The sequence below is a fragment of the Xenopus laevis genome, chromosome 4L (assembly GCF_017654675.1).
Source record: "Xenopus laevis strain J_2021 chromosome 4L, Xenopus_laevis_v10.1, whole genome shotgun sequence".
Classification (NCBI taxonomy): domain Eukaryota; kingdom Metazoa; phylum Chordata; class Amphibia; order Anura; family Pipidae; genus Xenopus; species Xenopus laevis.
The window spans coordinates 118,002,857-118,074,945 of record NC_054377.1 but is presented as its reverse complement, the minus strand read 5'-3'; the positions used below and the strand labels follow the sequence as shown (position 1 = coordinate 118,074,945).

Sequence of the window (72,089 nt, the reverse complement as noted above, 5' to 3'; positions counted from 1 at the left end):
CTGCCTTAATGTATAATCCTGTGTAGACTGAAATAAAAACTTCTAATTTGGTAGGAGTTTGCTTGGTATATGCTGGGTCAACAGAATGTGGCCTTCGCACAGTTTTATTTGACTTTTCAGACACTCTTAAGACACACCACTTTAGTGTTTATTGTCAACAAATACTGATAAGTATTCCTAGATATATAAACTATGGCAAGTAGGATATTCTTACATTAGTAACAATTACTTTAAAGTGAAGCTCTATACAGATAATGAAAAAATTAAATATTGTATAAGGAAAGCAATATAAATTAATAAAAAAGGTAAAACACACACACATATATATATATGTATATATATATATAAAATAACATATATAATATTAATATATAACATTAATATATAACATTAATATATGTAATAAATAATGTAACTGCAGACAGCTCTCCTGTAGCCAAGACTCTAATCCCATAATGTGGTGTGTGCTTTTTCACAGGTTTCTTAAGAACATAATCTGCAAGGTTTAAGGAGAGTTGGATTCTGCTACATTGTGAAGAAGCAGTGCAGAAAATTGAAAAGTACAGAGAGACCCTGCTTTCAATAGCAATTATATTTGCAAGAATTGAAAACGTTGGAAATTTTTAACTCATGCATAATGGAAAATTGCTTAGAACTATTTTTTTCACTATACTATTCAAAGTTTTTATTTTTTCATAAAATGGATGAATTTCTATTTCCCATTCATTTAATTTGTATTCTCTGTTTTCACATTGCTGCTACACTATACCAAATGTAAACCAGGTCCATATTGGAAAAAAGGGGCCTAATAATTCATGAAGAGGCTGTTGTCAATGATACAAAGAATCCCCTTCCTACTTATATTAGGGTTGCCACCTCACCCATTTAATACCAGCCACATATTGAATATCCACCATGACTAGTTAACAATTAATTTAGATGCATGGTGCATGGCTGCACATAAATCTGTTCAGTCTTCAGCATGCATTAATTGGTAACTAGCTGTGCTGCATGTGGATTACTATGTGGCTGGAATTAAACGGGTGAAGTGGCAACCCTAACTAGGATAGCAGTCCAAGAACAGCAAGTTAACATGATTTATATGATGAACATTTCTAACAATTGTTATACAAAATTATATATCCTTTGAACTTTGTATTAACCCTACAAGGGCCCTTTAATGCTGGGGCCCAGTGTAATTACTTCACTGTCCAACCCCACATCTGGTCCAGTCATTGTATAACAGCAGAACAAGCTTTTCCCTTCTCCTTGATCCCTGTTTTCCCTTCTCTACAACATATATATCACTTTATTGTCATAAAAGTGCCAGACAAAAATAACAGAAATGGTTGGCTATGCAATCAAACAATACTTTGTTGCTCTCCGTTAGGCATCTTTTTTTAATTAAACACATGGGCTCTCAGTAATTCATATTTGGCTGGGCTTTAAGTATCACATCATCCTGAGCCATTAACATACGACTGCAAATGTCATTTGGATCCATCCCAGTGCCACAGTACATGAGCCTGTCCCTGCAAGTGACGGATTAGACTTTAATAATGCAATGATTGGTTAATGGGGCACAAAATGATTATTGGCACTCTTTTAATACGACAGGGAAGTTGGAAGAGGTCTTCATTTGTATGTACTGGAGAAATAAATTATTTCACATGACAATGGGCCTAAATCATACTACACACAGCAATTGTTATGCCCAAAGAAAATAGATTATGTAGTACCTGAGACTCAAGTCTTGCATTAATTGTATTCAAACCTATTAACCAGTAACCAAGCTCTGGACTTATGTAATTAAAGGGGTTGTTCACCTTTGAGTTATCTTTTCGTGTGATATAGAGAGTGATATTCTGAGACAATATGTAATTGGTTTTAATGATTTATAATTTTTGCTATTCCGGTTATTTATCTTTTATTATTTACCAGCTCTCCAGTTTGCAGTTTAAGCAATCCAGTTGCTATGGTCCAAATTACCCTAGCAACCATGCATTGATTTGAATAAGAGACTGGAATATAAATAGAAGAGGCCCTGAATAGAAAAATGAGTAATAAAAATAACAATACATGTGTAGCCTTACAGAGCCTTTTTAGATGGGGCAGTAACCCCCATTTGAAAGCTGTAAACCGTAAGAAATCAAATACTTAAAAAAACTATAAAAAAATAAAAAATGAAGACCAATAAAAAAGTTTCTTATACTTGGTCAAAAAAAACTTTCTAAATACAATCAACTAAAAAATTCTGTTCTGAAATAATGAAATTAATCAGTACTTTTCCCTTTCAAGCAATCTTTCTGTCCACACTCAGCTGTGTGTCTGAGTCAGGTACTTTCAAAGACAGTTAGCTCTGATACATCATAAACACAGATTGTTGAGAGGGGCATAGTATAAAGAGTAACATAATTACTACAGAAATGGGACAGAATTAGTAACTGATAATATGACTTAAACTATATTTAAAATTTTTACAGTAGTTCCCCTTTAATTGATTACAGTAGGTGGTGGGACCACACAAATAGTTCTGTGACCTGTTAGCAATGCTCCCACCTCCCTCTGGGTTAAAGCAGATTACTAGTGGTGTAACACATTCACTTGCATGACCTAAACCTCAATTCACAATAATGGTTCCTATATCCCATGTTTAGTAGTCATCGCATGTACAAATGAGGTAAATACACAATTTCCCTTGTTGATTCTTTATTTTATGTTCACATTTCTTTAATTAATGCAAACTACAGAGGCGTTCAGTCTCTGCCAAAAGGAAGACAAGTCCTAATTAAAACCTCAACTTTATGTTATTGCCGTTCCATAAAAGACTGTGCCGGATGCACATAGTTTGTTTCATTCCAATCCTCTGTCGGCATGCTGTATTACTGTTCTGCTGTGTCCATTTGTCTCTTTCAGTCAAAACACAATAATGTTTTAAAATATTTTTATTGACCAAGGAAAATGGTTGTGTAGCGATAGTGTCTGTGAAATGTAACATATGGAACTTTTAATGCAAACAATTTGTCTTTACGTACAATTGTTTATTATTGGGCATAATGCATCTTCCGTAGCATGCTAAGCAAAGTAACCTCACCCTTATTTATCTTGCTTTTAGCAGTAAAAGAGAGGCTATTTTAAGAATAAAAAGGTGGTACCATTTATTTAGCTTGATAAAAACAATTACTAACCTATAATATTATAGAATGTGCAAATATATGCAGCCCTGCAATGGGCAAATGACATATGTTTTTTGGTTTTATCCATCTGGTATAACCAGAAAACGTTCTTATGCAAGTCGTTTGGAATGGCCTACAGATTGGATTGGGTGGGCGAGAGGTGAAAGCTCTTTAAAGAGCTTTAAAGAAATTTATATGAATTTTTTAAGGTGTCAGCAGAAAACCCATGCAAGGTGAATTTAGATGAAAGGGCAGTCTATATACACCATAATTGCCTTTCCTGAATCACTTCCTTTGTCAGTACCCTAAAATCTGAAGTACCGAGTTTAAATAGATACTGTTTACAGAAAATAGTGCATTTAAGGGTAATGGCACACAGGACAATTCCAACTAACCCTTTCATTAAAGGGGTTGTTCGCCTTTCAGTTAACTTTTAGTATGATGTGGAGAGGGATATTCTGAGACAATTTACAATTGGTTTTCATTTTTATTATTTGTGGTTTTTGAGTTATTTAGCCTTTTATTCAGCAAACTGGTTGCTAGGGTCCAAATTAACCCTAGAAACCATGCATTGATTTGAATAAGAGACTGGAATATGAACAGGAGAGGCCTGAATAGAAAGAGGAGTAATAAAAAGTAACAATAACAGTAAGGGGCAGATTCACTAACTTCGAGTGAAGGATTCGAATGAAAAAAAATTCGAATTTCGAAGTATTTTTTGGGTACTTCGACCATCGAATTGGTTGAATTTGTTCGAATTCGATCGAATTCGAACGATTTCGAACGATTCGAACTAAAAATCGTTCGACTATTCGACCATTCGATAGTCGAAGTACTTTCCCTTTAAAAAAAACTTCGACCCCCTAGTTCGGCAGCTAAAAGCTACCGAACTCAATGTTAGCCTATGGGGAAGGTCCCCATAGGCTTGCCTGTGATTTTTTGATCGAAGGATTTTCCTTCGATTCGAAGGATTTAATCGTTCGATCGAACGAAAAATCCTTCGATCGCAGGATTTGCGCAAAATCGTTTGACTTCGATATTCGAAGTCGAACGATTTTAGTTCACAGGCGAATATCGAGGGTTAATTAACCCTCGATATTCGACTCTTGATGAATCGGCCCCTAAATGTGTAGCCTTACAGAGCATTTGTTTTGTAGATGGGTCCTTGTCTGGAAAGAATGCTGGAAAGAATCAGAAGAGGACTGCAAATCATTAACAAACTATAAAAAATAAACAATGATGTCCAACTGGAATTTATATTAGAATTAGCTATTCTATAACATACTAAGGGGCCCAATCAAATTTACATTTTTCCACGAATCTCTAAAATTTGGTGGTGTTCCTATGTTTTAAAACTCTCTAAAAAGTTGAGATTTATTTAAGGTGTGGTTCACTTTTAAGATAACTTTTAGTATGTTATTGAATGGCCAACTCTAAGCAACTTTTCAATTGGTCATCGTTATTTATTTTTTTATAGTTTTATAGTTATTTACCTTCTTCTGACTCTTTGCAGCTTTCAAATGGGCGTCGCTGACCCCCTCTAAAAAGCAAATGATCCGTAAGTCTACAAAATTATTGTTATTGTTACTTTTTATTACTCATCTTTCTGTTCAGGCCTCTGCTATTCATATTCCTGTCTCTTATTCAAATCAATGCCTGGTTGCCAGGGGAATTTGGACGTTAGTTACCAGACTGCTTAAAATGCAAACTGAAGAGCTGCTGAATAAAAAGCGAAATGACTCAAAAACCTTAAATAATAAACAATGAAAACCAATTGCAGATTGTCTCAGAAAATCACTCTCTACATCATACTAAAAGTTATCTCAAAGGTAAGCAACTCCTTTAAGTGTGAAAACCTTTGATATAAAACTTTGCCAGGTAAAAGTTGTCAATGTTATATAGATGGCAATGGGAGCTGCGCTGATCATATTTGACCGTTTTAAATCAATTTGGACTAGGCCCTCTGATTTTTTTGCTATGAATTGTCTGGAAAACTCAAATTTGTAGAGGTTATTCGAGGTATTTGTATTTTTTAGCTCATTGTTCAGCATCATTTTCCATTTGTACTTTTTTTTATTATTATTATTATTAACATGTATTTTTCTTCGGATATTTTAATAAATGTCATGACATTTGTAGTTTTAGAATTTAGTCATGGTTTAAAAAAAAAACACTAAAATCCGAATTTTGATTGATAGGCCTCCACAAGTTAACTTAAAGGTAAACCACCCCTTTAACTCTGAATTGAAAGTGCACTGGGGCAGTTTTTCAGCAATAATCATCTACACCGAGGGATTTGTAATCAATTTTAATTCAAGGTTAGGAAAGGTATTACAGTTCTACAATTCTAGCCCTGAAAGCATGTAGAATACAATAAGAAATAAGGATTTTAGTCTGCAAATGGTGCAAGGTCATGCTTTTGGCCTCCCTCTGTAATGCAACAGTGGTACTTTTTGTATTTTTCTCCAGGATATTTTCAAAATTGATATTAAGAGGAGAAAGTCAACTGACAGCCTTGGCTTGTGTTATTCTTGTTCCTTGTGTGAAATTATAATTAATTAATAATTATAATTAATTGAGTGAGATAAAATTAATTCTGAATGATTTGTTGAACTTTTTTTTGTTTGAATAATAGGAAATAAACCTCCATAATGTAAGGCACTCTCCGTGCTGTTTTTCAGAAATAAGCAAATAGTGATATTTGTCTGGGTAGAATAGTGCATGGGATCCAACGCATGTACAGATATCTCTATTAATTCTGTCCAGCAAGGCCATAAATCAAATCTGTTCCAATGAATATAGATTTTTAAGATGGTTTGATGTGAGTTAAAGCATTTAAGTAAGCACAGGATGAGGATTATTTTTTTATGCTTGTCTTAGTTCAGTGATAACAAGGGACCTATAATACCTCCCCAGAGACAATGTGTGCATTGGATTTTAAGCTCCTCAAGGCTAATGAAGTCAACTTTTTGTGGGCGGCACACATGATGTCATGTACCAGTACTGCTCGTAATGCTGAAAAGCGTTTTACTGCTGAAAGACAGGGTTGGCATGTGTATAATAACATTTTTAGTATTAGTTTAGTTTGTTGCAGTGCCACTAAATACTCCATATGTACTCAGTGGCATGTAATATACTATTAAGATGCATCTGATGCTGGCAGACTTTCAAAGAAAAGAACACTTTATTAGTAACCAGGAATTCAGCTATAAAGTCAGGGGGGAAAAACAAATGACTACCTTAAAAGGGTGGTTCACCTTTAAATTAACTTTTAGTATGTTATAGAATGCCCAATTCTAAACTTTTCATTTAGCCGTCATTTTTTTTTAAAAAATTATTTGCCGCTTTCTTATAATTCTTTCCAACTTTTTTTATTGTTTTTTTTAAACATTTGCCTTCTTATTCTGACTGTTTCCAGCTTTCAAATGGGGGTCACTGACCCTATCTAGAAACATATGATTAGTAAGGCTGCACATTTAATTTTATTGCTGCTTTTTACGACTCCATTTTCTATTCAGGCCCTCTCCTATTCCTATTCCAGTCACTCGTTCAAATCAATGCATGGTTGCTAGGAATAATTTGGACCCTAGCAACCGGATTGCTGACATTGCAAACTGGAGAGCTGCGAACAAAAATCTAAATAACTCTAAAAACACAAATAATAAAAAATCAAAACTGCAAATTGTCTCAGAACATCACAATGTAAACAACCTATTTAAAGGGCACCATCATACAAATAATGTTTCCTGCATTCAGGTTGAAAGAAAATGGTATTTTGTTAACACAACCCCTGCGAGGGCCATGTCACATACACCGGTGGATTATTCTCAACAAAAAAAAATTCTATATGCATGCTTTTTGGTTAATTTTTTTTTTTATTCCAGCAAATTAAAATGTCAAAATAACCCCACATGGAGCCTGTGTTTCATACTTACCTAGCACTTAGTCATAGATGATCCCAAAAATATGCATACACCGGTGCAGGCAACAATGTTGGAGCATATTGTTTCCTCCAATCAGGCTCTATTAGACTTGCATGTCCAATATGGGCAAAAAATATTTGTATAATTGGTGCCCTTAAGTTTTAAATGGCCTCCTTGCTTAGCAGTGTAGACATTCATTAGGTACAAATACTAGGAAGTAAACGCCTTTTTGGAAAGGAGCAAATAGATAACACTAAGGATTATAATACTTGGTATTAGTGCAAGGAACGAAAAAGGCAGGAGCCAAAGTGCCCTGCTGCAACAAATTTACAATAAAGGTTAGTTATGTCAGTACTGACAAATTGAAAACACAGACAGCTAATATGTATAAAACAGGGGTTTCAGCGAATCTCGTAAAAAGTGATTGCTCCATGCCTTACCCATAAAAGAAAACTATACATTTTTAGGCTGATGGAAAAAAGCCATTGCCCAGATGTCACAACTTTCTTTATAGATGAAGGGTGAAAATAGAGCAGACAGTATATGCACTTTATGTTAATAATTCTGCACTTTTACAAATTCTGCACAACATTTTTTAGAAAGTATGAGCTTTTTCTTTAAAAGTCCCTACCTGTAATTTCATTTAGTAGGTCTTCTAGGGGGAGATGATGAATGTGTACTAATAAGGCTTTTGGTTGTCAAGGTCAATGAGCCTGGTAACCCAAAACCAAAAAAAAGTTAAATGTGAGTGTTTAGTTTGTATTGCTTATCTTTTTCTTATTCTTCTTCCATTCAGACTTCCAAACTGATGTAGGAAGTCCCTTTAGTTATCACAGAATATCAGCTGCAGAAGATGGTAATCTTGTCTTGTTATGTACCCAAATTACGCACATAAGATGGACTGAAATACCAATTCCAGATATTAATTAGCAAAAATTTGGGAGTGATTAAAGCAGTGGGCCCTGTCCATGCTGTGTCCATGTGTAAGGAGTGATGTAAGCTTTGGAGAGAGTCTGATATTGGAAGGGGGAAAGGAGGGGGTGGAAATAGTTCACAAGAGAGTCAGTTCAGATGTGCAGACCAGAGGGTTGAAGGGAATGAGAAAGGACAAGGACAGATTTTCTGCTGCTAACCTGCAGGGACACATTCTTTTGGAGCAGCTAATCACATTCTAAGGTAATTGAACCTAGTGATGTAATGTTGGCGTCTTGTCTAGCTAAACTTATAATGTGTGTAATAGGTTTGTGCTTGCCATTAAAATAGCATATTGCTATCAAAGTTACGTTTAGGAACTAGTACATTGATTCAAACAGCAAGATGTTGCCCAAATACTTGCTAGCGACCTGCTTTATACTGTATTTAGCTAACTATTCAAGTTGTGACAAGATTTATACAGTATGTGTTCCTTTTGGGCACCAGTGATATACTGTATGGGGTTTAAAGCCTTCTTGCTATAATCCTTCCGTGTTTTCATGGTATGTGAACCTAAATATCTTGTCATAAAGTCATAAGCTCTGAAGCTCAGCATCGTATGACTTTTTGATTATGGAGAAGGCAAGTTAAAGGAGCTATAATAAATTAAACTTTGTATGTTAGGGCTTCTAGCCAATTCTACGTTCTTCAGTATGTCTTAAAGTAGCAAACTATGTGCTAAAGAGTATTTAATCACCGGAATGCTTGTAAAAGACAATTACCAAAATATTTGGCTTGCTACAGTTCTTTGAATGGATTGAACATCGTTTCCCATTCTTTGAAGACAACTTAAGCCACATGACATATTGGAAGAACAGAGAAAGCCAATGTTTGTCACCAGATGTTGCAGCACTGTGACTTTCAGCAACTTTGGCAAACTTGGAACTGTCTGATTTGCAATATATAAATACTGTATATGTCTAAGCTTGGCATGCATTTTAGCTATCTGCTTATTAAACTAAGAATATGTGTTGTTTACCTATCAGTAACTGGAAGGAAGGAATTTACAGACAAGAAGTAACCATTTACCAGTGGAACTGGATATTATACACATGGAAAGCTTCCTTATTTAAACACAGAAAGTCTTCCTTGGTTAAGGGAAAAAACGAGGTATCACTGTCATTGCCTGAATAATTCAAGCAGCTCGACCCAGCAGGTGGTTTAAAGTGCAGACCTGACATTCTGTCTATCCAACAACACACTAATGCAGCATCTAGCTCTGTGATCCCCAACCAGTAGCTCGCGAGCAACATGTTGCTCCCCAACCCCTTGGATGTTGCTCCCAGTGGCCTCAAAGCAGGTGATTATTCTTGAATTCCCGGCTTCCAGGCAAGTTTTGATGCATAGAAAACAAGTGTACTGCCAAACAGAACCTCCTATGGGTTTGCAGTCCATATAGGAGCTACCAAACAGCCAATCACAGCCCTTATTTGACATCCTCATAGACTTTTTATTGCTTGTGTTGCTCCCCAACTCTTTTTACATTTAAATGTGGCTCACAGGTAAAAAAGGTTGGGGACCCCTGATCTAGCTAATAGAGTACTCATTTATGATGTTCATATATATACAAATGCAGGATATTGTGCTTATATACACAGATTCACAAATAATTAATTTCATTTAAGATTCCCCAATATTATTAGATGATAGATAATCACATAATAATATGGCATATAAGAATTAAAATTCCAATTTTCAAAAATGACTTGCTAAGCTAGAGTACAACTAAAACAATAAATAGATCCAATAAATATTATTCCTTAGCTGACTCAAAACAGTGAATGCAGAATCAATTGTCTATGTATATCTAAAGGGCTATACAATTACACTTTGCAGTTTATATTTGAAGCAATATACAATAATTAGCCACCATGCTGATCAAATGTATGTCTGCAGCATTTTGGGACTGGCAGTATTAAAGAAAGAATTACCGTAAACCCTAAAAACAAAAAAGGTAGAAATGCCATATTTTATAAACTTAACTTACTGCACCAGCCTGAAAGTTCAGAATCTCTATAGCAACGATGTTTCAGGCATTAAAATTTGTGCACAGGGGGTCACCATCTTGGATTTGCCAGGAGTGCCAATGAAACTCACATGATCAGTGTGGTCTGGGCAGCTGTTGAGAAGTTAAGCTTATGGATCCTCACAAATTATCAAAGAAAATATGGTTCAAATGTCACAGAAGATGATGCTACTGGGGTGATTATTCAATTCTGAGGCAAATAGTGCTGGTTTCTGAGCTGTCATGTAATGTGAATCTGAATGAATAATTAATTAGCCTTGTATTGTGACATTTATATTATATACATTCAGTATATTGTGAGTTGGTCCCTAAGCTCATTAAGTGACAGCAGAGCAGAACATGGGATTTGAATCAATATAAATGAAGACAGGGAGCTACTGGGCATCATCAGAAGCATAGATCTTTACTGCTTCAGTGCTATGGTGACGTTGGGGTGGCGCAGAACCCCAAAACATAATGTGCAGTGTTTGTAGCTTACTGTACTTCTTTGTTAAGATTTGGTTCTCTTTTTAATAAAGGAACTAGGGATCTTGCTCATCTCAGAATTGCAGGCCTGAAAGTCCAACACATGTTTATCATTGTTATTCACCATAGGACACAAGTATGGCGGCTTCGTTCAGTTTATACCACAAGCACAAGCCCAGTAAGCAAGGATTTGATAAGCAATTTATTTTTTCATTGTGCCTTGGAGGTACAGTAAAATATTTAAAAAACCATTGTATTTAAAATTTTTACATTATTTTAAACATTATTAAATACAGTTACGGGATCCGTAATCCAGAAATCTCCATATTAGGGGAAGGCCATCTCCCATAGATTACTTTTAATAAAATAATTAAAATTCTTAAACATTATTTCCTTTTTTCTGTAATAATAAAACAGTACCTTATACTGGTATGGAACCTTTTATCCAGAATGTTAGGGGCCTGGGGATTTCTGGATAATGGATCTTTCCATAATTTAAGTCGACTAGAAAATCATGTAAAAATGAAATAAACCCAATGGGCAGGTTCTGCTTCTAATCAGGATTAATTATATTTGAGTTTGGATCAAGTACAAGGCACCGTTTTATTATTACAGAGAAAAAGGGAATCATTTTTGACAATTTGGATAAAATTGAGTCAATGGGAAACGGTCTTTCCATAATTCTGAGCTTTCTGGATAACAGGTTTCCGGATAATGGATCCTATACCTGTACTTCATTCCAGATAAGATATACAGTAATTAATCTTTATTGAAGGCAAAACGATCCTATTGGGTTTAATTAATGTTTCAATTCTTTTTTTTATTAGATTTAAGATACTGAGACCCAAATTACAGAAAGATCCCTTATCTGGAAAGCCCCAAGTCCTCAGCACTATTGATAACAGGTCCCATATCTGTACTGTTTTTGTACCCCTAAAATGAGTTTTTATCTTGCGTGAAAAGAAAATATTTGGTACAGGGAACTAGAGAATATCCATGAGGATTGGGTCATTTTCTGAAGATGTACACACAATGAAGGCTACACTTCAGAGCAATAAAAAAATACATTCAGGAGTTTGATAGAATGGATGAGTTTGGAAGTGGCGTCACTGGTTTGTATTGTAGAAACAGAGTATTTCCAACAGATGCTTATTCAATGTAATTAAACAAAGCTCTGAAGTGTGGCCAATACTGTACTGGTATGAACCAAAACTTTCTGAGATACTCCAAAGTTTTAAATGCTCTTTATAGGTTCACATACCAGATCTAGTAATGGAACAAACCATGTGTGTAATTTACAACTCCCAGCTGTTGTATTGCTAAGAATGCTGGGATATATAGTACAACATCTGGGTGTCAGTAGGGTTTACATCCCTGGATGAGGCACTTTCCTTCAACCCAGACAGTAATAAAACAAAAATCCCGATCGGACTGAATATCCAGCTGGAGAAGAGTTTTTTGTGTGTAAATTTCTCTTTTCTAGTCATCTTCAATAAAACAGATAGAAAGCAGGCTAACATCTCATGAGAAAGGGGATGCAATCATCATTATAACATTATGGATATCTTGGATAGGATGCAAAATATGAGAGGATTAAGCAAGGAGCATATTCCTATATAATACACAAAAGCCATGAATATCTTGTAAATTATATCCTTATAAACGGTGAGTTCTGATGTCATCAGTTATAAACGGTGAGTTCTGATGTCATTTCTGTCACATGACTCACTCAAACTTGTGTATTATAATAAATAAAGTACCCCCAGTTGCAAAATATGGCCTTCGGCCTCGTGTTTTTATATGGTCATGAAACTCCTCGGTAACTTATAATATCCTTATATTTTACAAAAGGGGGTACTTTATTCACTATATATTAAACATCTTTTCCAGCACAGCTAGTTTAACACAAAATGCGTGCAGAATTATATTTATTTCTTTAATAATAATTTGCAAAACTGGTACAGGATCTATTATCCAGACATATTTGGAACTGGGGTTTTCTGGATACGGGGTCTGTATGTAATTTGGATCACCATACCTATACAGGTAGGGGATCCATTATCCGGAAACCCATTATCCAGAAAGCTCCGAATTACGGAATGGACGTCTCCTATAGACTCAATTTTATCCAAATAATCCAGACTTTTAAAAATGATTTCCTTTTTCTCTGTAATAATTAAACAGGAACTTTTAATTGATCCAAACTAAGATATAATTAATCCTTATTGGAAGCAGAACCAGCCTATTAGGTTTATTCAATGTTTCCATTATTTTCTAGTAGACGGGAGGCCCATTTATCAAAGGTCGAATTTACTCGTATAAATTTGAATATACTTACAATTCGACTGGGAGGTTACTTGAGAAAAAATTGAAGGTCTAATATTCGATCGAATAGTCCCGACCTGAATATTCGGATCATAGGAATCGAGTTTTGCTCTGAAAAAAAACCTTGAATGTCAGGAAGGCAATTAACATATTCAATAGTTCAACGGACCTCTGCAAATTGACTTGCAAATTAATTCGGACGGTTTTAGGTGGCGAATATTCGAATATAGAACTGTTTCCATGGTCGAGGTGTGATAAATCTCACATTCTAATGTACATTCAAACTGGGGGGGGGGTTAAAATTCGTATGTGTGAATTCCAATTTATCTATTCCACCCTTAAAAAAGCTGCCCCTTGTGAAGATCCAAATTACAATATATACACGAATTGTAGCACTCCAATTTTGGTATTAAAAACGCTTTTATCCCAACAATAGCATAGCGACGTTTCAGAAACAACAGATCTTTTTTCAAGCTCCAATTTACTATTCCACCCTTAAAAAAAGCTGCACATTGTGAAGATCCAAATTTCAGAAAGATCCGTTATCCAGAAAGCCCCTGGATTACAGGTCCCATTCCTGTATCCACCATATGTAATGAAAGGCACTTATGTTTGCCCAGTAGCAGTAACTTTTAACCAGGTGACCAGTAAATATTACCTACTGTTTAGTTGCCTTAGGTGACTGCTCCGGGGAAACATAGTGCCTTTTATTACATAACACATTATTATTGCTTTGCCACCAATCCAATATGGATTTTTTCTTTTTTATTATGACAGATAAAAATAATGGAAATAATTAAAAAAAAAATGCTTAAAATACACTGTGAGAAATGGCCTTCACCATAACGGATTTCCAGAAGTGGTCCCATGATGCAGTGGTCAGTGTAAAATGTCCTGAAAAATGGACCACTGTACTATCAAGTGTATTAGGAGCCTAGGTTGGTCAAGATGCAATTGTTCAGTGTACTCACAAACATGAAGCATGCACAGTTGAAGCCAGGAATGGATTGGGTTCAACAGCAAATGCTCCTGGCGGCAAGCTTGCACAGAAGAGTAACCCAAGTGGTGCAAGATAGTGTCTGCCAACCCTGCTGCGCGACTAGATAGGGACATACAAGGGGGGATGTAATTAAAAGTCACAAGTGTTTTTTAAAATGGTGTCTTTGTGAACCTTTAGCACTGCTCGCAATGTAAAATCATTTGCTGGCAAATATTACATTGTGTATTATCGCTAAACAAATGTTTAGTGGTAACACCTGCTCTGGAGTTTCGTTAAATATTTTGTCACAAAAAATGCTTTGCGATTACGAAATTTTATTACATACACTGCAAATGTTTGCAAAACCCATTTGTTCGCAAACTTTGCAATGAAATAGGTCTGTAATCAGTCGAAGAGGACACGAACATGGTCGGTAACGGTCACAGTTTTCTTGTGCTAGCAAAACATATTACATTCCCCCAATTATGGGGGAAATTCACTAACCAGTGAAACTTTGCCAGCGCTGGCTTTGCGCACATCGCAACACTTCGCCAGGCGTAAAATCTGGACAACGCTAATTCACGAAGATCCGAAGTTGCGCACAGGGTACCGAACGCCGGTGAAAATACGCTAGCGTTGGCTAATTTGCATGTGGCTGGCAGTTTATAGTAGAATGGCCGTATATGTTGCAGCAAATACATTACACTACACAAGGCCAGGGAACCTTAATAACATTATATAAAGCTGTTATAATGCCCTACACATGTGCCCACGGTTTAGTTTAGGTGCCATATGTTATCAAATGTAGGGGGGAAGGAGTGTACCCCAAAAAAGTTTTTCGATCTTTTTCAGCCTATCACCCTGTAAAAAGGAAAAGACGGCAGCGTTTTTTGGGACTTAGAAAAATGTTCAACTTGTTTTTGAGGAATTACGCCAGCAACCGTTAGTAAATCGGCGAAGTGCCAAAATGACGTCACGCTGGCGAATTTTCGCTAGCGTTAGCCACTTCGCACTTTAGTAAATTTCCCACAATGTCTTCAGCCCGAAATACATACAGTATGCACATAAATATATACACAAAGGTAGAAACTGTCCACCTTGAAATGTGTCACTTTATCCTTCAGTGGTCAAATTGATCAGATGCGCTTGTGTGATTCCTTTATTAAACAGAGCAACAGTAAAGTTATGGCCATGTGCAAATTTAATTTTCAATGCTTTTACATAGCAGAAAAGCTGAGAATACCATTTGGTTTATATTGCAAACAAAAAAAAAATATCTCAGCCCAGAGTGTATAGGCTGCAAGCAGAAGAATTTTTCGGCGAAACGCCCCAAATTCGCCCATCACTAAACATAATTAGTATTGGAAAAAAGGGGAGGTGATATTTATTAAAAATCTTTTTTTTTTCCAATAAAAAATGCAGGCCCCCAAATCATTCTCATTTAAAGGATAACACACTTTGCACCATTGCAAATGGCCAGGCCCATCACAAGTTACCATAGTAAACGTTTAAGGGCTTCTCCTGTAGGTGTACTCCTTGACCCAAAAGCAAAACCAGTGCCAGTGAGCACCTCAGTGGTTACCATTAGAATGGGCTTTGCCTGGTTTACTCACAAGGCCGGAAAGCAGGATCAGTGCAGGTGGATTCCCAGTAGTTGCCCCCACAAAGTTCCAGGGCCTGCCGACCATCACATAGGACAATCATTCTCAGTTTTAATACTTGTACTGGTTGTTAATCCTACAAAAAACTTAGGGAGGGAGAGGGTTTAAGTAATGATGCCTCTCTGATTACTTCTACTCTAAGTACCCTTGCTATCCTAGTCCCACCCACAGATTTTCCCGCCTCTCTAGCAGCCTATTGTTTTCCAACAGAAAACCCCCCAGATTGGTTTCACCACCTTTCCCAGCAGCCAGACCATTGCTTACAAACAAGAAACCCCCAGACTGATTTCATTGCCTTTTCCAGCAGCCCATTGTTTCCACCAGCCCATTTTTTACACAAAACCACCATTTTACTACACACAGCCCTAATAGGGCTTCGCTTGTATTCACTGCACTCAGCCTCTTATTCACTGCAGTACCCCCTGTATACTCCTGATGACAGCCCTGAACCTAGAAGATAAATGGAGACAAAACAAATGTGCTGAAACTATGCTGCAAAGGGTTGTTGTAAGAAGAAGAAGCCCTGTGCCCAAATATAGAAAGAAATATAGGAAGAAAATGAAAGATTGCGTTTAGTTGCTCTTTATATTGGAGGCCTTATTGACTTCTTTTAGCCTAACTTACCATAACCATATATGATAGTAGTTGACAAATATCCAACATTACACTCAGCAGTGAGATCTTTGGCATGAATTCTGTTTATCTGCGAGTGAAAGCTTGAGTTGACCTGTTGCTTAACTCTCAAAGAACAGATGTATTTTTCTTCTGGCGTTTACAACAACCAGCAATGAAGGGGCCAGTCCAAGTATAGAGGAATTTGCTATATAAAGTGACATCATTAAATCACTATGTATAGTTTAAGTTGTGAACAAGTTGGAGCATTATCAGTTACCTACAGTGAAAGGCACTTGGTCAGAGGGGCAGGTGTTTTTAGAACCGTGCAGCGCTGTCACTGGATTACCACCCAATGGCAACACCTTCCACCAAGCCACATGAGCAGCCAGTTACTGCCCCTGAGTGGTTTTTCCATTGGTATAAAAAACAGTGCACCTCACCGTGTAAACAGATTATTAGCAACTCTCCTACACTATTTTTCTGTAAGGCCCTTCTTTTTAGGATTGGATAGAGATATAAATTATGTATGTTACCGTTCACTGATGAATCTAATATTTATGAAACCGCTGCTTTTCATACTTGGAAACCCATATTTGTTTGAAGAAGACAAATACTGCAGATTTGGAAATAAAAACACTGTTAAAAAACAAACAGCGCAACAAACTGGATAAAGTGTTCATTATGAACCCTATGAAAATGCAGCAATATCCCTTTGTTGATATATAATAACAAGAGCAATGTCAGCCAGAAATACCAGTGATTGGAATATAAAATGTGCACACTTGTTATTGCATATAAACCCTATAAAGATAAAGGCTTGCAGTGCCCTCTCATGGTGCTTGTCTTAGGTTACCTGTCCTGAAAAAAATGCTGATAATATAATTTTAAATATTTTTTATGACTCTAGCCATTATAAACAGAAATAAGTCTGCCTTAGTTTAAAATAAAACAACCTGATATACAATCAGCACTGCCATTAGGTATAGGATCCATTATCTGGAAACCCGATATCCAGAAAGCTCTAAATTACTGGGAGACTGTCTCTCCCAGACTCCATGTTATCCAAATAATTTAAATGTTTAAACATTATTCCCTTTTTATCCATAATAATAAAACAGTAGCTTGTACTTGATCTAAATGAAGATATAATTAATCCTTATTGGAAGCAGCCTATTGGGTTTATTTAATGTTTAAATGATTTTCTAGTAGACTTAAGGTATGAAGATCTAGATTACAGAAAGGGCCCTTATCTGGAAAACTCCAGGTCCCATGCATTCTGGATAACAGGAACTGTATCTGTATTATTATTGAAGAAGGATATTTTGCATAATGAATTCAAACTTATGCAAATGTTGTGTTGTCCTCTTGCCCTTGACTAGGATCTTTACTCTCCTAGAAAAAGGCTGGGTTTGTGGTAAACAGGTTAAGGGGTAAGTGTTCTCTGGCAAACTATTTTCCCAGCCTTTCAGCTTCTGCTCCATCTACCAAGTGGGAAGCAATTCTTCAACTAAGTTTGATGTGTTATTTTACTTCCAACAGGGTGGTGCAACATGAAGGTTTACAACTCATCTTTCATGTCAACCTTGACCTTGCTTATACTGGTCACCACTCCACATGCAAATAAAGAATTTGTTGACCAGTATGAGAAGTGGAACTACAGAGAAGGAGGTAAACGGCTCATAGAACTTCATATTATATTCCATTCAACATTGATGCTGCTGTATCAATACAGTCAGATAGCAATTCAAAATGTACACAAAAGTTATGTTTTGCCCTGTTCTGTATGCTTGCTCTCTATTCCCTTTTATCCACTGTAGATTTACACTATATGAGTGTATATGATGAGTATGTGTTTGGCAGATGTCAGGAGAATGCTACCTGTCTGAATGTGTAATGTCAACTGTAAAGTTTGGTGGAATAATGGTCTGGGGTTATTTCTCATTGTTTGTCTTATGATCCCTTGTTCCAGTGAAAGGAAACCTTAAAGGGCTGGTTCACCTTTAAGGTAAGTTTTAGCATGTTAAATAATGGCCAAGTCAAAGCAACTTTTCAATTGGTTTTCATTATTAATTTTTTAATAGTTTTATAGTTATTTGCCTTTTTCTTCTGACTCTTTGCAGCTTTCTAATGGGCGTCGCTTCTAATAAACAAATGCTCTGTAAGGCTACAAATGAATCGTTATTGCTACTTTTTATTACTCATCTGTCTATTGAGTGCTCTCCTATTCATAATCCAGTCTCTTATTCAAATCAATGGATGGTTGCTAGGGGAATTTGGACCCTAAACAGCTGCAAATTGAAGAGCTGCTGAATAAAAATCGAAATAATTCAAAAACCTTAAATAAGAAATGAAAACCAATTGCAAATTGTCTCAGAATATTACTCTCTACATAATACTAAAAGTTATCCCAAAGGTGAACAACCCCTTAAAGAAATTCGATCATTATTTGTTTGGTGTAGTCTTTATTACTAAATTACAATGTGTACTTTGCAATAATTTATTCTACCAATTAAAAATGTTATCAAGAACCAATAAATTATCCTTTTTAGTTGTAATACTGGGGTGTAGGGGCAAACATCTCAGATGAGGGCACCAGGGAAACTAAAAACATCTATCTAGCCCCATGTCACGTTTTAAAATTAAATGTAAAAGATAAATCTGTTTGTTGTTTTGAAAAATGGATTTCAATACAGGTTTCTGCTGAAGTAGTGCTATTAAAAGACATGTTTCCAGTGACAGAATCCCTTTAATGTTACAGAGTAAAATACTTTCTAATTTGGGGTAGGTCTTTTTGTGTTTTACTATGATAATGTGCCTATGTACAAAGCTAGTTAGAATAAAATTGTCTTGGGCCAACACAGCGCCCTGACTTCAGCCCAACTGAACACCTGGGGAATGAATAAAAAACAAAGACTGAGAGCCAGGCCCAATTACCCAATATCAGTGCCCAGTCTCACTTTGTGACTTAATAAAAGCAAATCCCATTAATGTTCAGTTATTTATTGGAAGCCTTCCCGGAAAGCCTGCTTTAAGCACCTGCTCCACTCAATCCTCTGGCTAGGAGAAATCGACTGTGTATGCATTTGTGACCCCAATAACAGCTCTTCAGGGTCACTGTCGGACTTATGAGGCAATAATCCTAGCATCTTTAACCCTTCAGTTGCATATTTGTTAGGGATACACCGAATCTACTATTTGGGATTCAGCCGAATCCCCGAATCTTTGGTGAAAGATTCGGCCAAATACCGAACCAAATCCTAATTTACATATGCAAATTAAGAACAGGAAAAAGTGGAAAAATTCTTCTTTTGTGATGAAAAGTCACGTGATTTCCCTACCCACCCCTAATTTGCATATGCAAATTAGGATTCAGTTCGGCCAGGCACAAGGATTCGTCCGAATTCTGCTGAAAAAGGCCGAACCTCAAACCGATTCCTGGATTCGGTGCATCCCTAATATTTGTACATGCTGTTTGCAACCATTTCGAAATGTGGTATTTTTTATGGGAATTTCAAAGGGAGAAATTTGAGGGTTGACTTTATGAATTGTGTCAGTATGTGCAATTGTGTTTATGCCTACACTCCCCTTTAATGTAAACTTTTTCATTTGTATGAAATCACAACTGTTTGAAATGTGTATTTTTTGTGCTCAAATCATTGCCTCTAAACCATGTATTTGTGCATGTGGCCAGAGCCAAGTCTGGTCTGTGAGTCAAAATATGCCCACAGCCCCCCACCAGCACACTAAATAGTTAGTTTCTATGGCATCTTACAGCAACCCCTCTGGCATTTGCCAGAACCTACAAATTCTGGCCAGAGCACTCATCAAAGTATGGCGCATAAAGAATTTTTGTGTGAAAACACACATTAGGGGCTAAAAAATCGAGTTGGTAATTTTTTCTGAACTGGAAAAAAAAATGTGGATGTGGAAAAAAAAGTGCAATTATTTTATGAAACCTCAAATAGTTGGAATTTATTAAAGAAAAAATTAAAAGTTCCCAGTAAATATTCGAAAATTAAAAGCTGGTGACATTGTACAGAACTCAATGGGAATATTCTCTTACAGTTTTTGGAAAACATTCAAGTTTTTCTTACAGGAATATATTGCTTTTTTTCTTCAGTTAGCATTTGAGAAAAAAAAGTTGTATTAGTTTTGCCAGCTTTTTTTTTGCGGCTGTGTTTTTTTCTCACAGACTTGAATTTCGATAAACTTGCCCCACGTATTTATTATGTGGTGTTACTTAGAGGTCAAGGAAATATGTTACATATCCCTCAAGTTACCCCTCACTCTGTAGCGATAACAAAAACCCTAGGGGGCAGATTTATCAAAGGTCGGAGTGAAAATTCTATTTTAAAAAAATCTAACTTTGAGCTAACTTTGAATTGTACCATTTGAATGCACTATTACTTTGATTCGTACGATTCGAATTCGATCGGTAACTGACCTATTCAATCAAAAACTGACCTATTCAGCCAAAAAAAACTTCAATCCAATTTCGATTGGTCTTTTTGAATTCGAATTTCAAATTCGACCCTTGATAAATCTGCCCCGTTGTGACATTAGACATTTGATTAAACTCAACAGTCTTCTCTTTTCAGCTAACAAAGTAAATATAGTGGGAATTCACAGCATTACGGGATTTCTTGAAAAATGGGGAAATGAAATCTTCAGTGCTGGAAAAGACATCCTAATGTACCAGCCAGAACTGCTCCTCCCAGATTACAGTGGGTATGTAAAGAGCTATTTGCAGTAAACTTGTTTGTAAAAAACACTAAAGGGCAGATTTATTTTGCATCTTCATTTTTTACTGAGCCAATACAATTGTGCACTCCTTAGTGATCTAGCACTTGTGTTTGGGGGTCACTGTAAATGACTTAAAAAACACAAAAGGTGATAGTCACTCAACCATGTGTATTTATATATTACATGCTCAAAAAGGGGCACCTAATCACTGACCTATGGTTATAGTAGTAAAACAGTGGAACAGTGGCTTGTATTTGATGGTAACTAAAGGTGGCCATAGACGCACAGATAATATCGTACAAAATTAATTTTTGTACGATATTCGGTGCGTGTATGGTGGGAAAAGAGCCGACGATATTGGCAGAAGACTTGGATATCGGTCGACTCGTCGATCGGGCTGGACGGAATATTTCGATTGGCCTTCGAAGGCCCACAAACATCAGCCATTGTTAGTGCTGAATCGTCAGATACAGGTAGAATTCTATTGTTTCTACCTGTATATCTGAGGATTCAGCTCTACACGTGGGTATTGAAACAAATGATCTTTCTTGGAAAGATCTTTTCCAAGAAAGATCGTAATTGTTACGTCTATGGCCACCTTCAGATGTATGAATCCACATTGGTAGCAAAACAATTCTATTGGGTTTAAATCTTTTTTCCATTATCTGGAAAACCCCAGGTCCTGACAAAAAGATCCTATTATTAGATTGAAGTGATCTCACTGACTGTGTAGAGTAGAGTTTGCTTTGCCTGATACCACACTTATTTGCAGGTGCCAGTGTCTGCTATATGCTGTAACTTCCAGTCTACCCCAGAACTACACTACTTTTTCTCTCTGCATAAAATTGATTGTGGGATAACGGTATCCACAAAATGGAGGCTGCCTTATGCTCCAATTGTGAATTCCAAAAGAATAAAGGAAACAAGATTTGAAAACTTAATATAGCGTTAATAAAGTTTATTTATTTAGCATTTGGAATTATTTTTTAAGGTGACAGGTCTTTAAAAAAATAAAAAAATGAAGACTGATATTATACATTTTCTTAGAAAAGGTCTTCTCATTTTGAAAATAAAAAAATGCATATTGTTTTATTATACTGCAAAGGATCACATTAGGAGTTGAGTAGCTAACACATGATGTACTTCACTCTTGCTTTGCATTTGCTTTACTTAGTACCTATATGTTTCTGTAGGATCCGCTCCCTTGCTCAAGCTCTTGATGACCTCCTGAGAGATGTGAACCTGTTAAAAAAACGCCTGGTAGAATTAAATGAACGCCTTAATGGAATTAACAGAGTTTTTGCCAGAAAGAGACTACGCATGGCTCCCAGGAAACCTATATCTTCACCAAAGAATGTTACTCACTTAATACAGATACAAGAGAAACTTACCCCACCACCTAATCGCCCATTCCCTGTGAGGAGAAGGGTGTACATAAGAAGACGAAAGGCAAGAAAGCAAGCACAGAACTAAATACTTCTGACACCTTATGAAGCACCATGTTGAAAATCATATCTGAATAGACTATTGTTATAGTGACACCATGTGAGAATAGCTCACACCTTTGGACTTTCCTCCAGGTTACAGAGAGTAGATATCCTGTTGAATAAAAATGTTGACCATTTAGCTACAAACCACTCAGAATAGTGATGGGCGAATTTCCACATTTCGCCGTCGGAAACTGCCGTGAAAAATCTGCCCCGTTAGAAAAAAAATTGGCCCGCGCGGCAGAATAGTCGCGTGCATAAACATTGTCATGCGTCAAAATTATTCAGATGCCCATTTACTTTAATGCATTTGGCCAAAATAGGCGCACGTATAACAATTGTCGCAGCGTGAAAATTGACGCACGTCAAAATAATTTTGACACCCATTGACTTCGATTAGTTTGGTGAATTTTTCGCCATTTTGCAGGAAATTTGTGAATTTTTTGGCGAAACTGGACAAATTTGCCCATCACTACTCAGAAGGCCATTAACATTCATTAAAAATGCTTCTGTTAACTCGGTAATGGCTCGGATGGCATTTTCTGTAATAATCAGCCAGATGTTGAGCAGGACTTTTTACATTTTTACGCTGGAGGAGAAACTGCCATGTGCTCCCTTACCGTAAGTGACAAAAAAGAAAAACTTACACTCGCACACCCTGGCCGTCCGAAATCACACGAGTTCCAGGTGCTAGATGTGTAGAGGAATTGGACAACCTCGAAAGCAGCATAGACACAAGACACACCAGCACAGCATGGATACTTCTAGCAGGATTAGACCTTGCTCGTTTATTTGCGGATCCGCAAATAAACGAGCAAGGTCTAATCCTGCTAGAAGTATCCATGCTGTGCTGGTGTGTCTTGTGTCTATGCTCCCTTACCGTAAGGCAGAGGCATCAAACTCATGTCCCTACAGATGTCGGGGACTTGCAAGTACCGGCCTCTTTAGCTAACTGGTCAAGATGAAACTCACAACACATGTATGACTGTATACCAAACATCCATAAAAGTTGGGTATTATGCAAGTAAATAAAGCAGCAAATTTATAAGAAAATGGAAACTCTCTTATTATGCTGCCACTAAATAAATGCATCTACCAAATTCCTCAAATATCTAAATTAGCAACTTTACTGCCTCACTCACGAGTGTTAGCCAAATTCTCATCATGCCAGGCAATGAATGTATTGCTGAACTGAATTTATCCTGTATACTAAATCTTGGATTTATTTTCTTACCATGTTATGTATGATCATATGTAAAATCATATGTAAAAACTAAAATTTTATAGCTGCTCAAATGTTTCTGAAATTTACTTATTACATATGCATGCGTGTGTGTATTATATGGTGTAGCGCAACTTGGGTATGTGCCGCTGAGAAGTGCAAAACTGCCACATTTTTCGCTTTGCTGAAACATTTGCAAATTGGCAATATTCTCCACAATTCATTGGAGTAAATGGGAGCTAAATGTTCGGCTTTGTCATTGGGCCAGGGAGAGACGTCAAGTTCTGATAGGCTGGTATTCAGAACTCAGTTTATGATAATGTGTTATCACTAAAATTTGAATGTCCTCTGCCAAACAAAATGGAGTCTTTTTGCCTATGAATTACTGGAGAACTGATAATACTCCAAGTTAAAAGGACATTTATGTTAACTTTTAAAAAGTTTTGTGCTCAGTGAAAACTAGGGCCATGCTAATCAACCTTCTAATGTACAAGTAAAAATGTCAGTAGTTTTAAATGCATGTGTAAAACTATTATCTGTCTGGCTGTTCAGTAAACTCACAAGCCTCCTGACACAATGCAGCAGACAAACATTGTTTTAAAGGAAAACTATACCCCCCAAACAATGTAGGTCTCTATAAAAAGATATTGCATAAGACATAAAAACCCTGCTTCATGTAAATAAACCATTTTCATAATAATATACTTTTCTAGTAGTATGTGCCATTGGGTAATCATAAATAGAAAATTTTCATCTAAAAAATAAGGACAGCCCCCTGGGATCGTACGATTCACTGTGCACACAAACATACCAACAAACCATACTTGTTAGGTCACATGAGCCAATTAACAGAGGGTTCTGTCTTTTGCTTCCTCACTTCTTCCTGTTACAATTTAGTAGAAGGAGATCTATCTGTTGGTATATGATAAATTGATTAAAAAGGAGATCTGACGTGTGTCAGTGTACTGGAGGATAAATTATAAAAGAAGAGAGAAAAGTATCCCCTATATTTACCAATCACGTTACTTCACTAACACGGTTTCTATAAAACAACTGGATACTTGTGCTTTCTATAAGTGAACATTCTATTAAAATTAATAACAATTGAAGTAAAATTGAAATTAATCAATGAGATGCTGATATACTAATATTGTGATATAATTAATATCTTTATTAGCACCTAAAGTGCATGAGTGCCAAAAAAAAACAAAACAATAATAATTATAAAGTGATATAGTGCTTGATAAAATCCCAATTAATCCAGAAAGTTCATATATCTGCTCAGATTGCTTGATTAGTAAGAAGAGGAAATTAATAGTAGGTGGAGAAGTCCCGTTAGGCTGTCTGATATTGTTCTGTCTCAGGGGCCCCATAAAGCTGAGAAAGTCAGGGTTTCAGGGACTGTGGTCTCAATATTATTTTATCTTTCTTGTATAAGAACTAACTATTCTATAAAACCACAGATCCCCTGGCCCTTAATAGAGAAAACAGTATTTAGGTTAGGTAAAGCAGAATAGAAAGAAACCGTTTTAAAAAGAATTTCACTAAAACACCCCCAAGAATTCAATAAAATGGTATGAACCGTCTATATAAGGAAGCTGCCGACGCGCATTTCGCTAGTTAGCACAAGTATCCAGTTGTTTTATAGAAACCGTGTTAGTGAAGTAACGTGATTGGTAAATAGGGGATACTTTTCTCTCTTCTTTTATAATTTATTCTTCCTGTTACAGTTAGGGGCACATTTACTATTAACCCTCGATATTCGACCCTCGAAGTAAAATCCTTCGACTTCGAATATCGAAGTTGAAGGATTCACCGCAAATTCTTCAATCAAAGGAAAAATCATTCGATCAAACGATTCGAAGGATTTTAATCCATCGATGGAAGAATTTTCCATCGATCAAAAAAAGCTTAGAAAGCTTATGCGGACCTTCCCCATAGGCTAACATTGGTGCTCGGTAGGTTTTAGGTGGCAAAGTAGGTAGTCAAAGTTTTTTTTAAAGAGACAGTACTTCGACTATCGAATGGTCGAATTGGCGAACGATTTTTAGTTCGAATCGTTCGTTAGGAAGTCGTAGTCGAAGGTCTCAGTAGCCAATTCGATGGTCGAAGTAGCCAAAAAAAACTTCGAAATTCGAAGTATTTTTCATTCTAATCCTTCACTCGAGCTTAGTAAATGTGCCCACTAGAGTTGTAGTATTTCTGGTCAGGTGATCTCTGAGACAGCACACAGACCAACCCGGAAATGGTGGTTCAAGGCAAGAGATGTAAAAGGGCAAGATTTACTTAAATATATAGACCAGTTTGGAAAGATTCTTTAATATGCCACTTAATATGATGTAAACTATCTGTTGCTTAAGTGTTCATTTTGGGGGTATAGTTTTCCTTTAAGAGTCAGACCCACAGAACAGAAAGGGATACAAATACTGCTTTCAATTAGTATTACAATTCTAAAATAACCATAACAACTTTTTAAATCAATGTAGATAGGAAAATTGCTTATAATTATATTTTCTTTCATTACCTAAAAGCTATTTTTGGAAGGAGGTCCCCTATAATATGATGTAGCCAGTGATAATCTGAGCCAGTAGTCTCCAGTTTTTTTCTTACATTTATTTTCAAAGATCTTCAAAAAAAAAAAAGTTAATTTTATTCCCTGAAACAATAAGAAAATCTGATGAAATTTGGGCTCTGCTAGTGAACTAGTGAAGCAACCGCTCCTTGATCTGCCCTGATGCAAACATTGTAAGAGCACAGAGCGGGAGAGTGGGCAATGTTGGGGCTGTTGCCCAGGGCCGGAACTAAGGGTAGGCAGAAGCAGGGTCGGACTGGGGGGCCCAGGGCCCACCGGCCCAAGCCCATGGCCGAAGCCACCTTCAGCATGCCCGCGAGTACGCGCGCATAAAAACCTGTTTCTGAAGCTTGTAGTGCCCGTGGCCAGAGACGAGGTTGGGGCAGCAAGGGCAGGGAGCAGGTCTGGGCCGGCAGGGCCCAAGAGAGTTGGTGCCCACCAGGTTTTTTCCCAGCGCCCCTCCAGCCCAGTCCTACCCTGGGCAGAAGAGACGCCAAGAGTGTAACAGTTGTGGGGGAGGGGGGAATGCCAGCATGTACCTCTTCTATCTGCCTACCCTTGCCCCCAACTGCCCGCACATCACGGCTACCTGTCCCTAACCACATCTCTGTTGTGTATACACATGTGCCCCCCCCCACTATGACCAGGGACTGGGGAAAACAACCCGGTTGGCTATGCCTAGTGCTGCTGTTGCCTCAGGTGTCAGCAGCCCCAGAATCAGAGCTGCATATCCACACGGGATGATGATGTCAGGGAATGACATGGTGGTGGGTCCATGACATCAGGGACAGGACATTAAGAGAAGAACTATGACATCACATGGTGGCAATCAGGCAGCTTTTTGTCTGGTTTCATAACACTGAAAACAGAATAGGATGTTTAGAACCAGACAGGTGCTTCGCATAACTTTTAGTATTTTATAGAATGGCAATTTCTAAGAAACTTTTCAATTTGGTCTTCATTATTTATTGATATATTTTGAATTATTTAACTTCTTCTTCTGACTCTTTCCAGCTTTCACATGGGGGGGTCACTGACCCCCATCTAAAAACAAATTCTCTGCAAGACTACACACATTGTTACTGCTACTTTTTATTACTGCTCTTTCTATTCTGACCCTCTCCTATTCATATTCTAGTCTCTTATTCAAATCAATGCATGGTTGCTAAGGGAATTTGGACCCTAGCAACCAGACTGCTGAAATTGTAACCTGGAGAGCTGCTGAATAAAAGGCTAAATAAGTCAAAAACCACAAATAATAAAAAATTACAACCAAATGCAAATTTTCTCAGAATATCACCCTCTACATCATACTGAAACATAACTCAAAGGGGAACATCCCCTTTAAAACACCAGGCTATTGGGTTCAAAATCACATAAGTGGCAACCCTACCCCCAACCACCCTGAGCAGCTAGCACTCTACTCTCCCCCAGCAACAGCCCCGCCCCCCACAGATGATACTGCGCTGCATCAGCTGTAGGTGACAACAGTCCCTTGCGTACAGATCCCTGTCAGGTCATCTAGCAGACAGCCCTCACACACAGCCCCATATAACACAACTCTACCACTATATCACATTCATTTCGCCTCCTCCTCCCACTTCTGGTTGCACAACAGCAGCTGCTGCCACCGAGCAGTCACGTGCAACAGAGAAACTGACAGGTCCATAGCAAGGCTCACTGCTAGACACTCCCCGTGTGACATCCATCCCCTGCTCCCGCCCACATTTTGATCACATGGAAGTGACATCACGAGCTCCCTAAAGCAACTCCATTCCAGCAATTACTGAGTAGTGCGCAGGGAGAAGTTGAAGGCTTTAGTGCGAGATGTCACTCAATAAGGACCACTCTCAGGGGGCCGGGATCATTGTCAGCAACGGGGAGAGGTCAGTGCTCTGTATTTATTTATAAAACCTTGTAATGCTGCCTTGTTTATTATGTAAAAACCTTCTGAATGTACTCTGTGTGTGTATTATACTATGTTGTGTGTTAGTACTGTGTGTGTAGTAGTGTGTGTGTGTGTGTGTGTGTGTGTGTGTGTGTGTGTGTGTAGTAGTGTGTGTGTGTAGTAGTTGTGTGTGTGTGTATTGTACTGTGTGTGTGTGTAGTAGTGTGTGTGTAGTAGTGTGTGTGTGTATTATACTATGTTGTGTGTTAGTACTGTGTGTGTAGTAGTGTGTGTGTGTGTATTATACTATGTTGTGTGTTAGTACTGTGTGTGTAATAGTGTGTGTGTGTGTAGTAGTGTGTGTGTGTGTAGTAGTGTGTTCGTGTTAATGTGAGCTGTGTGTGTTTGTTTTGAATTGGTAATTATATACTGTTTGTGTAGTAATGTATGTACAGTATGTTGTTTGTGCTATGACTGTGCTGTATTATGTGTAGTAGTGAGTGCACATAATATATAGTGAGTAAAGTACCCCCTCTTGTAAAATATAAGGATATTTTAAGTTACCGAGGAGTTTCATGACCATATTAAAACACGAGGCCGAAGGCCGAGTGTTTTTATACAGGTCATGGAACTCCGAGGTATCTTCTAATATCCTTATAATTTACAAGAGGGGGTACTTTATTTATTATAATACACAAGTTTCAGTGAGTCCTGTGACAGAAATGACATCACAACTCACCGTTTATAACTGATGACATCAGAACTCACTGTTTATAAGGATATAATTTACAGGATATTCATGGATTTTTGTATTATAAGGATATTATCTGCCTCTGAAGAATTATATGACCATATAAAAGCATGAGGCTGAGGGCAGTTGGGGGTAGACTTTACGCTTTTCTGGTTTTGAATCAGCTGGTGTTTCAAGGCAGTCTCAGGTTCTAAACAGCCTATCCAGTTTCAGTGTTGGGAAACCAAAAATCTGCCTAATTGCCACCTTGCTATGTCATTGTGCTGCCATTAATGTTATGTTGTCATCCCTGATGTCATGGACTCGCTGTCATGCCTTTCCCTGACATTATCATTCTGCCCCCCTTTTCTGGAATTTAACCCTCTAATTGGGGGAGTGCTGAGTGACATGTACAGGAACACAGAAGGAACATGGTTGCTTGGGAGCCCACATCCATATGAACTTTTGATGGTTGCAAGATGTTGCCTGAGGAGTCATATCTACTGCCATTGTGACTGGAGTCTGCTAAATGGAACTACATTTGAATAATTAATACAAGTTTTTAATTTGCACAATATATAGACTGATTTGCAACATTCCAATGTAGGCCATTGGGAAAGGGGCCGCATTAACGAGCCTATGTGGTCCTCATTCTGATTGGATTTTTAAGTCTCTTTAATAGATATCTGGCTGATTGGCTATGCCTTCTGAAAGGGCCATACACAGGTAGATAAGCTGCCAACTCAGTCTGAAGTGGCCTAATCGACAGGTTAAGCTGCCTGTTAGTGATGTGCCCACCTGCTCGAGCCCGACTTCCAGGTTCCTTTTATAGACCCTCCAATGATGTCACAAAAGGGGCGGAATGCCCGTCCATAAAAGTTTAACTGGGAAGCCGGCATTTGGGGAAAAATGGGGTGCGAGGTTGGCCCGACTCGCACATCACTACTGCCCGTGTATCACCAGCTTTATACACTGGCTTAAAGGAACCTTAACACCAAAAATGAAATTGTTTTAAATGAATGACAAAATAATGTACTGTTGCCCTGCACTAGTTAAACTGGTGTGTTTGCTTCAGAAACACTACTATAGTTTATACAAACAAGCTGCTGTGTAGCCATGGGGGCAGCCATTCAAGCACAGGATACAGAGTAGATAACCGATAAGTTCTGGAGAATCCCTTTGCATACTACAGAGCTTGTCTGTTATCTGCTGTGTATCATGTGCCTTTTCTTCTTTTTCAGCTTTAAATGGCTGTCCCCTTGGCTACACAGCAGCTTGTTTAAATAAAGTATTGTAGAGATTCTGAAGCAAATACACCAGTTTTACCGATGCAGGACAACAGTATGTTATATTGTTATTCCTTTAAAACACTTTCATTTATTGTTTTTACTTTTCCTTTAAGTATAGAAGCAAACCCTGCAACTGCTGGGCATGGCACGAGTTATATGGGCCTAGTACTCCCTGTTTAGCAGTTTCACTACATGTTTTTGAAAAATGTTGTTTTCCTAAAGTTTAAGGGGACCCTAAAATGATGAAGGGTGGTGACTGTGGAGTAGAAATAAGCTAAATAAAAGCTTATAGAGGGAAGTAAGTGGCGTGCATCTAGGAATACGAGAGGATATTATCTGTGTCAATAATATGTAATTTTAGGGCTTACGAGTGCTAAGTTAATGGAAAGAAAGACACAGTATCCTTTAATTATGTCTAGGGATAGCTTTTCTACATAAACATAGTATTATTGTTTACGTTCAATTAGAAGGCAGAGCTTTCAGGATTTCCCTTAATTACCTGTTAAATGTACTCAATTGACAGCTGTAAAACTGTTATTAGATGACGACTAAAGGTAAATGTAGCCTGTAGGTAGATCCACGTAGAACAGTTGCTGTACTATATGTCTGGATTTCCTTCTCACACAACATTGATCCATTCAGTTTGTGCTGGGCATCAGAGCTGTGACTCGGGGCTGGTGGGTGGGGCAACATGAAAAGCCTGTGAAATAACAGGATTACTGAGTCACATTGGGAGGGGAGTATTTGTCTGTTAACAGTGGTTGCTTGTGAAATCCCAGTAAAAGCTCCATCTCTGTGAAGTGGATGAACTCCTATCTGTCACACGACCACTGATCATATGCGTGCATTTTCTTTTCCAGTATTCTCAGACAGTGTAAAGATGTGGAACTGTCCTTCAGCGATATGTCTCACAAATCAGAAGCATTCAGAGGCACAAAGAAAGGATCGCTATTTCTCACCGCTTACAGGGTACGTTACTGTCAATGGTTATTGTAGAGAATCACAAACTGTTGTGCTGATTTACTAAATACAACTGCCCATACACAGGTATAGCCTCTGGTTTGGCAAGGTCATGAAATGAGTGGATCTGTGCCTGTTTGACTACTCTGTGCAAACTCTTTTGGAGAGGATTGCTGTCCTTGTTTGACTACCTTTTTTTGGATATCAAATTAGGTATCAGCCAGGAAGACCCTTGTTTTAAGCTCGAACGTGGATTCATAAGCTGTCATCTTAGTTTAATGTCACTTGGAGTTGTTTTTCCCCAGGTGTAGACACTACTTGTTCAGCCCCAGACCACCCTGTTTGGTGACAGTAATGCAGACTACATGCCACTGCACATATACACAGCAGACTTTGGCACAAAAATACACTCTTGAGCAGTTTCAGACCAAAATGAGAGTGCAGATTGCATCCCTGTTAACGCAATCATGGGATGGTAGGGGGATGATAAATAAGTGTTTGAAGAAACCACTTTGCATGAAATTCACTTTAGCCAATATCTGTAACCAGCTGAATTGAATATGTACAAGATTTAAAAGGCTGACTTATAATAAGCTCTTGTTTCAGTGGGGTTTTTTTTTGGGTACTTGTTCCTTTTCCACATTAACATGTTTGACTTGCCTAGTCAACATTCCATGTTTTGTTTGCTTACAGGACTTATTTGTCCCAACCCTGACAGCCTCAGTACGATATCTCCACAACATTTTTCTCTACCCAGTTAACTGTGTTGCAGTCAAACCAATCCTAATAGATTGTAAGCTCTACAGGGCAAGGGCCTCATCCAACCTTTATTTGAAATGCCTACCACTTAAAGGGTTTGTTCACCTTCCAAGCACTTTTTTCAGTTCAATTGTTTTCAGATTGTTCCCAGAAATAAAGACTTTTTTCTATTACTTTCCAGGGACAAAAATAAGAAATGTATCAATTTAGAACAGTTTACATGATCGCCCACCCTCCTCTTCCAGAGCTACTCTGGAAAATTACACTTTACACTTCAATATTAGAAAAACACATTACAAATAGAAAGTAATTGGTAAAAGGTTGTTATTTCTGGTGAACTATCTGAAAACAGCGAAGTGTTTGAAGGTGAACAACCCCTTTAAGTTTTTATTTTCACTGTCTAATTTGTATCAATGCTACACCTTTTCGTGTTTACACCTTGTGGTATATAAGTAAACAATACATTACAGTACACTTTGATACTCTGGTATGATTGTTAGGGGCAACCCTCTCCCTGCAAATACTCCCCCCCTCCCTCACACACACACACACACTAATGATCATTAAAATTGGTCAGAATCTTTAGCCATTACTCTTGTTCATTGTTAATTCTCAGGTATAATTGATTCCTTATCTGTTGTACTATAGTCACAAGGAACACTGAGAGGAGGGGCTAAACTGAGCTTCTTATATGTCCTTGCTTGTAACCTGTAGATTGTAGAGAGGAAGGAGAAAGGGAGCAAATGTAAAAAATCTATTACATAATTATTAAAAAAACTATTGGACTCAGGGTAAACATTGACTAAAATAGTCTAAAGTTTTCTGTTCATGGCTTGATTACGCCTTGCCAAGAGTGTTAAAGTAATTCTGAAACCTAATATGCATGTATTGAACATTTGCTCAATGCTCTGAAGAGATTGTTTTTGATTCACATCAGTCCCTGCCCCAGAGGAGCTTACAGTCTAAGTTACCCATACATGGGCCAAGAAAAGCTGCCAACACAGTAGTTCCAGACCGAGTTGGCAGCTTATTGACCTGTATATTGGGCCCAACTGATGTCTGGATAGAAATCAGGCTGGTTTAAAAATCCTGTCAGGGACAGAACCACATTGGCTTGTTGATATGGTTCTTACCCTGACAGCCTACATTTGCCATTGTTATGATCGTCCTTAGATCCAAAAGATCAGATCAGCCTGATATCCCTCAACTCAAGGTGGGAATATTGGGAAATCATCCACTTGTTTGGCAACCTTGCCAAAATATTGTTTTCTTTAGTGGTCTTATACAGAGATGTAAAAAAATATATATATTTGGCTAAAATCAAAACCAGATTTTTTTTTTGGCACATCAATATGATTTGGAGATTTCGGTACCCATATATTAAAAAGTTTACCCCAGCTTGACTTGGGGTAAATATGTTCTGCAGCATTTGTACTTCTATGGTTGTTGAAGAAGCTGAAATAATGTATCAACTGTGCAGCAAAACAAAATGCTAAATGAAAGATGAATAGCAGAGGGCCCAAATATACAATAAACAAACAATAGAAACAAACTGTGTTCCTATACTGGTATCTTTACTTGGCAGTGCTGTGGAACTCTTAAAAATAAAGAGTAAAAAGAGGTGAGGTGTACTTGCTGCCAAATAGTTGTTTTTTCTTTTTAATACATTCTAAATAAGGGCACCAGGAATTCCTGTATTTTCTGAATCACATGCAACAAAGTCATATTATCTAACTTGATTTTCCATCCTCAGAAATCCGATCTACTTTCAGTAACATTACTCGCTCTCCAGAGAGACAAAAAGTCTTCTTACTTAACCCAGCAAGCAGTAAATGCATTAAGAGTATTTAGAAGGCAAAGCTTATAATTTAAGTTTTTTTTTCTTTATATAGAAGAGGAGAATGTAACATTTCCTGGCGTATTCATTACTTTTTTTAAATGTGTACTCTGTAAGGTCTTATGCTACTGATAATGTACAGTTATCCATTTGGTTTCCTTTAACACTTTACAGCGTATTTTCTGTTAATTTTCCACAGTGAAGAAAACCCCAAATTTTTCAAAAGTCTTTTTATGAATTGCATTCTGTGCAGGTGATCTTCCTAAACAAGGGGAAGGATCCCATGATGTCCTTTAATATGCCATTCTACATGATGAAAGGATGCTCCATAGAACAGCCAGTGTTCTCTGCCAACTACATCAAGGGAACCATCAGTGCTGAACCTGGAGGTGTGTGTCCCCCCCCCATTTTTGTTTCACCTATCTTTTCACTTGTCAGTAGCTTCATCTAGGAATCAATTTCTTTGCTGTTTTGTTTAGAAGATATTAATTCAATGCAGCCTGCTGTGTGCTTCACATTTTTTTTTTGGCAAGTATTGGGGCTGTGCTCTTGTCTCAATGATATTTTGAGTATCACGAGGCCAGCTCAATTAGTCAGCCATAGCAAATTGGGGAAAAACTTTATTTTTACCTGATATTGATGATTACAACAGCCTATACTCCCCTCTCCAGGCCAGTATAGTGTTCTTTAATTATATGTCCCTGTCTGTGGCAGTAGTAGATGGACTGCTTGTCTAAAGAGACCAAAGCCTACCACACTTGGAGAGCTTGGGCTGTGGTGGGGTAAAGGCACTGTATTCTATATTTTTCTTTTTTTTTTTTTTTTATAAAGATTTAGAAACTGAACCAACACTGTTCCTTTCACTTATTCTTATGTAATTGAAATAACTTTCCCTCAAGGTATGTACATAAACTGCCAACCAATTTTATCTTTGTCATTCACAGGTGGCTGGGAGGGTCAAGCCTCTTTTAAACTTACATTTAATAGTGGAGGTGCTATTGAATTTGGACAAATCATGTTCAAAATGGCAACTTGTGGTATGTTTTTTTTCTTTTTTTAACATTCTGTAACTGTGCCTGTGGAATGGATTAAACAGTACGGATGTGTACTGCTTGTATGAAGATACTGATCTTTTTTTTTTACCATTTAAGAATTATTTAACAAAGATTTTTGTGCCAGAATTAATCATTCCGGTGAGGGAACTAATCATTCCAATGTGGAAAATAATTGGCCTAACTTATTTTTCTCTGCATGCGTTATGCATAGGCGGGCAAAGATTTGCACAGGCGTATGTGCCCGGTGCTGCTGTTGAGCAGTGATTACTGAAAGTCAATGAATGAAAATAATTTTTTGCCTGCTGAAAGCAAAGATACACTTTATTGCATTAGCATTAGCTACTTAGTAGAGATGCACAGAATTCACTATTTCAGGATTCGACTGAATCCCTTGTGAAAGATTGGGCCGATTACTGAACTAAATCAGAACCATAATTTGCATATGTGAATTAGGGAAAGAAGGAGGAAAGAGAACCGCAGCAAAAGCATGGTTAAAATTGTTTGTTTGTGTGACGAAAAGTCACATGATTTTTTGGATTTAGTCCGGCTAGGCACTTGTTTTCGGCCATATCGGAATCCTGCTGAAAAAGGCAGAATTTGGCTGAATCCCCAACTAAATCCTGGATTTGGTGCATCGTTAATTAAAAATGAACGTTAATATTTACACTGGGAAATAATAATAATTTGTGCATTGTTTTTGATGTCGAATAAAGTAAAAGGTTGTTTGCCAAAGTTTGTGAGTTGCCATTATTTTTTGCTAAGTAATGCAAGCAAATAGCAAGAAAAGGTCGGCATTTGAAGTTGGTTCTTTTGTTATTCATTCGGGGGTAAAAAGGGCTAGTATTTCTTTATTAGCCATGATTGCATCAAGAGAGCTGAGCTCTAATATTAGTTTCTTTTTATTAAGCTTCCAGAACCCCTCCTGTTCCTCATGCTGCATATGGATACACACCTGCTCCAGGAGGCTATGCACATGGCGGGTACCCTCCAGCTCCAGGAATATATACACCCCCACCCCAACCATCAGGCCCTTATCCATATGGACCCCCTGCTATGAATGGATATGGACCACCTCCAAATCCTATGGGATACCCGTATGCTCCACCAGCAGGTATTTGTACTGAAACTAAATTCAAGATTATAGAAGATGATCACATTAATTTAAGTATTTAAGGAAAGTATCATAAATAGAAAGAGCTGTTATATATTGAATAAAGTACCCCCTCTAAACTGTAAAATATAAAGATATTATAAGTCACCGAGGAGTTTCATGACCATATAAAAACACAAGACCGAGTGTTTTTATACAGGTCATGGAACTCCGAGGTAACTTCTAATATCCTCATATTTTGCAACTGGGGGTACTTTATTATAATACACACATTTCAGTGAGTCATGTGACATCAGAACTCACCATTTATAACTGATGACATCAGAACTCACCGTTTATAAGGATATAATTTACAAGATATTCATGGCTTTTGTGCATTATAAAGAAATATAGCAGCTTCCACTTATGTGGAGGAGAGTTCTATCCACTGTGTAAGTTTCATGTTTCTATAGAAGGCAAGATAATAGGAAGCTGAACACAGCCGTTTTAGCAGTGGAAGCTAAGTAGGAATTATTTTTAACCAAATGTATGTTATTTTTTTCTACCTAAACTAATGTGTAGCTGCTTGCATACGCCACCATTATAATCAGTGGTTCACTATTCAAATTCATGTCCTAGACATACCAACATACAGAACAGTTTGTCCAGAATTTTAAGTATTTGGCTAGTTCATTATGACCTCATCATGCTAGAGAAGAATCCGTCTTTGTTCTGAAGCAGGCCCAGCTGAGACTGCACATTGTCTGCTGATTATATAATACACAACACACTGATAGGCCACATTCTTTTAGAGTTAACATGTTCAAGAAAAGTCTGTGACTCTTTTTAGCAGGTTGGGGGCTAAAACAATTCCTTAAAGGGTGATATCTTGTCCTGGACCTTCAGTCGTATTCCATGTTTTAAAAGTTTCAGTAACTGCAGCTGCTTGTGATTGATTTAATTTTTTTATAGTACAGGTATGGGCTCCATTATCCGGAAACCCGTTATCCAGAATGTTCCAAATTACGGAAAGGCCGCCTCCCATAGACTCCATTATAATCAAATAATCCAAATTTTTAAATATTTTTCTCTGTAATAATAAAACAGTAGCTTGTACTTGATCCAAACTAAGATATAAGTAATTCTTATTGGAAATAAAACTAGCCTATTGGATTTATTTAGGGGCAGATGTATGAAGGGTCGAATATTGAGGGTTAATTAACCCTCGATATTCGACTAGGAACTAAAATCGTTCGACTTCGAATATCGAAGTTGAACGATTTAGCGCAAATCCTGCGATCAAACGATCGAACGATTAAATCCTTCGAATCGAACGATTCAAAGGATTTTAATCCAACGATCTAAGGAATATCCTTCGATCAAAAAATCTCAGGCAAGCCTATGGGGACCTTCCCCATAGGCTAACATTGACTTCGGTAGCTTTTAGCTGCCGAAGTAGGGGGTCGAAGTTTTTCTTAAAGAGACAGTACTTCGACTATCGAATGGTCGAATAGTCGAACGATTTTTAGTTCGAATCGTTCGATTCGTAGTCGAAGGTCGAAGTAGCCCATTCGATGGTCGAAGTAGCCCAAAAAACACTTCGAAATTCGAAGTTTTTTTAATTCGAATCCTTCACTCGAGCTTCATGAATCGGCCCCTTAATGTTTACATGGTTTTCTAGTAGTCTTTTGGTGTGAAGATCCAAATTTCGGAATGATCGGTTATCCGGAAAGCCCCAGGTCCCAAGCATACTGAATAATAGGTCCCATACCTGTACCTATTTATATAGCACCACAAGTTTTCTTAGTGTTTTACTTGTAAACACAGATTGGTACTGTTTATACAGATTAAATAGTTAAAATGAGGACCCTGTACAAGGAGCTTACAATGTATTTTATGTGTTTGTTTCCCTGGAGTCGTATACTGTCCATGTCTAAACCAATTTTAGGGACCTATTATTAAAGCTTGAATTTTTCTGGTCAAGTTTTTAAAGGGGAAAACTCAGTTTTTAGAGGGAATTTATTATGCCTCACAGCTGCTAAAAATCCGAATCCGAAAATACTCATGTAGAAGTCAGTGGCAGATGTCCCTGAAAATGTTTCTTCACATCGTGATCCGTGCTGATTTTTGACAATTCCATAAAGTTGAGTTTTCGGAGCATCAATTAAAAAAAGGCGTACGATTCGAATTGACACACAAATTCATTGCAACTTTTTTCTGCACCGTTTTTGAGAAGAATTTTTGATTAATTAGTTAAATTTGTGGATGGGAGTTAGGTTGACTTTTTTGTACAATAAATACCCCCCTTAATGTAATGGTTATTAAGTATTTTATTTTTTTCGTGCACATGGAAATCTAGATTTCACAGCCCTAGCTTAATATGGGTAAGGTACAAAAGGTGGGATTTTACTGCTAGAAAAAGTGGTTTTTAGAAACCCTACATTTTTTTAAAATTTGTAATTTATTTTTCTGTAGGACCTGGCATGTATCCACCCCCTCCTGAAATGAATCCCATTTACATGGCTCCTCCACCACCTTATCCTGGACCCCCCTACAATGGGACCCCCTACAATGGAACCCCAGCACCTTCTGCTCCCACTGGATGCATGAATGCTGGTATGCCTGGTGAGTTCTAGTAAAATGTTTTGACTTTTCATTTGCATCATTTGAACACTGGTTAGCTCAGCCCAGCCTTTTGGATTTCTTAAAGGAAAAATAAGCTATAATATGACCAGCCTATGCACTGACTGAAAATATTGTGCAGTGGGTTCTGATGGTTTCTGTTTTTTTAAGGAGGTAGCAAAGCTGCAGAAGCTGCATCCAGTGCGTATTATAACCCAGCTGACCCTCACAATGTCTATATGCCTATGGTGAGTTCATCATTTTTGTATTGATATATTGCAGTGGTGTTATTACTTTTTTTTCCCTTCATGTTCCCGTTAGTGGTATGTTTGTAAGTTGCTAATCAGACCTGTCTCTTCTACAGGATCGTCCTCCTCCATACGCTCCAAATGATGATAAAAAGAACAATTAAACATCAAATCCTGAGCCCACTGCTACATTGTCTATGCATCTGTCTGTAGCTGGATGTCCTGTTTTATGTCCACCTGGTGTAGCCCAGACCATAGCACCCCACATGTGACTTCCTGGTAACAAGTTGTTAGTAGTGAAACATTTTGAAGAGTGTTGGAACTATTTATGCAAGGCAGAATAAATTATTTCATCCAGAAACTTTTTTCCCCCCCCACTGGTAGTCTCTCCAAAATAAACGACAAAATCCTTTGCAAAGAAGGTCGATGATCGCTGTCGGCTAATCCTGTTCTTTTAAAGGGCCTTGATAAAATCATGTTCATGCATTTGCACATCCTATCTAATTACTGTCAGGATTGATATAGAAATAGAAAGAAGAAAATGAATTACCATCTTTTCACAAGGACCTTTGAAAGGTCTTCCAAGTTATGGCTGCTATAGAGATGGAGTTATCCGCCATGGTGCTAAATATTACTGCCCATAGAGATTAAGGACCTCTCCATAACTATAGTGGTCAGGTCCAGCTGCATCATATAAGAGAATAAATAATTCTGTTATTAACTAGTTATTCTCTATAATGAAATTGAGTGGAAGGCACATTGCTTAGGACATTTCTCTCCCCTTCATAAATTGGATAGTTTCTATGCTAATATCTATGCTTAAAGGGGAACCATCGTGAAAATCAATCAATATCAATACATCTTTTAGGGGGGCTTCTTTAGCGTAGAAGATGTTTGCTCTATTAAAATCACCAGAAATCATGTCTTTCTACATGCAGGATTTATGCCAAAAGCTTATTTTTTTAGATTTTGTTTGTACTGGAATTAGTTATTTAAATGAGCTCTAATACATCTGCTAAGAAATGAAGCCCCCCCCCCCTTCTATAAGAACATTGGTGCTAACTGTCAATTAAAATCAGACACCCAACTCCTGCATGAAGAGAGGGTTAAGAGAAACAGATGCTGAGAGAGGGATAGTGAAGAGAAACTTGATTATTTGAGAAACGATGCAGAGTATTTAATTGATTGTATTTACAAAGTTTCATATTTTAGTATGATGAAGCTTATATTAAATTTTCATTTTCACGATAGATCCCCTTTTAAAATGTCATCTTTTAGCTGGATATTCATTAGGCTTTTTGTGCAACAAAGTAGTTGCTATCCTTTTCCAAGCCCTGACACCTGCCTGCAAACAAAAGTGCTTATACAGGATGGCCAATAGCTTTCTGCCTTATGACCCAAACCATCCCAGTTATTGTAAGCGCTAATCTAAAAAAAAATGCAGTCACTAAGGGTGGTCCGTCTACATACAGACTAGAAATTAGTTGCTACTGTCATCAAACGGTCTCTTGTTACCAGTCACATATCAACATCTGTGGGCTACAATACATTACTCCTCTTTAAAATATATAACTAAAATTTAACATAGATATATAGATATATATATATATATATAGATATATATATATAACTATTCGGAAGAAATTTAAATAATTTTAATAACCATCACCAGTAATACCAGGACAGATTTGTTTAAAATACCTTTTAGTACATAATACATCCCTTCTATTCAAAGTAATGTCATTTGTATTTGCAAACCAATGTCTTGCACACCAATATTTGTATTGTACTGTATGTTTTTACATTGCTGCATTGACATGTATAGATCTGCAGTGTGGGGTTGGAACCCTTATGCACAGTAGATTACTAGGGATGCTGGGAGTTTTACTTCTTCACCGTTGAGAGCCCTGTCTGTTTCCTATAGTTGTTTAGGAACCTTTCACTGTGCAATTCAACCAGTTAGCATTCATATTATCCCAGCACACTTGTTAAGGGGTTGTGGGCCTTGCAGTTCATCATCTAGGACACCCATACTCTGCTGGAAGAACAGACCAAGCACCTTTGACTATCCACTACCTTCCTCATGCTGGAGGATAGTTGGCTACAAATCCTGCATTTCAGCAGAAACTTCAGACTTCATGTTCTTCTCCTTGCCTGCCTTAGATGTTTCTTGCAAAACATTAATACACAGAGCTGGACTGAGTGATATGTGCATTTTATCAATTACTCATTCATTTTAACCTCTGCTTTGAGGCTCTAGAACTGGCTGATCTTCAACCTAAAGGTCCCAAGCTGTTGTTGCAGTAGCGCATCGTATAACCTCCGGTCTACAATGAGTTGATGACTACAACACCCAGTTACTCCAGCAGCCGTTTGCACACGCAGATTCATTTCTCTAGAATTGTAAATGCGGAGGAACAAGGTATCCACGGCCACGCGGTTAATAAATATGTAATGTCTCCTACCATGTCCTTGAATGGTATTGTATGTAAATATGTGAAGGAAGGTGCAGGTATTAACATTATTCTGTTTACTGAGCCCTGTCTGTTACAGATGTATGGAGGGAATCTCTATATCTTGGGCAGTCTATTTGATTATTGAAATGTGTGCACTTTAACCTCTCTGAAAGGATTGGAGACATCTCTGTCATATTAATCCATTCTGTGCTGGGGTCTCCCAGGAAGAAATTACTTTTTGATCTTTACCCAAAAGGAATATTATTCTCTTAGACTCATTCCAATAAAACAATTCTAGAAATACTTTATTTAATCTGTATTTAGTTTGCCGTGCTCTGTAAAAAAAAAAAAAATGCTTGGGTGATAGATCTTTTAGAATCTTATTCATGTTAAATTTGAAGATTTGTAATTAAATTAAATATAGTCTTTAATTAGAGCCTTTCGACTGTGTTATTTATTTTTTTGTGTCTGCTTTAGAAAGAATCCACATGGAAAGAGTTTATGTTCCTTGAATGGCCCTGACCGTACCAATATACATGCTATTTTGCACCACTCTTACCCAATAGTGTGTGAAACTGCACTCTGAGCAAATTGCATTCCCACTCTGTGTGTATCTGCCACATGTAATAAAATGCATTGCACCTGACACTTGTACAAAGAGCTTACAGCCTCGGAAGAGCTTTCCCTGGTAAACAGAAAGGGAGCGGCTCTGCTGTTAAGGCCCTGGACTCTAACCTTGGGTGCCCCTGGGTCAATTTATTGTGGTCTGTGGCTGTCCAGGATCCAAACCTGAACTGATTAAAAAGATAATGCTATGAACCACTATTAATAAATGATTAAAGGCAACGAGATTATAACTTTAATTTGTTGCTGAAATGTATCCATAATCAAAAAAGAAATCAAAGTACATAGATATTTCTTTCACATTCAGGAAAGCAAATTGAGAAAAAGTGCTGCTTTTGCGACTGCTTCTTACATACGTCATTATATTTAGTTTAGAACTGCACCAACAAACAATAATCTTGTTAATATCCCATTGCATGCAACATTTGCGGAAACATTGCTGCTGTTCTGGTCATGTTATAGAATAGCCAATTCCAAGCAACTTTTCAATTGTTTATTCTTTATAGCTTTGGAATTATTTGCCTTCTTCAGACTCTTTCCTGCTTTCAAATGGGGGTCACTGACCCCATGTAAAAAAGCAAATGCTCTGTAAAGCTACAAATTAATTGTTTTTGCTACTTTTTATTACTCTTTCTTTTTAGGCCTTCTATTCATATTCTTGTCGCTTGTTAAAATCAATGCATGGTTGCTCGGTTAATTTGGACCTTAGCTACCTTACTGCAGAAATTGAAAATTAGAAAGCTACTGAATAAAAAGCTAAATAACTGCGAACTACAAATAATAAAAAATGAAAACCAACTGCAAATTGTCTAAGAATGTCAGTCTCTACATTATACTAAAAGTTAACGTTGAACAGCTCCCTGTTCAACCAGTACAACCAGTGTTTCAAGCATTCTAGAAAGTCCATTTGCTTTAGACTTATGACTACTAGATGCTGTATAACTTTTAACATGTTATAGAGCAGCTGCTTCTAAGCAACTTAACAATTGGTTTTCAGCAGATTTATTAAAGGTCGAATTTATGTGAAATTTTTTTTTTTAGCTTAATAAATTCGAATGTACTCACAACTCGAATGAGAGGTTATTTAAGAAAAAATGTGAAGTCTAATATTCTATCAAATAGTCCCTACCCAAAAATTTTTCCATCCGAAAAAAAACTTGAATGTCAGAAAGGCAATTATATATATATGGTTTAATGGCCTCTTGCCATTGACTTGTCAATGAACTCGGCAGGTTTTAGGTTACCATGGTCAAGTTGTGATAAATCTGTGATAAATCTCAAATTCCAATTTAGTTTGAATTGGGGGGATTAAAATTTGAATGTGTGAATTTTGTCACCAGAAATAATTAGAACAGGCCCCTTAGTGTGTGTGGTTTCTGAGTTATTAGTCTACCTATTTCCAAACTATAAGTTGTCACTGACATCAGCAACTAAATAATATATATTGTGATTGCTCAATTGCATTGTCCTCCTCATTGTAATTATGGATTCCAAGGATTTTCCCAGTCCTTCTGTTAATCTCAATATAGAGAATGGCAAGTAGGTTCCTTTTTCCTATATATTCTCTTTAGGTTGTGAAAAGATTTGTGCTCATGGAAATGTTTACAGCAGGACATAAAGAAGACATGATGAGAAGTAACATTACAGTATAAACCCCATAACTCCCCAAATCCCAGAGTGCACCTCAGATTTTTCATATGAAGAAGCAAACAAAGAACAGATCAATATCCTATCTCATTTTAGCACAGACATTAAAAGAGTGTGGGCTCAGTGTAAATACAGATAGAGGGTCTTCCCGCGGACGAGGCTCTTTGTCTGGAATCAGAAATGTTAAGCTTTGTAGGAGAGTCGTAAAGAAGAGAAAAATTTCCATCCTGGCCAACTGCTCGCCCAGGCAAGACCGCCGTCCTGAAAAGTACAGATTCAGCGTCAAATGAAAAGACTGATAAGCGCTACAGTTATATTTCTAATTAGGTTTTATTTTCACTTTCCCCCTGCATTTTGCAAACAAAATGAAGAAACAACTGGATGTTGCACAGCATTTTTTTTGAGATTAAAATAACATCATGTCATGTATAACCAAGTGTCTGTAACCCGCCCCGCTGTTCAGCTGCCTAATCTTACCTGCAGACATGCTGACCGGAGGGTTCAGGCGCGTCCACATTTGGAGCATGCGCACCTCACACTTCCCTCCAACGGAACTGGCGCCTGCATCCAATTGGACGCTTATTGTTCTACTGACTAGTCATTGGTCCCCTTTTCTGTCCATCCCTTATTCCCTTCTCCCATTGGCTTCCTTTGCCTTAAATAGTGGCTTCCCTTCCTTGGCCAAGCTGGCTTCTGTATATTCAGATCCTGCCAAAGCGTTGTTCCTGTGTATGATTTTGGTTTTTGACTTCTGCCTGCCTTTTGACCTTAAAGGAGAAGGAAACCCAGTCGGCGCAAAAACCCTCCCCCCCTTCCGTGTGTTGCCCACCCTCCCTCCTCCCCCCTGGCCTACCTGTCCCGCTGGGCAAATGCCCCTAACTTATTACTTACCCTTCTGCGCAGGTCCAGTCCATATAGTTCACAGGCACCATCTTCTTCCATGCGATCTTCTTCCTGCTTTGACCGGAGTTTTGGCGCATGCTCAGTAGGAGCATTTCGCCGGTACGGATCTACTGCGCATGCGTCAAAAGTCACTCGTGCCTTTTGGCACATGCGCAATAGATAGTACCGGCTAAATGCTCCTACTGCGCATGCGCCGGTCAAAGCAGGAAGAAGATCGCGTGGAAGAAGATGAACTCCGTAGACTGGACCTGCGCAGAAGGGTAAGTAACAAGTTAGGGGCATTTGCCCAGTGGGACAGGTAGGCCAGGGAGGAGGAGAGAGGGTGGGCAACACACGGGAGGGGGGGAGGGTTTTTGCGCCGACTAGGTTTCCTTCTCCTTTAAACCTGCCTTATCCTTCCTGTTTACGCTGTTCCGGTTTTTGACTTCTGCCTGGTTACCGACTTTGATCCTTGCCGTCCTGAACCTTGCCTGGCCATGAAAGCACTGCGTATCTTGACAGCGCTATATAAATAAATGATTATTATGATTCAGCCTTGTCTGTACTGCGGGTATCCCAGACGTGTTCAGGTTCCCTGTTGATTCTGCATCAGAAAGACCGGGGCCCCAAATGGGCGTCGGTGAAGACCAGGGACCTTGTTCACTGAAGGGTTCTTACTAGTGGTCTCCTTGGGTTCCTTGTTAACTAGCATTACAGTGTCTTGAAAAGAGAATGCTGTATACAGTATATTTAGAAAGACTCTCCCACATGTGGTCCTACCGTGTTCATGACCCAACATCCTCCAGCTTTCAGTGAGTGGAGGGAAACAGGTTGGGCAACTCTAAAATAAGATATTGTAGAAACCGGATCCTTTGATAGCTGCTATCCCACATACCCAAATATTGCATCTTTGCCCCTCTGACAGGCACCAAGACCCCACATGAGGGTGGCCCTGGCTGTACTATCATCCCCAATGCTATTACAGGTGTTTCTGTTCTGCCTGCTATGTCATAGGGACACTATTTGGACTAACTTTAAATACTGACCATAGCATGTCAACATTTATTAAAAGGTGTAAAAGGCTGTATTTTGTATTTTAATATTTTCCTCCAGCAGGACACCTTGAAAAACCCAGTGGACCCTGCCGACCCAGACCTGCTCCCTGCTGAAAACTATTGGTGCTCCCCCTGACCCCCTCCCCGATAGCATATACAATGGAGAAGTATAAGGTATGTGCAGGAGGGCGGCTGTTTGTGGAGTCAGCTCATGACTGTGGCAGGGGGGCCCGAGGTGGCAGCTCCAGTGGGCCCCAGACCCCCCCCAGTCAAACACGGGTTACCTCCACTAATTGTTATGGCCATTTAAAAGTATTGCTTTGGCTTTGATTATGTCCCTGTCACCATCAGTTTCTTATTACCTGCAGAAAATGGCACAAATGCTTCTTTCTTTACAAATTTTCTCTCCTCATCCAGAAAGTGCTCAGGATAAAACTGATATGGTTTTTTCCAGACTCTTTCATCTTTTAGAACAGAGAACAGGTTTATCATAACAACCATTCCCTAGAAACAAAACAGGAATACATTTAGAACTGTGTGGTTCTCTAACAGGTGGGTGTATGTTTCTACTTAATACAAGGACAGCAAATTAGTCAGTGCTGTATGCCACGACTTGCAGAATCCTCACCAACAGTGGCATAATGTTGCTAACAGTACCAGCCACATGCCACCCCCTCTGCAATTGCTTACTTGGTCACATTGGCAAGTGATGGGGGAGCTGTCTGCTGTATAGTAGTTAGAACACTGCACAACAAACGCTGGGACTGTAAAACTACTGGAGGACCAATGCTGATCAATAGATGCTTTAACATTAAAGGGGGAGTGAAGTCTAAAATAGAATAAGGCTAGAAATGCTGTATTTTGTATACTAAACATAAAGAACTTACTGCACCACAAGCCTAATAAAACAAATGATTTATGCTTTCAAAGTTGGCCACAGGGGGTCACCATCTTGTAACTTTGTTAAACATCTTTGCAAGACCAAGACTGTGCACATGCTCAGTGTGGTCTGGGCAGCTTAGGGATCGTCATAAATTATTAAAACAGCATAAGGCAGCTGATACAGCAAGACTGAATAATAATCAGAATATGCAGACTGCACTAGGTCCTGTGTTGTCATGTAATCTAATGTGGATTTTATAGTTTTTGTAAATCTGCAGAACCAGTGGCTGCAGCAAATAAAATACTCCAATACTCTAATAAAAATAATCCTCCAAATAGAATCCCAGTTTCAGTGGCGGAACTACCAGGGGAGCAGGGGGTGCGAGCGGGACAGGGCCCGCACCCCCTCAGGGCCCCCCGGCAGTCCATGCGCCACATACAAATGCGGGCAAATGCAGCCGTACGGAGGGGGCGGGGCCCGGCTGCGCGTCACGCCCCCCTCTAGGATCGCTACTGCCCAGTTTATTTGTTTAAATCTGGCTCCATGATCTTTGTCCCTGCAGCTGGAGTTGGAAACAGTAAAGGGGATGTAAAGGCAAAAATAAAATCCAATACAAATCTCTACACAGTTGCCGACTGCTCTACAGGGAAACAAACAAAGCTGCTTGAGTTCTGCATGGCTGGGAAGTAAGGCGGGGGCTCCCCTTGCTGTTTATAAGTATGATTGTTTCCCTGCTCAGCAGTTAGGGACCATCTGACAATTCCTATCCACAGCAGTAAATGAAGGGAGAATTTCACTGCATACAGTCAGGTTTCTTATAAAAACGGTACACATTTTTTAATTAAAGTATATTGGAGTTAGGTTTCTTTTTCATTAAAGAAAGTAAAATGGGATTTTATTTTTTCATGCCCTTTAAGGAAATAACACATTACATCATTTGCCCAGTTTCAAAAATGAAAGCCATAAAATAACTGTGACATCCATTACCTTTGGGATGAAATAGCCTTGGATTTCTGTGTCTCTATACGCCATATGTGGTAAAGTGAGAGGGAGCACAGCACCACACCTCTGAATCTCATGGATAACAGCATTGGTATAAGGCATATTCAATACATCGAGCATAGCAGGCTTCCTGTTTCTTCCAATCACTTGATCAATTTCCTCTTGGACCTTCCCTGAGTCAACAGATTCAGTTCAGTAGATAATCTTATTCAAGTAAACAATTATATAAACATGCTGTATTCTCAATTTACCAGCAAGATTCAGATTGTCAGGAGAAACTAACCCCTATACATAAGAATTGGAACACACTAGAGTAAGGAAAATTTAATTTAAATACAGGCATGGGGCTTGTTATTCAGAATGCTCGGGACCTGGGGATTTCTGAATAACGGATCTTATTCGTAATTTCATCTTGATATCTTAAGTCTACTAGAAAATCATGTAAACATTAAATAAATCCAATAGGCTGGTTTTGCTTCCAATAAGGATTAATTATATCTTAGTTGGGATCAAGTACAAGGTACTGTTTTATTATTACAGAGAAAAATCATTAAAAAAATTGGATTATTTAGATAAAATGGAGTCTATAAGAGATTGCCTTCCCACAATTAGGAGTTTTCTAAATAACGGATTTCCGGATAGCGGAACTTATACCTGTATTTCTATTTAAAAAAGTAAAAACAAATTCAGACACTTACTCTGGACTTCTGGATACAGCAGCATGTACAGTAAAGCCCACCTAAGTGTAGTAGTTGTAGTTTCTGTGCCAGCACTAAAAAGGTCAACTGGCGTATACAGAAGATTGTTTTCATTAAAGCTGGTCTCACTGTCTCCTTTGGCCTTGGAAAGATATAATTCAACCATGATGAGTATGGTTTATAAATTATGGCCTTTTGAATCCTCATAGTAATTGGTCAGTTCTTGGACAGGCTGTGACACTCATTTAGGGCTAACTCCACGAGAGATTTTGATCGACAAAGCGCATCCTACACGTCGGATACATTCACATGGGTAAAAATATACTGATACCGGGACTGATACGAAAATCTGATGTGTCAATTACATGGAAATTGTTCTAATTGATATGACACGCTTATTGGATGAAAACGCTGCATGCTGTGTCTTTATCCAACAAGATAAAATCTGATGGTGTCTGACCAACTTTTTTTCCATTGAAATACATTTACTGTCGGATGTAGATGCATGAACAAAGTACACCATCCGACTCTTCAGCACTACTGGAGCCAGCGAGCCTCTCTATTGAAGCAAGGGCATCGACCAAGATTAGAATAAAGATTTGTATAAAGGAGAGTTTAGGGTGGTGACACACGTGCAGATTCCGGGGAGATTAGTCGCCCATCGACAAACCTCCTCTTCTAATCTCCCCAAATGCCTTCCCGTCGGCAAGAATTTAAATCGCTGGCAGGATGGCATACGTAGTGCTTAGTTTTCCGAAGTTGCCCAAAGTTGCCTCATGAGGAAACTTTGGGCACATTTGGAAAACCAAAGTGATCCGTATGCCATCCTGTCTGCAATTCAGATTCTTGCTGGCAGAAAGGCATTTTGGGGAGATTAATCGCCTGAACAAGAGAAGATCTGTCGTTGGCCAACTAAGTTCCACGGGAATCTTCACGTGTGCCACCACCCTTATCCTCAGGTGTGACAAGGTTTGTTAGGAAAGTGTTATTCTACTCTTGAGGGAATAGTTGCTGCTTGTACATGGCACAAAATTCTGTTGCGTCAGCCCTCTGTCTGCCAGAAGGCCTGTGGATGTGTTTGTACACAAAGTAAAAATTTCACACAGTCTTGCCAAAAGCTGATGTAAAAAACTAAAATCCATGTCAACACAATAAGTGCATAAAACCATTGCTTATTAACATGTGTGCCATCTGGGAAAACTGGAAGTGAGAGGTGATTGCAGCAAAGAGAAGCTAATTTCTATGCAAGTTGAGGAATACTGGAGACAGCTTTCCATGTGTTTCTTTGGTTTATTTTGTTTTTGCCACATCTGGACTACATCCTCAACATTGATAACATATATATAATCCAGGGTTACAGCCTCCTGGAAAGTGTAGAACATATAAGGATCCATGGTTTAGAAACATGCATATAGATAATAAATGGGTGTTGAATGAGCAAACAGTTGAACTTGTTGATCATGAGTTTTGTTTCAACCTTATTGAACAGTATACTATATAGAATGGCCAGAAGGTATAGAGGAGACTTTAAAAAGAGAACAATTGACGTATTATTATGCACCTCAATGTTTATTTTAAAACTACATGCATTTAGCATAAAATTCTTCAGATTATGATTGCATAAATAAAATCGTCAGGGACCTAATCAGCAAATGCATTACCTTTTCCATCTCCAGCAAAAAGGCATCTATAAAATCTCTTTTGTACTCGGGGTCCCATGTTCTGCGGTGCTCATCAACAAGTTCTTTGAGATATGCAAAAATACGTATCTGAGGCTGGAAAACCTTCTTGGTCACACCTGGGATTTTAGACAACCAAGGAACTGCGGTCACTATCTAAACGAAGAAATACATGGATTATTAATTCAAGTCAGGATTCATTTCTCAGCTAAACGTGGTTGTTTATAAACTAATGGAGTAACCTTAATATGTTTAGGTTCCATAGATTAATATTCTGCACCGATAAGGGAAATATTGCAAACCACAAAATGAATACAGTTCTGTTAATATATTTCACCTTTTACCTTGAGGTAAAAATAAATAACAAGAGATCATCCATGTGATCCATAATGCTGTGGGGGATGAAGATTGCTTCACGTGAATGGCTACATAATTCTGTAGCACTGGGGAGAGAAACCACACCCAGACCTCTTTAAATAAGCTGAACCCCAAAGAACAACCCACAGTTTACTGAATTACAAAAAAAAAAAGCTTACAAAGATGGTTCACTTTTAGCATGTTTGAGAATGGCCAATTCTAAGCAACTTTCCTTTGTTTTCATTATTTTTTTGTTTGTAATTATTTTATTATTTTCTTCTGATTCTTTCCAGCTTGTTATTGCTACTTTTTATTACTTGTCTTTCTACTCAGGCCCTCTCATATAAATATTCCAGGCTCTTATTCAAATCAGTGCATGTTTGCTAAGATAATTTGGACCCTAGTAACCAGATTGATGAAAGAATCAGAATAAAATGCCAATAACTCAAAAACCACAAATAATAAAAAATGAAATCCAATTGAAAGTTGTGAATATCACTCACCACATCATGCTAAAAGTTAACTCAAAGGTGAACAATCCCTTTAAATTGAAAATTAACGTCCAAATGTTCTTTTATCAACACTTTCTTGACAGTCTTGATAAACAGTAAAACGAATGACACTGCTTGGAATCCTTCTAGATTCTCCAGTCTGATCTACAATAAATCTGCTGTTATGTTAGATATTCATCGCTCACCTGTGTAAAAAATCCAGATTCTGCTTTCAAGGCTGCATCAAGGAGACGCAGAAGTTTTTGGAACTTTTCGTCATCATATTCGAACCTATCACCAAAAACGATGGAGCAGATGATATTACTGACTGCTGTATTAATACTGTAGTGAGGGTTGAATGGACGACCTGTGAATAGATATACAAAATAATAATTTATTAATACAACCGGAGCAGAATGTAACCATACTCAGAAGCAACATGGCATTCAGATAGATCCCAGGTAGGGCCAAAACATTGACCTAATACATTTGCACTGTTCTTCATCAAGTCCCATGAGTGCTCATTGTCCTACTTTGTATCATTAGTTGGCAAAGACTCTTACCTGTTTGAGCAAGATAATATCCCCATGCTAAAATCAAGCTCTAAATAGAATGGATTTAAGACGATAGTAGAAAAAATTCACTAGCCCCAGCCCTGACTTCAACCCAACTTGTAGGCTGAATTTGAATGCCAGGCTTGAACACCCAACATATATGTCCAATATCAGTAGTGATATTCTGGCTGCATGGAAACAAATCCCACCAACAATGAGCCAACATTTTAATAGAATCGTTCCTAGAAGAGTAGAAACTGTTGCTTTTGGAATGAGATAAGAGAGATGTGTAAGAGACATACCTGGTGGTCTAGTGGGGGGACGCCTGCCGCGTCGTGCGGGTTCTGTTAGGCCGCAGGCGCCGGATCGCATGGGCGCACGTTAGGCCGCAGGCACCGAATCTCTAGGGCGCGCGGCGCGCCTCTGTGGTATTTAAAGGCGCGAAATTCAAATAATATTTAAAGCCCAGTCTGTCTGTTGGTAATTGCCCGTGATAGAACTTGTTTCTAGTGGTTCCTGAGCCTTGTGCATCCGTTCTGTTCTGTATCTAGTCTGTTTGATTACCTGTGTTTGACCCAGCCTGTTCCTGACTATTCTGCATTCTGTATCCTGACCCTTGCCTGCCTACGACAACTCTTCCTGCTTAACCCCTTGATTGACAACCCAGTTTGACCCTAGCCTGCCTGACGATTCTTGTTATCTGCCTGCCTCGACCCATCCTGTCTGACAATTCTGTTGCCTGCTCCATTTGTACCGTGACCTTCGGCCCAAAAGACTCTGCTAACAGCCGTGCCCCTCTGCCAGCCAGAACATCTCGCCTTGCACCCCTCGTTAAGTCCATGTGGCACCCAAGTAAGCTGAGGGCTCCTCCCGAAGTCCAACGGTGGTCACACTACTGGTGAAGCCGAGCCGAGACCAGGGTGCTTGGCACTTGTTCTGGTATTGGGTGCCGGTCATGACAAGATGTTTGGATACTTTAGTAATATAATGTAAGTATTCACCTTTTTTCTAGGGCCTTCTAAAAATACATTTACACTGGTAGAAAGACTATAAATGAAAATGTATTATGCCACTTAAGCATATTGATGCCACAAGAGCAAATAAGGCTTAGTCAACACCCAACTGCCATAGCCAGCATGTTTCCTATTCATGTGATTGGAAAACAGCTGCTTGCGTGGAATGCATTTTGATTTCTTTTTGGGAGCCTCGTAATGGTGAAAAAGGCATGTTCACCATAGGTCTAAAGTGAAACTAAAGGTGAGAAACATGCAGTAATGTTAGCAATGGATTCGGGCCACTGGGATCTGTGTGTTCTGTTATAAAGATAGCTAGATTCTGTACTATAAAGCCTAACCTCTTCCCATAGGGACTTACCATGGGATAATACCTCCCTATGCAAGCTCAAAAGTATCTGCCATTTTTCAGTATTTAGGTAAACTATTTTCCCCAAACTATTCCTCTGTACTAAACCTAGTAATGTGTTCAGATATAAATGTAAATGCTGCTTTTATTTTTACTTTCCCTTTAACACATTCTGTGTGATGGTTCATGTTAGTACCAATGGTATCCTATAAAGTCACCTTGTTCAGACTGGAAGGCAGAACATAGGAACCCAGCTTCCTCCACCACGTTCTCCTCCAGGGATTTCTTTCCCATTCCAAAGTCCCTTAGCGTACTTATAGAGAATCTTCTCTGCTCCTTCCAAGCTGGGCCGTAATGCGCGATAACAACAGCTGGGGAAATGAACAAAAATAAAAAGCATTAGCTTAGAAACTCTTGCTTCATATCCAACTAGTCACTGGTTAAAGGGGTAGTTCACCTTTAAGTTATTTTTTAATATGTTATAGAATGGTCAGTTCTAATCGACGTTTCAATAGGTCTTCATTTTTTTTTTAATAGTTTTTGAATTATTTGTCTTCTTATTCTGACTCTTTCCAGTTTTCAAATGAGTGGGGAGTCACTGACCTCATCTAAAAAACATACACTTTGTAAGGCTACAAATTTATTGCTATTCCTGCTTATTATTACTCATCTTTCTGTTCAGTCCCTCTCCTATTCATATTCCAGTCATGTTTGCTAGGGTAATTTGGACCCTAGCAACCCGACTGCTGAAATTGCAAACAGGAGAGCTGCTGAATAAAAAGCTAAATAACTCAAAACCCATAATAATAAAACAAAATCAAACTAATTGCAAATGATTTAATTTATGGATATATTTTTCAGTCTGTGTTTTGCCCCTCTCTTTTTCTTAATTAATTCTTTTTTCCCTTTATTAACTGTGTCCATGAGCTTTACTAATTTATTATTTATTAATGAATATATGGAGGTTTCTATTGATACGACACCCGATTTAAATTAAATTACAGTTTGAAGGATATATGATAATGTAAAGGATAATATGAATAACATGGCCAATATGACTAAGCCCCTTTTCTCTTGTTGTAGTATGTATTTATAAGTTTCTATGTGTTCTAAGGATCAGCAGTGCAGGGGTTAATGTTTTTAAAGGGGTGTGGTGTTACCTTTTTAAATGCTCACCTGGACAGTTTGAGCATAGCTTTTGAGAAAGTGGCTTAGTCCACGAAACGCGTCAAGCGTGCTTTGGGATACATGTCCTGCTCGTCTTTTTAATGAAGAATCAATAAAATATGGATTTTAATGACTGCTGGTGCTCCGTGTTCAATATTTTCACTTAATTGCAAATTGTCTCAGAATATCACTCCCTAAATCATACTAAAAGTTAATTTAAAGGTGAACAACCCCATTAACTAGATACAAATGTATAGTAGAAAGAACGATCAGGGTTTCCTCTTTGGTTTTAATCCATTAGCAGGTGGCATTTAGGGCACTGAAGAAGCATTTTCCATAGTGGAAACAAAAACAGACATGAAGTAAAGAGAACACAAACAATACTGTGGAACATTAATAGCCAAAGGGTAAATTGTTAGTAAATGATAGTCAAATGGATAAAACCAACTTAATAATTTGATCACAACAAGGTCAGTAGATCAAATATTTCCCTCTTTTTACTCTATTGCCCAGTGAGTCCAAAGATGACTGCTAATGAATTTGTGCCAGGAAACACAATGTATTAATGTAAAATATTAACTCAGTATCAGTTAATTCCAGTTTTATTTTGCATTGTGGGATTTTATTAACAATAATAGACTGACTTAAGGTAAAAAAACAATAACCCACAGGGTTAATGTGCCCCTACTGCTTTAATTCCTTTTACTTCCTGATCTCCCTAGTTGCTGGGCAGATTCCCACGTAGCTAGAGGTAATTTGTAAAGACGTATTATTGGACAGGGGGCGCTGTGACCACGTCCTGTCACATTCTGGTATAGTGAGTGAGAAGGGGTGGATCTTCCTCTTTGGCTGCTGGATGCTAATCGGGCTGAATTTATTGAACCCCGAGGATGGAAAAGTCAGAATTAGAAAATCGGGGAGAAGTCCCAATGATTTTTTGATGTACGCTGGGTTTCATGCAATACCCAAAACTTACCCCAAAAAAAAGTTTTCAGGCAATAAAGCATAAGAAATCAGAGTTTTCGGACATTCATAGTTATAACACCCTATAACTATGAATGTCATGAGAATTATTAAAAAATCTGAATAAAAAAAGTACAAACAAAAATTACCAGTTTTTGGGACAATTCCTAGCAAAAAAAAATATGAAAACTTCTAAAAGTCTAGGGATGCACCGAATCCAGGCCCGACTCTTTCTGGCCGGCCAAACCGATTCCTAATTTGCATATGCAAATTTATTTCAATTTGCATATGCTAATTAGAGGGACGGAGAGGGAAATCATGTGACATTTTGTTACAAAACAAGGAAGTAAAAAATGTTTTCCCCTTCCCACCCCTAATTTGCATAATCAGATTAGGATTTGTATTCGGTTTGGCATTCGTCTGAATCTTTCGCGAAGGATTCGGGGGGTTCAGCCAATCCAAAATAGTGGATTTGTTGCATCCCTAGTCTGAACTGATTGAAAGCTATCCAGAATGATCAGAGCAGCTCTCATTTACTTCTACAGGACCCCGACAACTTTTACCTAGGGAAGTTTTGTATTCGAGTTTTTCGCGGTTTTCACGCATCATAAATCTTTTTTTTTTTTAAATCTTTTTTTTTTTTTTTAAATATGATTGTTAGTAAATAGGGCCCTTAGAGTCTGAATAAGTATTCGACTGAATTCTGCAAAAAGTGCTTCTCTGGTCAAAATTGTCCTTAAATATATACTCGATTATTTGTATCCCTAGTTAGTGCTCTGAATATCCATTCCACTTATATGCCAGATATAACAGAGTTATAGTGCTAATATTAAAAAATACAACCTATGGACAATTTTTGCCTTTTCACCAGAATAATATAATCACTAAATAGGTCACATATTGGTCTCACATTATATTCTTCCCAGCAAAGCTGATTTCTCTTTCCTGTCCCAAAGACACTTCATTAAAAGTGACAGGACTCTGCATTATACAAGATTATACCTTTGGAATTTCCAGTTAACCCAAGTGCTTCATAAAGAGGAAATGTAGGCCGATCTGCTATGTCTTCAGACTTCTGGAACAGAGCTTCTTTTATTACTTCAAACCCATTCAGCACCACCATATTTTGCCAAAAAAACTGCAGGCTGAACACATCTCCATACTTTTTACTGAGCTGCAAAAATAAACATTCACATCAGACATCATGAAACCAAACACCAGGCTCTCCCAGCCCAGATAGGAAACATTTTTCTGAAATTCCAAATAAGTGATAAGCAGCTGGTGTCCCTCCTGGTGTTGTTGAATTACAGCTATGAGAACCACCAATATTCTCTTATTAATAGAAAGTAATCTTATTAAAACAGTATTGCTCAGGGTTGTTTAGCTGTGTATCAATAGAGACGGAGGATTGTAGAGAGATTGTTGGGGTCTCAACTACTTTATAAGTCTCCCAACTTAAAGGGAAACATTAATGTGACTGGTAAACATAAACAAGAGCCAGTCAAGATTACAGAATTACATTACATTAAGTGGATACTCTATAAACATTACAGGCCTAGCACTGTATTAAAACTATTTTAGCAGTCTTTTCACTTTTCACTCTTTGCAGCCACAAATTGCTGAGACACTTGTATTTCTTACCTTGGTATAGCTGTCATGGAGGTAGGAAACATCTAGCTGCAGCATGTTCCCCACAAAGGGTCTGGAGGGAGGGCCAGGAGGGAAATTCCGCCATGTTTTCCTGCGCTTCACAAAATCCAGCAGCAGAAGAGTGAGGATAACAATAATGCCCAGTGTTAACATATCACACCATGAAAGCAGATGCCAAAGTTCTGAAGGGAGATTAACTGGATTTTTCTTCTGAGAGGACGTATTCCCTTACTGTGTTGAGTGGCACCTTCCTTCCACAACTACCCTTTTACCCTCTACAGAACCTAAAGCTTCTTCACTGCTTCTAACTACAATTACTGCAATCCTTCACAATCCTGTTTAAAGTTCCTTACTATTGAAGTTTCATGCGTGTACTGCAATGTCCAACCCCCTCACAGAAAATGGTTTCTGCTCTGGCTGCCATCCAGTGAAATACTGAACTCCCTCTTTGTTTATTATATGCTTGCAGCTGGGATTGGGAAGAAACAGTTTAACTTTCATTTAGGCACAGAGCCAGACAACTGCTGATAAGGAACAGTCCTTTTTTCAAAAAGGAAGCTATGTTATAAAACACAGCTATAAACAGCTAGTTTTACCCATGTTAAATCAAGTACAGGTATGGAATCTGCTATCTGGAAACCCCTTATCCAGAAAGCTCTAAATTACAGAAAGGCCATCTCTTATAGACTCCATTTTATCAAAATAATCCAATTTTTGAAATATGGTTTCCATTTTTGCTGTAATAATAAAACAGTAGCTTGGACTTGATCCAAACCAAGATAATATTTAATCCTTATTGGAAGCAAAACCAATATTATATTGGGTTTGTTAATTAAGGTTTACATGATTTTCTAGTAGGCTTGGGGTGTTAATTATTAAAATACAAATTTATCAACCCGCACCTGTGAAGAGGGAGTGCAAGGTGGGCCCGAACCAGCCCAACCCGCAGTAAACCCGCGGGTATCGGCTGGCCCACACATCACTGCCCTATAGGTAGAATGTTAAATTGGATCAGATAAAGTCAGATGGTGTAGTTCATTCATCTACATCAGGGGTGTCCAAACTACGGCCCACCAAATGCGGCCCGCGATCCAATTTTAATTGGCCCGCAGCAAAGAGCAGAAGAGGAGCCGAAGTCACAGCAGCACGTCGCAGTGATTTTTTAAACTTTCTGTCACTCTGATCTACATTCATCAATTTATTTCAATGAGAAAAAAAGTCAGTCAGATGCCACCAATTTTATCTCGTCAAAAGAAGACACGGCATGGAGCGTTCCCATCCGACAGTCGTGTCGTGTCAGACAGTGTTGATCCAACACCATCCGACAATGTCTCCCATGGAGTTTATCTCTAGTCTAAGATAAATCTATAGCCAACAATACTAATGCTTAATACCGGCTAAAACCATTAAAAACAGAGTTCATTGGTAGTCCAGTGTTTTGGTGATAATCAGTAACTTTCATTAGGACAACCTAACTGCAAAATCAACACAAGCTCATTTCACTGCAAATCCATGCCTGCCGAAAAATTCACTCAGCACTAGGTGCAGCAATTTCTTTAATATTGTTCAACTTTTAGGGGGTTATTTATCAAAGTCCGAATTTATCTCAATATTTTCTGCTACAAAGTCTGATCAAATCCACTTGGGTTTTTTATCCGCTTATTTATTATTACATTTTCCCGAAAATTTGCTTTGCGGGAAAAAAAAATGTGTTTTTCTCGATTCTTCCGGATTTACCCCAAACTTTGGGGTATTGCACGAAACCCAGCGCGCATCAAAAAATCATTGGGACTTTTCCCTTGATTTATATGCAACCTCGACAGGTCTGAGATGCCGGATTTTCTCATTCTGACTTTTCCATCCTCCGGGTTTAATAAATTCCGAAAAATGTGTGATTTTTTAAAAGTCAGATTTTATTTAAAAAAAAACATAATTTTTTCATGATTTTTGCATTCGGAGTTTAGTAAATAACCCCCTTAGACTATCCAGGGTCTTTTATTAACATAGGTTGCTAAAACAAATGTTTTCTTTTACTAAAAGTTCTGCCCCGTGGTATTTGATAGAGTTGTTGGCCAAAGATTTCACATTTACTCTGTACAGTTCCTTTGGAGAAACTTGAGCTTTAAAAACCCCAAGTAGAATGAACCTGAAATGGACCTGAAGGAGTCACTGCACTATTCCTGTAAGCTTGGGTAATGCACATCTTGTTCCATTAACCTATGGTAGATTTAGCAGCTTTTTAAATGACTTTATTGCCAGGAGGGATAACTAACTGTTTTAATAAAATAGTACCTTGTACTTGATCCCAATACAGATTTAGTTATAAAAAATGTGCAGTGATGCTGTGAAACTGTCTATTTATGCTAACAAAACAGTTGATGGCCTTTTTGTGCCCATCCCTATCTTAGGGACTGCTTCTTAACTTTTAGTGTGCTTGTATTGATATTGAATCATTTTCAAATTAAACATTAGAGTATACAGGCATATTTTCACAGCAAAATGCAACAAAAGAATTCACTCATCCCTAGACACAATTTTCTAGGCCTCTCATTTCCTTTATGAGCTCATCTTTCTTAAAGTGATACTGACATGAAAAAAGTTACTTTTCAAAATATTAACGTACATAAAAGTGACCTATAGGTAATGTGGATAATTTTTCACAGAATAATTGTTACTTGACATTGTGAAACCTAATTGGTTTGCTAACCTGATATTCCCTTTTCAACCTCTGTGTTTAGAGTTCCAAACACTAACCAGTGCAGCATAATAATGGCAACCCCTCATTGAGTATCTTGGGGAATCTGATAAGTAATGATAAAGTATCAAGATGTACTTATATGGCAAAATGATAAAGCTCGTGCATAGACAATGTTAAATACAATTAAAACAGTTTAATTTCAGGTGTCAGTATCTCTTTAATCAAGAGTATTGCTGCTGCCAGATGATAAACATAACAGGGGCGTAACCTAAGGCCTATAGGTCACAAAGCAAAATGAAGGTCTGGATCCACTTCCACCTCCCACACACCAATCACCACCAGGCCCTCTATCCACCCATATCCCTTAGCCTTTTAACTTTTGATAGAAATCACGTGGCCCAAATATATCACTAGACTAGGCTGCAGATGAGTTGTAACCACTGCACCCTTTATTATTAAACCTCTGGAATAAATATACATTTTCTGTAAAGCAATATATTTTGATTATTTTATTTATTATTATAATCCATTTGTCTGGGTTTGTAGAAATATTCTCAGTAAATCGAAAGTGTTCCTCGGATAATGGATCCAAATCAACTCAATGTTGTATCGTTAGCTGTTCTAAAAAAATGAAAATTAAGATTAATCTATTGAAATATGTTTTACAAAATAGTTTAATTAAGGCAAATAAATCATAAAATAATGTCATTTATAAATTAATTGTCTAGTAATGTCTATGAAGGTTTTCCAGAATCAATCACACAGTGCAAACAATATTTCTGGTTACACTGCCCCCCCCTCATGAGACGCGCATAAATATAATTATTGGTTTAACATTTCAATCAAATCAATCTATAATAAATATTCATCTATGTGTGTGCTTTAATTGCTTTAATATAAAACAGGACAAATTCATTTGATTAGTGCAGATTAAGAACAACTCACATGTTCGATCTATTTATGGAATTCTTTTACTTGGGGAGTAGATGTTTCCTCTTCATCATCTGTGATCTCCTCCACCCATGTCAAAACTATTTTCCTGGACAATCAAAAGAAATATAAAGGTTAGGATCAAAATTGGTTTTACAAAAGTGTAGCTTTATATTTTTTTTTTCCACCAAATTCCAATGAATTGGTTTAAGCTTAATAATCTTACCTCTTATAATAAACGTTACAAGGAGTTTCTTCCTGGCTTTCTACTAAAGGTTGTTGGCACTCTGGAATAATTGGTGATATGGAGATTTCTGTTTGAACATCTTTCGTTTCTGTGGATAAAACACTCACTGCGAGTGGGACCATTGGCTGCTGTTCTGCTTCTGTTACATCGACGGCACAAGCATTTCTAAACAAATAGAAGAAATAATAAGTATCACACTAGATTACAAGTTGTCTAATTCTGGGCAGTGTCATTCTGTGGCCACTAAAGCAAATAAAGTTCTGTCTTGCATAAAAAAGGGCATTAACTCAAGGGATAAAAACTTAATTATGCCTCTTTATAGGTCCCTGGTGAGGCCTCATCTGGAGTATGCAGTGCAGTTTTGGACTCCAGTCCTTAAGAGGGATATATATAAGCTGGAGAGAGTGCAGAGACGTGCAACTAAATTGGTTAGAGGGGTGGAAGACTTAAACTATGAGGGTAGACTGCCACGGTTGGGGTTCTGTTTAATGGTACAATAATAATCAACTCATATCATAAAAAAAAAGTAAAACATGGGCTTAAACTTACTCTTTAGGCAGTGCAAGTGTTTGTGGACTTTGCTCAGGTTGTACTGGAGCCTTTTTCTTTTTCTTCTTTATGACTTTAATCCTGAACAAAGAGAATAAATAAACAATATAAGTGTAAGGTAGTTAAGGGCCAAAACCAATCTAGGGCAATTTTCACACCAAGGCATTTCAACCACTTTTTTTGTCCACTGGAATTCAGAATTCTTCTCTAATAATTTCTGAACATGGGAGTCCAGAGTAAAAGTCAGAGCTTCTGATTTATCAATGTTAACTCTAAAACCTCAGACTGCTCCAAAGCATTGTCTATAAAGGTTAGGTAATGTGCAATTGGGGGCATGTTATGGAAACAATGGTATCATCTGTGAGCAGAGCTATGTTATAAATGGCCGAGCCAATAACAATGAAGGGGCAGATTTATTATGGATCAAAATTAGGAATCCTATCAGATTGATCCCTTTTCCAGTTTATCAAACATTTCCTGAAAGCCATGAAAGGAATGGATTTTAATGAATTGTCACTGCCTTAAGCAGTTTAGCTCCATTATGTTTAATAACTTGGGACAATAATAGTAAACTTTTACATCATAAAACAAAAAGCAAAACGTAGGCTTAAACTTACTTTTTAGGCAAAGCGAGTGTTTGTGGGCTTTGCTCAGGTTGTACTGGCTCATCTGTACTTTGTTTTACAGAATGTGTTTTAATTGACTCTTCCACAGATTTCTTCACAGGAGCCTTTTTCTTCTTTATGACTTTGATCCTAAACAAAGAGAATAAATAAATAATAAAAGTGGATGATAGTTAAAGGCTGAAACCAACTTTACTTTAGGACAATTTTCACACCAAGGTATTTCAAACCCTTTTTTTCCCTGGAATTCAGATTTTATTTCTAATAATTTCTGAACATGGGGGGCCAGAGTAAAAGTCAAAGCTCCCGATTTATCAATGTTAACTCTAAACCCTCAACTGCCCTAAAGCATTTTTTATAAAGGTTAGATAATGTGCAATTGGGGGCTTGTTATGGAAAAAAATGGTATCATCTGTGAACAGAGCTATGTTATAAATGGCCGAGCCAATGGTGATAAAGTCATACACTGTGGGCTACTGGTTCTATGCACCCTAACACCAAACATCCCAGATAACAATATAGGGGCAGATTTATTATGGATCAAACTGAAGAATCCTAGCAGATCGATCCCTTTTCGAGTTTATCAAACATTTCCTGACAGTCAGGAAAGGAAGGGATTTTAACGAATTGTTACTGCCTTGAGCAGTTTAACACCATTCTGTTTAAAAACTTGGTACAATAATAATCAACTTTTACGTCAAAAAACAAAAAAGTAAAACATAGGCTTAAACTTACTTTTTAGGCAGTGCAAGTGTTTGTGGACTTTGCTCAGGTTGTACTGGCTCATCTGTACTTTGTTTTACAGAAAGTGTTTTAATTGACTCTTCCACAGATTTATTCACAGGAGCCTTTTTCTTTTTCTTCTTTATGACTTTGATCCTGAACAAAGAGAATAAATAAATAATAAAAGTGGATGATAGTTAAAGGCCGAAACCAACTTTACTTTAGGACAATTTTCACACCAAGGTATTTCAAACCCTTTTTTTGTCCTAGAATTCAGAATTTATTTCTAATAATTTCTGAACATGGGGGACCGGAGTAAAAGTCAAAGCTCCCGATTTATCAATGTTAACTCTAAACCCTCAACTGCCCCAAAGCATTGTCTATAAAGACGAGATAATGTGCAATTAAGGGCTTGTTATGGAAAAAAATTGTATCATCTGTGAGCAGAGCTATGTTATAAATGGCCGAGCCAATGGTGATTAAGTCATATACTGTGGGCTAATGGTTCTATGCACCATACCACCAAACATCCCAGATAACAATATAGGGGCAGATTTATTATGGATCAAACTGAAGAATCCTAGCAGATCGATCCCTTTTCGAGTTTATCAAACACTTCCTGACAGTCAGGAAAGGAAGGGCTTTTAATGAATTTTTACTGCCTTGAGCAGTTTAACACCATTCTGTTTAAAAACTTGGTACAATAATAATCAACTTTTACATCAAAAAACATAGGCTTACTTTTTAGGCAGTGCGAGTGTTTGTGGACTTTGCTCAGGTTGTACTGGCTCATCTGTACTTTGTTTTACAGAAAGAGTTTTAATTGACTCTTCCACAGATATTTTCACAGGAGCCTTTTTCTTTTTCTTCTTTGTGACTTTGATCCTGAACAAAGAGAATAAATAAACAATATAAGTGTAAGGTAGTTAAGGGCCAAAACCAACTTTAATTTAGGGCAATTTTCACACCAAGGCATTTCAACCCCTTTTTTTGTCCACTAGAATTCAGAATTCATCTTTAATAATTTCTGAACATGGGAGTCCAGAGTAAAAAGTCAGAGCTTCTGATTTATCAATGTTAACTCTAAACCCTCAGACTGCTCCAAAGCATTGGGACAGATTTATTATGGCTCAAATGCAGGAATCGTATCAGATTGATCCCTTTTCCAGTTTATCAAACATTTCCTGAAAGCCATGAAATGAATGAATTTTAATGAATTGTCACTGCCTTAAGCAGTTTAACTCCATTATGTTTAATAACTTGGTACAATAATAGTAAACTTTTACATCATAAAACAAAAAGTAAAACGTGGGCTTTAAACTTACTTTTTAGGCAAAGCAAGTGTTTGTGGGCTTTGCTCAGGTTGTACTGGCTCATCTGTACTTTGTTTTACAGAAGCCTTTTTCTTTTTCTTCTTTGTGACTTTGATCCTGAACAAAGAGAATAAATAAACAATCATGACCTGCCCTTTAATTGGTGTGGTGAGAAAAATATCTTACCCAGTCATAATCCATAGAGGATACTATATTGTCCAGTGTAGATTTATTTATAATAAAGTTACAGGATGAGCCGGAATGGAACGTTTACAGTAATATGGATGGGGTATCATAACTAAAGGGTAAAATGTCTTACGAAATTGTAGCCTAAGAGTCCAAAAAGAAAATGGCTGTTTTTTCCACAGCTCAAACAGAGTGCTTGACTAACTGTGTGTGTGTCTTAGATAAGAGAACAAAAAAGTATTTATTAAATGCATGTAACAGGGTACAGTTCATAGGATGGAAATTTCTGGCCCACTAGCCTAATTGCTTTTTTGCTAAAGTAATTGTCCAAAAAAACCTCTTATTAAGGAAAAGCTTAATTTATGTTACACAAACTTACTGTTTAGTTGCACTGTCTTCCTTATCTTCCTTAGTCGTGGCTGTCTTCTCGCCCGTGTCAAGCATATCCCTAAACAAACATATAAAGAAGATAAATTCATTGTGCTTTAAGAAATACATATTTCAGGGGACATTGACAAATACACATTTGAGTGGAGTGTATTGTATCTCTGTGGATAATCCAGTTTTTATCTGCCACAGGAATAGGCAAGTTATGTAAACAATGAAGTGATAAAAAGTATGGATAGCCAAATTACTAACTATGCTGCAATAAAAAAAAGCGAAGCACAGAACAGGGCATCCCTATATCTATAATGAGCCATAGTTCTTGACTCTTTAAGTAATCACCACTAATATTACTATATCATTTGTAAATCACTATTTGTTAATTGCTATGATCTAATACTAGCATCAATGCAACTGCCACTTATATGCAAGGAAAGGAAGCTGTGCTTCATACCTTTAATTTACACAGAAAATAAATATAACAAAACCACCTTAAGAGAAACAGAGAGACCAGTTTAGGGATACAAACCTTGCAGTAGTTTCAGATTTAGAGGGTGTAGATTCAGGCTGTGATTTCTCAATTGCCTTTTCTTCATCGTAGATTGGCTTTTTCTTTCTCAGTCTGTCATAGAGGAGCTTGAACTTTTCAACAGTGCAGTTTGTTGATAGCCACACAATTATTTTTTCTACTGTCTTATTCTCTCTCACTGTGTTGTAGAGGAGCTTGAACTTTTCAACAGTGCAGTTTGTAGCCAACCACAAACGTATTTTTGAAGTAAAAGTCTCAGGCTGTGAATCCTCTGTTGTCTTTTCTTCATTATCAGTTGTCTTCTTCTTAATCAGTTTTTCATAGAGGAGCTTGAAATTGTCCAAAGGTATTTTTGAATCCAAAGTATCAGGCTTTGAATCTTCCAATGCCTTTTCTTCATCGGTCATTGCATTCCTCTTCTTTAGTCGGTAATAGAGATACCTGCACAAGGGAATGGGACAGTTTATTGAGTTAATCAAGTTCAGTTGACTGTGATCCCCTCAATTCTTTCAGCCCAGCTAATATATTGACACAGTTTGTGGCATAATTTTTGGTGCAGAATAAATTGCAGTCATACAAAAGGCATGCAAAAGGAAGTCAAAAAAAGAAACTGTGACCTCCACTATGAATATCCAACTGACATAGCAGTGATGAAATTGGGTGAATCTAGGTTACATCAGCCAATATGACAATTTGATTTAATAGGTCACTTATTAGTCTATAAATGATGTGCTAGAATATACTTTCTTTCAGAATATTAAGTGCCCTTTTAAATAATAGCCCGGAAAATGTTCCCAGTCTAGTAATTATAGTTAAATCATCATCATCATCATCATCATTTATTTATATAGCGCCGTCAAATCAATAAAAGTGATTGCCAGCCCATTCAAAGGCATAGCAAAATTAGAATGCTGGGTACTATGACTTCTGGACCTCTGCAAATGGCAGTAGATAAATATCCTATATAATAAAGTTGAAATGTCTCTGCGTCCCGTCCCTGTGTCCGTGGGATTGCGCTACTGCGCATGTGCCCCATGGACCGTCTCTGGCGGCCCGTTCTAGCGCCCGTTAATGTAACGGGCTTAATGTCTAGTATATATATATATGGATAAATAATGTATAAGTGTAAGAGACTTACCATCCAAATGCTCCTGGCAATGCAATTGTTACCATAGCCGATAATATTATAATATATCCTGTATATTTGCATTCAGGGCAGGAGTCGACGGTTGCATCTTCTACTTCACCGTTTAATTCAATTTGACCTGCAGTCACTGTCGTAGGGACTTCAATTTTAGTCTCCGCTGCCAAAACAAACATGCGTAAATGAAAATCCTCACACGCTTACTTTCATGTACACATAAATATACTCACATTCATATAGGCCATGCAGAAAGCCACATTCATACTCATTATAACCTTTTTATTAACCAAAAATTCATAGGCAAACCAGTCACATTTATACACACACCAATACACTCATGTTCATGAATCATAGCTTGTCTAGATGGTTCATACATTTATAATGGTGAGCTCTGCAAGTCCTAGTTAGGGATTGGGCTATTCAGTGGTGTAACTACCAGGGGGAGCAACTGCATTTGGGCCTACACTCCTGATGAAGATGATGTGGTGCGACATAGAGGAGAGAAGTGAAAAGGTGTTGCACATGTGCACATGGGGGTGTAGGGACTGGACAGGTAGACCAAGTACAAGCCCTGCACCCTGCCCATGTGACTGTAGTTACACCACATGGGCTATTTTATATTCTTAAACTATACCTGCCCAATACATACCACAGATAATTGGAGCTGGTATAAAAGTAGCTGAACTTTTAGACAAAAATCTGTAGCCAAAATATATCTGTCATTAACCAAGCGCTGTACTTACCAAAAGGTAGGCTGATTCCTATGATGATGCACTCAATCAAAAACAAGTAAAATATCTTCATTATATTCATGTTGGATTTCTTTATGTGTTGCTGCATAAAGGAAAGGTGAAAAAAATAAAATGAGATTTCATATAAAGGTATGCATAACCATATAGCATCTGGGACATCCTTAACCCTGTTCTAAATACTATAGTCTGTGATACTGCTTTAGGGTTAAAACACGCGCTCAGATTGGGGGAGATTAGTCGAATGGCGACAAATCTCTTCTTCAGGGCGACTAATCTCCCCAAACTGCCTTCCCGACAACTAGAATGTAAATTGCCGGAGGGATGGCACTCGGATCGATACGTTTTCTGAAGTCGCCCGAATTTACCTCACGAGGAAACTTTGGTCGACTTCAGAAAACGAAGCGCTCCGAATACCATTCAGCCGGCGATTTACAGTCTAGACGGCGGGAGGCCGTTCAGGGGCATTAGGTGCCGGGCGACTAATCTCCCTGAATCTGAGCGTGTGCCTTAACCCTAAGATGTATACTTTTTGCTATTTAGTTTTCGTTATAATTAATCAATAGTGTCTAATGGGTGGTGGGCTCATTTAATATGACCGATATCAACAAAATTAAACAAAAAATTAAAGTAAATTAGATCACACACAGTCATACTTTGTATGTTTAAACCTAAAGTACATAAACAGAGGGACCACATATAAGGGAAAATAACAGGTCAGAGAAATACGGTATCTATTAGAATTAAGTCAAAGGCAACTGGAAATTTAGGAGCAGATTTATTAAAGGTCGAGATGTTTTTTTCCATGAAAAAAATGGAGTTTTCAAGGGTATTTTTCAGTCAAAACTCAAAATACCCTTGAAAAAAATCAAAATTTTCAGGTAAAAAACAACTCGACTTTTAATAAATAACTCGCTTAATATATCTAAAATTTTAGAGATATTAAAAAATGTTTAGAGAAAAAACGATTTGTGAAAAATAATAAAAATACCAATGTTAGTAAATTGGCCCATTAGCCTGAAGGAGATCATCCAAATTACTATTAATTAGATTACACACAATTATATATGTACAAACCTAAAGTATATAAACAGAGAAACCATGAATAAGAGCAAATAACAGGTCAGAGAAGTCACTCACCATTAATCTGTTATAAGTGTTAAGTTTTGGTGTTGTGATCTAGTTTTGTGCTGTTAGTGAAGGTACGTCTTGCACCTTCAGCTGAAAAACACAAACTGAGCAGATAGCACAGGTGTATTTATAGCTAGAGATAAAGTCATTATGATGTCATAATGATGTCATAATGGTGACCTACTTTTAGCCAGACAAGTCAGCTACATCACAATGATGTTACCATGGTAACCTCTTGATGCAGAGTTCAGGCGTGCAGTGTGATATAAAGGTCATTGACCTTTACTGTGTTATACATTAAATTCAATAGATATTGCTGTCTACTGTTGCTATGCATTGGTAGAAGTTATGTGTGTATTTATACAGGGTGTATTTATAGCGAGAGATAAAGTCATTATGATACCATTCAGTGACATCACAATGATGTTACCATGGTAACCTCTTATTGCCTTGTTCAGGTACTCAGTGTGACATTAAGGTCATTGACCTTTACTGGGTTATACATTAAATTCAATAGATATTGGAAATAAAGTAACAGTAACACCAATTATAAAATTATTTTAAAGTAATTAAATTATAGTCTAGTGATGCTATGCATTGGTAGAAGTTATATGTTTGCTTTAAAAAAGCAACTATAGTTTATGTAAATAGGCTATTGTGTAGCCATGGGGCAGCCATTCAAGCTAAAAAAAAAAGTGAAAAAACACAGGTTCATAGCAGATAACAGATAATCTCGTTACTAGAATACAATGGGATTCTTCAGAGTGCATCTGGTATCTGCTGTGTAACCTGTGCTTGAATGGCTGCCCCCATGACTACACACACACCAGCTTGTTAATATAAACTATAGTAGCTGTACCAGTGCAGGGAAACAGTATATAATATTTGAGTTACTTTAAAACACTTTCAATATGGGAAGGCCCATTTATCAAAGTCCGTCCAAATCTGCACAGGTTTTTTTGCCTTGTTTATTAATACACGTTCACGATAATTTTGTTTGCAGGAAAAAAACGGAAAAAATCGTGAAAAATACGAATCATACAGATTTTCCACATGAAAACTCTGAAATCTATTCAACCCTTAATAAATCTCCCCCTTAATATAGGTCAAATTTTTTAAATTTTAGAGAAATTAAAAACACTAAGGGGGTTATTTACTAAACTCCGAATGCAAGAATCACGAAAAATTTGTGATTTCTTATTTATAAAATCAGACTTTTAAAAAATCACGCATTTTTCAGCGTTTATTAAACCCTGAGGATGGAAAAGTCTGAATCTGAAAATCCAATGGGAGAAGTCCCAATGATTTTTTGATGTGCGCTGGGTTTCGTGCAATACCCCGAAGTTTTCGGACTGTTTGAGTGAGAATTCCAAAAAAAACTTGAAATTTTGAAAATCTGATTGTTTTTTTTCCCGCAAAGCAAAGTTTCGGAAAAATGTAATAATAAATATGCATAAAAAACCGGGTTTGATCTGAGTTTGTAGCAGAAAATATTGAGATAAATTCGGACTGTGATAAAAAAAAAACCTATTTTTTAGAGAAAACAACATGATTCGTGAAAAAAAATAAAAATACAAATGTTAGTAAATTGTCCCATTAGCCTGAAGTAAATCATCCCAATTCAAATTAATTAGATTACACAACCTTAAGTATAAAAACAGAGAGACTATGAATAAGAGCAAATAACGGGTCAGAGAAGTCACTCACCATTAATCTGTTATAAGTGATAAGTTTTGGTGTTGTGATCTAGTTTTGTGCTGTTAGTGAAGGTACGTCTTGCACCTTCAGCTGAAAAACACAAACTGAGCAGATAGCACAGGTGTATTTATAGCTAGAGAGAAAGTCATTATGATGTCATAATGAGTCATTATGATGTCATAATGATGTCATAATGGTGACCTACTTTTAGCCAGATAACATTCAGCTACATCACAATGATGTTACCATGGTAACCTCTTGATGCAGAGTTCAGTTGTGCAGTGTGATATAAAGGTCATTGACCTTTACTGTGTTATACATTAAATGCAATAGATATTACTGTCCACTGTTGTTTTGGTGTAACTGTTCCTTTAAGTTCTGTACTTTTGTTGAATGTGTTGAAGGTGCTTTCCACTTGAGCTAACAAATACAAATGAGCTGATAGTATAGAGTTTTCTACAGCTATGTGGCTCTGATTTCCAGGGCCGGATTTCCTATATTGCTGCCCCTAGGCCGCCTGGGTCCTAGCACCTGCCCGTGCACCCCACTGCAAGCGCATTCGACTGCCACTAGGTCCTAGTGCCTGCCGCAAACGCGCACAAATACTCCCCCGTGTTCGCACACGGTTTCCAATGCTCCTCTCGATGATGTGGCTGGGTGCCCCTCTAATTTTGCCGCCCTAGGCCCAGGCCTTTTTGGCCTCACCACAAATCCAGGCCTGGTGATTTCCTAAGGAGCTTGATGTCAATACGAATTCTTATTAAGGTTCCAGCTGTTTTTTCCACAGAAATTAGAGTATTGGAGTTGTAATTTTTGGTCAAAACTCACATTTTCCAGTTAAAAAAAAAGTTAAAAAAAATTAAAAAACTTTCTTTCTTACCCCATGTTCCTGTATAAGGGGGCTGCCATATTTATGTAGCAGTATTCAGTTAGCATTAGAAACTCTAACTGACAGACTGAGATGGGACAGTCAGGTTGGCAAAACAGTCTGGTTTAGGAACTTAAAGTAATAATTACTTACAAAAACAGAACAATCAACGTGACCTATATGTAACTTTTAGGGGCAGGTTTATCAAGGGTCGAATTTCGAGTTTATGGGAGTTTCTAAAAATTCCCATGAACTCCCATAAACTTAAAATTTTAAAAAAAATGACCAATCAAAATTTATTTAAAGAAATTTATATTTTTATATTTGGGTGAATAGGATTGAGCTGCAAACTCTAATTGAATTCGTACCAAAATATAATTAAAAACATTTTTTTTTAATTCTTTAAAAATAAAATAATTATTTTTTTTCAAAAATCCACCAAATGACTCCAAATTGATTGGAGGATGTTCCCCATAGGCTAAAACACAAATTTGGCAGGTTTTAGATGGGGGAATAGTCAAATTTGAATTTCTAGACGGACAGTACATGATAAAATTCAGAATTTGGGTTTTTGTTAAACGACAGTACATGATAAAATTCAGAATTTGGGTTTTTGTTAAACGACAGTACATGATAAAATTCAGAATTTGGGTTTTTGTTAAACTCCAATCGAATTTGGACTATTCCCTAGTCGAATGACACTAAAATAAACTCGAAATTCGAATATGAAAATTTGAATTTCAATTAGACCCTGATAAATCTGCCCCTTAATGCAGATTAATATTTTAAAAATAAATTTTTTAGTGTCAGCATCACTTTAAGTAAGAAACAATTTGAGTTTCGGGGGCATTCATTTGAGGTAAAAAAAAAACCTCTAGCACTCGACCTTGATAAATCAGCCCCTAATATTAGCCCTTACTGTAATATCTGATTTTCAAGCATATACTTTATATATTTTAATATTTAATTACTAAAGAGAACATGGCATATAATATAGGTAAAATTAAAAGTAATATTATGGCTTGTAAGTTTTTTAAATTTGAGTTTTCCCCTTTAAAAAGTTGACCAGAAAAATTCAAGCTTTAATAAATAGCTCCCTAAAATTGATTTAGACATGGACAGTATATGAGTCCAGTGAAACAAACATATAATACATTGTAAGCTCCTTGGACAGGGTCCTCATTACAACTATTTAATCTGTATAAACAGTACCAATCTGCGTTTACAAGTAAAACACTATGCAAACTTGTGGTGCTATATAAATAGGTACAGGTATGGGACCTATTGTTCAGAATGCTTGGGACCTGGGGCTTTTTGGGGGAATGGGGCTTTCCGTAATATGGATCTTCACACCTTAAGTCTACTAGAAAACCATGTAAACATTAAATAAACCCAATAGGCTGGTTTTGTTTCCAATAAGAATTAATCATTTCTTAGTTTGGATCAAGTACAGGCTACTGTTTCACTATTATAGAGAATTATAGGATTATTTGATTATAATGGAGTCTATGGGAGACGGCCTCTCCATAATTCAGAACATTCTGGATAACAGGTTTCCGGATAAAGGATCCCATACCTTTACTTTAAAAAAAATTAAGTCAATCACAAGCAGCTGCAGTTACTGAAACTTTTAAAACATGGAATACGACTGAAGGTCCAGGACATGATATCCTCTAAGGGATTGTTTTAGCCACTGACTTTTCCTGAACACGTTAAAAAGAATGTGGCCTATCAGTGTGTTGTGTATTATATAATCAGCAGACAATGTGCAGTCTCAGCTGGGCCTGCTTCAGAACAAAGACAGATTCTTCTCTAGCATGATGAGGTAATAATGAACTAGCCAAATACTTAAAATTCTGGACAAACTGTTCTGTATGTTGGTATGTCTAGGATATGAATTTGAATAGTGAACCACTGATTATAATGGTGGCGTATTCAATCAGCTACACATTACTATAGGTAGAAAAAAATAACAAATTTGGTTTAAACTAATTCCTACTTAGCTTCCACTGCTGAAATGGCTGTGTTCAGCTTCCTATTATTTTGCATTCTGTAGAAACATGAAACTTACACAGTGGATATAACTCTCCACATAAGTGGAAGCTGCTATATTTCTTTATATCAGCTCTATCTATTTATTATACTTTCCTTAAATACTTTAATTAATTTGATCATCTTGAAAAATCTTGAGTTTATTTTCAGT

General features: G+C 37.6%; 3 protein-coding genes across 3 annotated transcripts; 1 reads left to right on the top strand and 2 right to left on the bottom strand.

Annotated features, from left to right (window-relative positions):
• The first annotated feature begins 27,914 nt into the window (after positions 1 to 27,914).
• wbp2nl.L (WBP2 N-terminal like L homeolog) lies at positions 27,915 to 40,083 on the top strand. Its single transcript, NM_001094568.1, is given in 8 exon segments — positions 27,915 to 28,052; positions 30,934 to 31,042; positions 33,883 to 34,018; positions 34,574 to 34,666; positions 35,592 to 35,795; positions 38,250 to 38,399; positions 38,568 to 38,644; positions 38,761 to 40,083. Coding segments are annotated over 8 exon segments (876 nt in total). The 5' UTR covers positions 27,915 to 27,993; the 3' UTR covers positions 38,809 to 40,083.
• A 3,028-nt stretch (positions 40,084 to 43,111) lies between these two features.
• LOC108714516 (cytochrome P450 2D15-like) lies at positions 43,112 to 56,549 on the bottom strand. The gene is made up of 9 exons (XM_018258812.2): positions 56,106 to 56,549; positions 55,467 to 55,638; positions 52,553 to 52,705; positions 50,625 to 50,785; positions 49,553 to 49,726; positions 47,892 to 48,033; positions 47,179 to 47,366; positions 45,671 to 45,812; positions 43,112 to 43,632 (listed from the first exon to the last, which is right to left on the bottom strand). The coding sequence occupies exons 1-9, from the start codon at positions 56,265 to 56,267 to the stop codon at positions 43,454 to 43,456; spliced, it is 1,473 nt and encodes a 490-aa protein (XP_018114301.1). The 5' UTR covers positions 56,268 to 56,549; the 3' UTR covers positions 43,112 to 43,453.
• A 2,757-nt stretch (positions 56,550 to 59,306) lies between these two features.
• Positions 59,307 to 66,375, bottom strand: LOC108713560 (titin-like). Its single transcript, XM_041590708.1, has 12 exons — positions 66,184 to 66,375; positions 65,435 to 65,600; positions 64,297 to 64,737; positions 63,763 to 63,831; positions 63,210 to 63,314; positions 62,626 to 62,769; positions 61,897 to 62,040; positions 61,156 to 61,293; positions 60,539 to 60,619; positions 59,969 to 60,154; positions 59,758 to 59,851; positions 59,307 to 59,433 (listed from the first exon to the last, which is right to left on the bottom strand). The coding sequence occupies exons 1-11, from the start codon at positions 66,278 to 66,280 to the stop codon at positions 59,767 to 59,769; spliced, it is 1,656 nt and encodes a 551-aa protein (XP_041446642.1). The 5' UTR covers positions 66,281 to 66,375; the 3' UTR covers positions 59,307 to 59,433; positions 59,758 to 59,766.
• Between the last annotated feature and the right edge of the window lie 5,714 nt (positions 66,376 to 72,089).

Excerpts from the sequence above, each read along its gene's own strand:
- LOC108714516 (XM_018258812.2), bottom strand. The coding sequence starts at position 56,267 with ATGTTAACACTGGGCATTATTGTTATCCTCACTCTTCTGCTGCTGGAT. Across the intron at positions 55,639-56,105 it reads TCCATGACAGCTATACCAAG|CTCAGTAAAAAGTATGGAGA; the intron begins GTAAGAAATACA and ends TTATTTTTGCAG. Across the intron at positions 50,786-52,552 it reads TGCCTTCCAGTCTGAACAAG|GTCGTCCATTCAACCCTCAC; the intron begins GTGACTTTATAG and ends ATCTATTCACAG.
- LOC108713560 (XM_041590708.1), bottom strand. The coding sequence starts at position 66,280 with ATGCAGCAACACATAAAGAAATCCAACATGAATATAATGAAGATATTT. Across the intron at positions 63,832-64,296 it reads AAATCTGAAACTACTGCAAG|GGATATGCTTGACACGGGCG; the intron begins GTTTGTATCCCT and ends ATGTTTGTTTAG. Across the intron at positions 62,770-63,209 it reads ACACTTGCTTTGCCTAAAAA|GATCAAAGTCACAAAGAAGA; the intron begins GTAAGTTTAAAG and ends CTCTTTGTTCAG.